Source organism: Arachis hypogaea, chromosome 15, assembly GCF_003086295.3.
Source record: "Arachis hypogaea cultivar Tifrunner chromosome 15, arahy.Tifrunner.gnm2.J5K5, whole genome shotgun sequence".
Lineage (NCBI taxonomy): Eukaryota > Viridiplantae > Streptophyta > Magnoliopsida > Fabales > Fabaceae > Arachis > Arachis hypogaea.
In genome coordinates, this window is record NC_092050.1 from 3,715,793 (window position 1) to 3,776,740 (window position 60,948).

A 60,948-nucleotide genomic window follows, 5' to 3' on the forward strand; every position below is an offset into this window, starting at 1 on the left:
AAAACGTAGAATTATTTTTATATAAAATTATTAATTAAAAATTGTTAAATAATTTAATTAAATTATGAGCAATGCTAAGGGGTCAGCAATTTTTGTGATTGTTAGCCATCAATTAGCCATCAATGATGATTTGATGCTGTGAGATTGGTGTGAGATTTCATCCAATGGCTCATCTTTCTCTGCTGGTTACATGCTGGCCAAAATTCAACAAAACTGCTGGTCCCCTAAACTTTTCCTTAAATTATTATCTAAGGATTCTAAACAAAATATCTAAACATAACGACAACTAAATTTGACCGCCATTCTTTTTTGTGATCACCTCTCTTTCTTTTTTTTTTTTTTTGTTTTCATTAGAGAACCATATAGGGTATAATCAATTAGAGTCAATTAGTTAAAAAAATAGATTTATTACAATAAAAATATAAATTAATATTTTATTATCCTAATTTTTCAAATTTTAAAATTAAAAATAAAAATAGATTGAGTTGATTTATATTATAGTCGGTTTTTTAGATTTTTTTGGTTTTTTTTGTATTTCTCATTATAAAACAACGCACACAATCAAGGTGTTCATGGATTTTGGCCAACGAACACACCATGGTGTTAGCCATAGCGTTTCACATTCCATTCACAATCAAGGCTTGCGCTTGTCTTCGATGGATTTATACTTTTTAATTTGATACAGTGTGTGTTTGGTTTGTTATTGACCATATCTCTTGATGGTTAAGGTTGTCTTTAATGAATATTATTCTATTTGGATAATATTTGATTAAAGATTGACTTTTGTTCTAAACTTGTTTCCGGTAGGAATGGTAAGTTTTTGCTTTTTTCTCTTTGAAAATAGAATAAATTTAGATCATCTCTAAAGTAAAAAATTTGATAAATTAGTAAGATAAGAGGTTAATTATTATTTATTTTATAAGTTTTATATATAAAATATGTGTTTTACTATTTTAATTTAAGAATGATCAATTCTTTACTTTATTATTTTATATAAAATATTCATTCTTGAAAATAAAAGATTGATTATTTATTTAGACTTTTTATATTAGAAAAAAGTAATATGTTGATAAGAATTATTTACTTGAAAATGCTTATAAGTATTATGTTAAAAATATCTTTATATAAATAATCACTGTATTTATTTTGATCTTTCACTCTAATAAGTGTTACTTGCTTGGTTTAAATAAACTTGCCTTAAGACTTTGATTGGTTTCATTTTTCGTTAAAAAAAGGCTTGTAATTATTTTATAATACTAACGCTAACTCTGATTCTTATATTTATGATGAATTGTTTGTAATGAAATTCATATAATATCCAAATAATATTAATATTATTTTAAATAAATTAACAGAAAACAGATAAAATAATTAAAAATAGATATTAAATATTTTACATCTAAACATAAATTTTGACTAATATCATTCAAATAACATTTTTGTTTCAAAGTTATTCTTGATAAAAAAAATTCAAATACAAATTACATTGACATCAATATAATATTTTGATGAAAATTAATCTTACAAAAATAGGTTAACACTAACGTCTATTTAGCATTTACAAACACTAATCTGTAATTGTTAGGATTCATGGTCTAACATTTAGTGTTGGTGACTAACGACTAATATCAAAATCTAAATCGTTGAATTTCATTATTTTGATCTCAATAATTATATTTACTCAACTTTAGAACACTCAAAAACATTAATAAATATGTAATATATACTTTGGTAATAAGTGGTTTGTAAACGTTAAAAAAAAAGTAGAATTTGGGTGAAAATCATTTACCGTAGCTCATTTAATTCACTGATAAAAAAAAAAAAAAGAAAAGTATATAGAACCAAAAGGTTATCAGCTAAAAACTAAACAAAATCACATTAATTTATATTAATAATTAATTAATTTTAAATTTTTTAAATTCAAAATTTAAAAAATTTAAAATAAGTAAACCTAATTAAAACCTATAAAAACCTTCATCTTCTCTTTTATATTAATCTACCCACCTCTAACAATTACGCACACAGATCCCTCTCTCTCAATGCAATAACAGCGTTTTCTCCTACCCTGGCTAGCCCAATCAACATTCTAAACGTCATTGACGATCAAAACCTCTTTGCCGTCAACTATGATAATCGTTTGCTTTAAACCACAGCATTTCCAAAGCCATCAATTGGTTGAAGGCCAAAGATATCAATCCTCTCCAATCCTCTAACCCTTCCGTCCTCCAAACCCTCCGTTCCCGCCGCCAACTCCTCATCCCCGAACTCTCCAGCGCAGCCGCCTCTGCCATCCACAGCATTCTCACCTTCGGACCCGTCAACCATCCCTATTGCAATTCGGTCACCAAGTCCATGGCTCGCACAGGTTGATCGCATGTCTCCAGCTCGTCGTTCTCGTGTGACCAGGGGAGAAGCAGCACCGCGAGCTCCATAGATCCTTGCTGTTGGCGTTGCTCGAAGAACCGGGCTGCAGACCCTTAAGGTGCTCCACTTGCAGCGACTCGAGTTCTCCTGACCCGGTTTAGGGTTCACCTTTGCTGGCAGCCCCATCACTCCTTGTTGCTGTCTTTCAAAAAGGTCTTGGCCCAGCAGCATTTTTTGGCCCAAAACGGTTACAATTCTTGTTGGCCCAAATTTGCTTTATGCCTTAGTTTATTGTTTTACCCCTTATGGCTCCCCTTTGAAGCTTATGGTTCAACGTCTCAATCATCCAAGAGCAGAATCTTATAAAAAAAACATTCATTTAATATTAGAAAAAAGCATCCTCATACTTAAAAAAAAAAAACATTTAGTTATATTTTAGAAAAAATAATTAAATATCTATAAAATTTAAAAAAATTATAAGTCTTAAAAAAAATAGAGACATTCACATTTCTAATACAAAAAAATTCGAAAAATATATAAAAGAACATCCTTTAGTATAAAAAGAAACATTCTAATACTTAGAGATTTTGAATTTATCTAAAGGTATTTGGCTGGTTTTTGGCTAATACTCTTTTGGTTCCCTAACATTGCTCTAAAAAAAATAAGAATTTGAATGTTAAAGTAAAAATTACATTAAAACTAAATGGAATGAAGAGTTCAATGATCTTGATGAACTGAGTTTGAAGCATGTGTGATGGCTTGCTGGATTATTGCATCAATCTTTAATTCAGTTGCCTCTGTGGTGTGAGTCTTCCAAGTTCCAACATTTGGAACAACTTCTTGATTACTAGAATCCCCAGCAGCCATGGAAACGTAGCTCAATTTGAAAATTCAAATCTCAAATTAGCTTTATATCAATCTCAAAAGCACCAGCTATAAAGAAATACCCTTCACAGCTAAGATCATCAAAATTAATTGAATAACCCAAAATCATCAATCAACTGATTACATAAAATAAACTCTCAATTTTACAGTGATTAAAAAAAACGAAAAAAAAGAAAACGGCGTAAAGAAATGGGATAGACTTATCCTTATAATCTGATTTGTAAGACGACTTAAGAAAGAGAGCTCAAGTACAAAGGAGGAAAACGGCGTTGCTCCAAAGAGTGAAGTAAAATTGAAAATTAAAATATTAAATTATAAGAATGTCCTGAGTTCCTCATCTTCGTTGTCTGGCTTTTGGCCAAGGAAATATCATTTTGAAGGATTATGATAAGATTGACTATACAGTATAGAATACATATTGGCTTTGGCTTCTTTATGATAAATTAAAAAGGATGATTAAATATACATAGAACTGTATCCTTTAGCTTTGGCTTCTTTCTCATCTCTCAAATGAAGGGCACCTCTTCCCACCTAAAAATGTAAGAAAATATGAAAGTAAATTATTAATTTAATTTTAAAATTTTAATTTTAAATAAAATAAATTTGTAACTGTCCATTATTAATAGTGTGCTGAAAATATATTTGTAACTACCTATTATCAATAGTGGACAGTATATTTGTTTTCTGCCATATTCACTTATCCTTTTTATTTTTTGTACGAGAGTACATATGGAGTACATAAAAATTTGAAATATAATTTCAATGAAAAAAATTTTATATTATTTACCAATAAAATAGTAACATGCATTAATTGAGTCATTAAATAAATTATGTGTATTTAAATTATATTTTAAATTTTTAAATAGTGGGTAGTTACAAAATAGCCATTCGTAATTTTACTCTTGCTCTTGTCTTTGGACTTTGGTGAGCTTTCTTATTGAAATGAACGAAATAAACAAAATGAACATGCAATGTGAGCTCCTGCAAAAAGAAATTTATGAAGATTGTATGTCATTATCTGCATCAATAGGCAACTATAAGCAATTCATATGAAATTTACAGTTAAAAATATATTTGTAATTATTTATTATTAATAGTGTGCTGAAAATATATTTGTAATTATTTATTATCAGTAGTGGACAACACATTTATTTTTTTCTATATTCATTTACTCCTTTTATTTTTTGGTATAAGATAAAAATTTAAAATATAATTTAAGTGAAAAAAATTTCATATTATATACCAATAAAATAATGACATGCATTAATTAAATTTTTAAATAAATCACGTATATTTAAATTATATTTTAAATTTTTAAATAGTGAATAATTAAAAAAGAGTTGTTTCTGGTTTTACTCTTGTTCTTATTTTTGGATTTCGGTGAATTTTTTTATTGAGATGGAGAGATTCTTTCAACATTTTCAAATATACAGAGGATATCCAACAATAGTTATCAGTCATTTTGCAAGAAACCTTCTAATATCCATATCCATAATATGATTTTCAGTTCGAGTCCTTAACCATCCCAGCAAATGAACTCCATAGAATAGGACCTTTCATCTGCTTCGGTTACTCCATAGAATAGGACCTTTCATCTGCTTCGGTTTTTGGATGACCTTTTCCCTACCGAGATACATTTTCAGAGCTGCCTCATAAAATGCAAGTGCCATTTTCCAAGAAACTTGAAAAAATAGAAGAATAAAAGATTCAAAGAATAAATGAAATAAACAAAATGAACATGCAATATGAGCTCCTTCAAAAAAAAATCCACGAGGATTATATGTCATTATCTGCATCAATGGAGCAACTGGAAGCAACCCAATGAAATTTAGAGTTAAAAATATATTTATAATTGTTTATTATTAATAGTACGCTGGAAATATATTTATAATTATCCATTAGCAATAGTGGACAATATATTTGCTTTCTTTCATATTCACTTACTCTTTTTATTTTTTTATAGAAATACATATGAGAGTATATAAAAATTTGAAATATAATTTAAATAAAAAAGATTTCATATTATATACTAATAGAGTTATGATATGTATTAACTGGATTATTAAACAAATTACATGTATTTAAATTATATTTTAAATTTTTAAATAATAGATAATTAAAAAAGAACCTTTTCGATTTTATTCTTGCTCTTGTCTTTGGACTTTAGTGAGCTTTCTTATTGAGATGAACCAAATAAACAAAATGAACATACAATGTGAGCTCCTGCAAAAAGAAATCCATGTGGATTGTATGTCATGATCTGCATCAATGAAGCAACTGGAAGCAACTCATATGAAATTTAGAATTAAAAATATATTTGTAACCGGCTATTATTAATAGTGTGCTAGAAATATATTTGTAACTATCTATTATTAATGGTGGGTAGCACATTTGCTTTCTTTCATATTTACCTATTCTTTTTATTTTTTTACAGGAGTACATATGGGAGTACATAAAAATTTAAAGAGAGAATTCTACTCTCATCTCCTGTGAGATGTTAAAATCACACTCCCCTCTTCTCTATTTTATAAATGTACATTCTTCTCTCTTCTAACTTTTAAAAAACCTTCTCTTTAATCTATTTTAAACTTTTTATGTTAACTAATGTTAATTTTATCTATTTTTTAAGAAAAAATAAATTATCTTTAAAAAAATACTCATTAGCAAAAATTTTATTTTCGATCATTAAAATTTGTTTACCAAAATATATTTTAATAAATTATTCTTTTATTGACTAAATTATATTTTTTAAAAAAATTAATTATATTATTTTTTTCTAAAATATTCTTCAATAATTTTTTTAATTATTAAATTATAATTTTACCAAAATTTTGTTAACAATTTTTTTATATTTTATTATTAATTTTTTGATAATTTATGTATTATTTTAACATTAAATAAAAAATTTTAGTAAGATTATTTTTTAATATCAATATATATTAATTGTTATACATATTAACAGTGGTAAGATTTTTTTATTTAATGTTAAAATAATTGTTAACAAAAGTTTTATTTAATAAATATAAAAATAATTGTTAACAAAAGTTTTAATAAAATCACAATTTAATAATTAAAAATTTATTGAAGGGTAGGTATCTTAGAAAAAAAATTTAATTATTAATTTTTTGAAAATATTTTAATAAAAATATAATTTAATCAATAAAAGAATAATTTATTAAAGAGTATTTTGGTAAATAAAATTTAATGATAAAAGATAAAATTTTTGTTCATGGGTATTTTTTTAAAAAATAATTTATTTTTTTTAAAAAATAGATAAAATTTATATTAGTTAACACAAAATTTAAAATTGATTAAAGATGAGATTTTTTAAAAGTTAAAAAAAAGAAAAATATACATTTATAAAATAGAGAGAAAGAAACTGTCATTTTAACATCTCGCAAGAGAGATGAATAAAATTTTTTCAAATAATTAATATTAACTAGCTAAAAATAGCTCTTATTCTTTATCAATCAAATTAAATTAATTAGGGTCGATTTATACCCAAATTCCTAATTTGAGTAATTTGGTGAGGTCCCCAATTCTACCCGGACACGTCCTGCTACTACTTCCTTCACGGTGCCTCTTTCTTGCCCTCTCATGCGGCCCGCCGCCATCACCAACCACCAACCTCTGGCACGAAGGATGCAAGAAACCTCTCTTTCTTCCCCCATCTTGCGAGCGACTTATGCCTTGCTAGGCGCCTCTCTTTTAATAAAGAGAAACAAATCAAAGACTTAATGCAAATTTAATCGTAAGGAAGTAATAATGAAAGTGAAAAGCTAAACTAAAATGATGGTTATTTACGTGAAGATGTATCTATACCAAGATGATAGTTAAAAATAATTAGAATCCAATATGTTTTAACTAAATTGTTTAATACAATATATATTAATCAAATATAAATTTAGTCTAGTAGGTTAAAAATTAATTTGTTGCGAATCAAAATTTTTGTTTAAGAATTTTTTATTGACTAACAGAGCGAGAAGTTTTGACATTTATTTCAACAGATTAATGAAACTAACCCAACTTGATTCATAAACCAAATATAATCTAAACATACACAATTGTTTTCATTCGACCTTAGCGGGAGATGGTCACAAGAAATCAAACATACACCGTATCTATGTATATATATGACTTCAATATGTAACAAGGAAAGCCAAATCAATAAGTATATATAAATCCACCATAGAGAAGCGGAAGCGTTGATTGTGAGTGGAATGTGGAACACTATGGCTAACACAATGGTGTGTTTCCCGAAATCCATCATCACCGTGGCCCGGATGTGGTGGCCCGCCAGTTTTACCGCCAACTGCCATGGCGGCATTTGGTGTTGAAGTGGTGGCGGGAGGCACCACATGTTGTTCCCATCATCCTCAGCAGAATCCACGCTATTTATACTCTCAATGGAGTGGAACCACCGGCACAAAATAACCATCACTGCAAGCAAAATCAAAGCTACAACCCTCTTGGTTTGGGTCATGGGAGTTAGACAAATTCAATTAAAACTCAAGGTTTGTTTTTATTTCTGTTGATCGAAAAATATTTTCGATAAAGATAAATGGTTTGAAGGGGTAAAGCGGTCGAAGACATAAGCAGTTTTTTGAAAAGATGCACGTGTAAGCATTAAATGGGAGTTCTCGACACGGATTCGATTCCAAGGCCTTTCGATGAATCAAGCAAGTTGAATCGAACAAGGTACTCGAATTAGGTGATCGAAATAAGTTATTCGAATAAGTGATTTGAGTAATTATGGAAGTGGAGAAGTTAGAGACTTCCATCACGCGAGGAATCATGGGAAACGTTTAGGCGGGAACGGTTACCAAGAAGAATGCATTCAAGGCTGTAATCTTGTAATTAACTGTAATTAATTGTCAGTTACCTAAAGTGGATTATAAATACTAGGAAGTCTTAGGGAATAAGAGTTGGAACTTTAACTCAGAAAAACACTCAAGTACACTCACATTCCAGGGAATTCTTGAGTCTGCGATCGAGTAACTTTTTTATAGGGTTCATTCCATGTTTTCATTCTTTCAACTTATCTTTCTGTAAACTTTATCTTTTCAAGTAAATTTATCTTCCAAGTATTCTTTATCTTCATTGTCTAATTTACATTCCTGCACTTTAGATTTTCATGTCAAAACCCTTTGACCCAGTCGAAGGCATTTTGCTGCTTTCTTTCAATTTCAACGCAAACTTTTCCATTTTCAGTATATTTTCATTTCGAAAACTTTACTTTTTCATTTCTTTCTTTAATTTATAAATTTTAATTTATTTTTTTCCTAATTCCCATCTAATCGAAGACACTTTGATGCACTCCTAGAAAACGCTCCCAGATCACTAGATATCGAATCATCATCCATTTGCAAAAAAATCGACAAAACAAATTGGCACGCCCGGTGGGATAATTTTAAAAATTTGAAGTGTGTCAAATTAGTATTTTGTGGTGTCGTTTAGTGTATGCGATTACGAAGTGGAAAGATCATTCACATGGCTGATGAGATGTCAAATGTGAATGGTGATTCATCCACCAATGATAGCACACCAGTGTCTGTGCAACAAGCGGACGTAACTTCACGTTTGGAAGGTACAATTGGAACTGAAAGTATAGCAGTTATGACAGTTCAAACCGAAAACGTCGAACGTAACATTCGTCCACGTGGCACTTTGCCTCCATTCCAGCCTCCACTAACCGCTGGTTGGCCTTCATATGGTCTTCCTCCTGGTTATATCCCACCAGTGGGTGGTTTTGTTCTATCAATTCATTTTGGGAGTACAAGTGAAGTGAATAATATTCAAAACCCACAACAGCATTCCGAGTATTCTCTGATTATAATGTGGGCTCTACTTCGAATGCTGCTAATTCAAAGGCAGTGTATCGACAACAAGTAGAGGAAAGTCAACATGACTTAGTCAATTTATTGACTCAATAGATGACCACAATTATAAACCCGATGATGGCTGATCAGGAATCAAAATTCGAACGTCTTGCTAGACAAGTTGAATGAATTTCTCGAATTGTGGATTATGTTGAGGGTGAAGGGCATAATGCCAGAAGAAATAATGAAAGATTCGAGAATGTGTTTCAAAACGAAAATAATATTTTTAATGAAGAGAATCCTCATATAGTTCCTCGTGGGCAAGATGTAGATGAAACTCTAGCCCGATTACGTGCTAATTGTGGCGGAGAGCGTTATCAAGTTACTAGAATTGTAGAGGAAGTATTGAATCAAGTTGGTCTGAATGTTGATTTTATGAACCGACCACACTTTATGCTTTTCCCCAAATTATTCAAATGGCTGAAGTACCAAGAGGGATAAAAAATCCAAAGATAGTCACAAAGTTTGCTGGAGAAGTCGGAGAATCAACTACTGAAGATGTTGCCTGATATTTGGTTGAGATTGGAAACTTAGCCAATGATGAAAATTTGAAAATGAATTTTTTTCCTTCTTTGCTAATGAAAAATGCATTCACTTGGTTTTCGAATCTTAGACCAAATTTGATAGCAACATAGAATCAGTTAGAAACTGCTTTTCATGCTCAATTCTATCAAGGGAAAATGAATGTAGCAGTTACTGATCTAGTGGCTCTGAAACGTGAAGATGGTGAAACCATTGATGATTATATGATACATTTCAAGAATGCTAGGAGTAGGTGTTATGTGTCATTACCTGAGAGTGAGATAGTGAAAATAGAAACAATGGGGCTAGGTTTTATATGCGCAGAAAGATGCTTAATGTACATATTCTTGATCTGGCCCATTTAGCTGAAAAGGTTTATCAGACCGAACTCATGAAAAAAGAGAAGGAGAAGTATATGAGTGAGCAAAAATCGAAGAGTAAACCTTTTAATTGAAAAGAAAAAGTTGCTTATTTAGCCATGGAGTCCTCGGATGAGGAACTTGATTTCGAAATAAAAGGCCGAACTTAAGAAAGGCCCTCCTTATGTTTGTTCTTTACTCAAAAAGCTTCCTAGTAATGAAAAGTCGAATGATTCAAAACTAAAAAGTGGAAAGAAATATAGTTTTGATATTTTGAAATCTGATCAGATTTTTGATGTGTTGCTTAAAGATAAACATTTAATTCTGCCTAAGGGTAGAATTTTACTTTCGGTGAAAGATTTTAAAGGGAAACCTTATTGCAAGTTTCACGAAGCAACGAGCCATTCGACTAACAGTTGTGTTCGTTTTAGGGATTTAATTCAAGCAATAATGGAAGGACGGTTAAAATTCGATGATGGCAAGAAGGAGATGAAGGTTGATGTTGATCCCTTTGATCTAGATGCCAATTTTGTTAAGCCATGCCTGGAAATAAATATGGTGGGCATGTCATATGACTTTGATGTGACTCTGGATGATTTTGAGTCACAAGTGAGATCCGTGTATCCCAGAACATGGGTCGGTTTGCTGGATTTTCTAGTTCAGCAAAAGATCAAAGAACGAGACGTATCTCTGTGTCCTAGGTGTAATGCTGTCTTTGATGCTGAAGCAGCAGCAATCTTTGAGAAAGAATGAATGAAGAGAGAATTGGCTCATAAAGAGGAGCAGGCACGCCAAAGGCAACCGATACAGCGCGTAGAAGGTCAGAGTTCGAAGACCCCTCAGCCAAGTATGACTGCACCATTAAGCGGATTCCACGCAATAGGTGTTCAGTGGATTCGGAACTGTCAGGAGTTCCAGAGACGGGACCATTTGTATCGACGCAATCCACAATGGGGACATCGGGGATCTCCTTGAAACCAATACCCTTATTATCGTGGTCATGCTAGAGGGTATCCTAGAGGCAGAGGGGGAATGATAAATTTTAATCAGAGTAAGAAACCTCAGTCAAAAGTAAGCAAAGAAGTGAGTAAGGGGGCAACGCCTACTGTATATTCTCGAATCGTCTTTCCTTCTGATGGAGAGACTTATCCAAAGGGGATTCCATTGCCTGCAAAGATAGAAAAAGGCAAGACAATAGCCCAATCCTCAGGGGTCGACAAAAACAAAGAGGTTGACGTTGATGAAGAGTATTTTGACGAAGGGGATGATGACATGATCAGAACGATTTCGATTATTCCTACAGAGTATCTGGGTGAGTAAGAAGGTGACCCAGAGGAAGATTATGACATGGAGGATGAGGAAGCTTTTTCTTTCATTCGAAGTGAGGATGAGCCAGGGTATTTTCTTTGGCCTACTGAAAGACATATGTCTCATCTCCGCCCACTTCACATAACCAATACCTTGAGCGGGATCAAAGTAAACAAGGTCTTGATTGATGGTGGGGCGGCAATTAGTCTTTTGCCTGAAAGGATGCTGATGAAAGTGGGAAAGCATCTTGATGATTTAGTCCCCATAAATATTGCTGTGACGGATTTTAGTGGAACCTCGACTCCAGCAAAAGGGTGGGTCACTTTGACTGTGAAGGTTGGTTCATCTGAGCGAAACACTGTGTTCGTGGTAGTTCCATCGAAGGCAAGTTATAACGCTTTGTTGGGGTGAGACTGGATCCATGGTGTAGGGGATGTACCTTCTACTGTGCATCAAAGCATATTTCTTTGGTCAAAGGATGGCAAACCCGAAGTCATCAGGGCAGATTCGAATCTTTATGTCGAACAACTGCACGTTGATTTCAGGGGATACAATCCTAAATTGAAACCTCTAAAGGTTGACTGATGAACGGAAATTGTGTGCCGGTAAAAAATTTCACAAATGAAATCTCGTTGAAAATATAGTTCTAAACTAACAAACAACTCCTCAATAAAAAATTTGGTTGTCACAAGTGTAAACCCCTATAAAAATAAACTGAAGTATTTAAACCTCGGGTCGTCTCTCAAGAAATTGCAGGGTCGTGTTCTTGTTACTGGTTAGGAAGTATGTTTTGGGGTTTTGAAGATAAGAAACAAGAAATGTAAATGGCAAAGGAAATAAACAAACAACTAAGAAAGCTCTTGGCAAGGAATGAGAATTGGAAGTCCTATCCTTATTATCATCATCAGTTGTGATGAGAATTGTCCATTGCTCCACTTAGTTAACCTCTAATTATGAAGGAAAGTCAAGTGGATATAATCAACTTGAGTCCACAAGTCCTAGTCAAATCACAATAAAAGACTAGCTTTAATGGCATTCAAGTTAATTAGCAACTTCTAATTATCAATCAACAAAAGAGAGTTTGATAATTCAAGAGTCACGAATTACTCAACACAAGCCAAGAGAAGAAAAACCTAACTCATAACTAAAAGAGACAATTCATCAAACACATAGAATGTAATAAAGGTACATCAAACACATCAAGGCATCTAGTGGAATCAAAGGTGAATTAAATTTAGCTAAATTAAATTTAGCTAATTAAAGGTCTAAAAAGCATGTTTTCAAACTTAATCACAAATTAGGAGACAATCATGAAACCATGCCATTTCATTGAATAAATGTGAGAAAAAGATGATAAAATCCCTTAAATTAAGCACAAGATAAACCCTAAAAATGGGGTTTATCATTGACCGGACACTGAATTCTTATAACTGTCAAGGTTGCTACCTGTCTTCGGAAGGCCTCTCAATAAAGTTGTGTTACCTAGATTTGGGGTTTGCTCCAACTGGTTGGGATTGTCCGACTTGAAGATCTCTCAGAGGTTGCCCTATGGACCAGGTTGAGGAAGTTTTCGATTACCTGATAACATTACATAATTATTTAAGTAATTTTCATTTTGTAGAAAATAAAGATGGTTCTTCTGATGAAGTTGAATCACATCGGGTTAGTACTCTTTCTAAGTATGATAATATCGATTCGACGTCTTCAGTCGAATTTAGTTATAATTTTACTGCTTCTTATAATGAAAGTAATGATGCAAGCCGGACTGCCGATTTGATAGCAGAGGCTCATTGTGTAGAAAATCGAAGTAATGATAATGAATTAAATGATTCAGTTCTTTCTATTTCTAATGATACTATTGATTTCACTTTTGATTGCATCTATGATCTAGAACCGTTAGGTTTTGAGAAATATTTGGTAAAAGATGATAATCATTATAAAGGGTTTAAATCTCAAGATCCTTTAGAGGAAGTTAATCTAGGAACTCTTGATTATGTTCGAATTACATATATATGTAAAGATCTTGTTGATTCTTTTTGAACTGAACTCTTAAATCCTTTACATGAGTTTAAGGATTATTTTGCATGAGATTATCATGAGATGCTTGGTCTCGGTCGTTCACTGGTAGAACATCGATTAGCATTAAAACTGAATGTTAGACCTATGAAGCAAACTCCAAGACGGTTTGCTCCAGAAATCAATGAAAAAATTAAAGAAGAAATAGAACGCCTGGTTAAGGCAAAGTTTATTCGAACTGCACGCTATGTTGAGTGGGTTTCGAATATTGTCCCAGTGATGAAGAAAAATGGGAAGTTAAGAGTGTGCATTGATTTTCGAGATTTGAATAATGCTACTCCAAAGGATGAATAGTTTATGCCAATTGCAGATATGTTAATTGATTCTATAGCAGGAAATAAAATCCTTAGTTTTATGGACCGTTATTCAGGATATAACCAAATCTTCATTGCAGAGGATGACCTGTCCAAAACTGCTTTCCGTTGTCCTGGGGCGTTAAGCACTTATGAGTGGATGGTTATGTCTTTTGGTTTGAAAAATGATGGTTCAACATATCAGCGAGCAATGAATGCTATTTTCCATGAGTTTATCGGAAAATTTATGGAGGTTTATATTGATGATGTCATGGTCAAATCGATTTCAGTGAGTCAACACATCGACCACTTGAGAAAAGCATTTGTTACCATGAGGAAGAAGGGATTAAAAATGAATCCTTTAAAATGTGCTTTTGGTGTATCGGCTGAAAACTTTTTAGGTTTCGTTGTTCATAAAAAAGGAATTGCAATTGATAAGAATAAAGCGGATGCCATATTGGCGTTATCTGCACCAAAATCGAAAAAAGAAGTGCAGTCTTTTTTGGGCAAAGTGAATTATCTTCGAAGGTTTATTTCGAATCTTTCTGATCGAACTCGAGTGTTTGCCCCTTTAGTAAAGCTAAAGAATGACTCACAGTGTGAATGGATAAAGGAGCATCAGTTAGCGTTCAATTCGATTAAGGCTTATTTATCTAAAGTTCTGATTATGGCGAATGTTCGTCCACATGAGCCCTTAAAATTATACACTGCAACATCTGAGAACACCATTGGGTGTATGTTAGCCCAAGATGATGAAAACGGGAATGAGCGGGTGGTTTACTACCTTAGTTGAGTTTTAACTGATATCAAAACAAGGTATTCCCCGATTGAGAAATTGTGTTTGTCTCTGTATCATGCTTGTATGAAATTAAAGTGTTATATGGTGGCTAAATCGGTAAAAGTTGTAGCGCAAACTAATCTCGTTAAATATATGTTAAGTTTTCCAATGCTACGAGGGCGTTTAGGGAAATGAATGTTAGCATTGACAGAGTTTGATTTGCAATATGCCCCAGCCAAGGCTGTAAAAGGACAGGTCATTGCAGATTTTCTTGTGGATAATTTGAAAGATCTAAATGACCAGGGAGCAAATTTAATCAATATAGAAGTCGATTATTGGAAGTTATATTTTGATGGACCGAAGCATAAACGCAGGGGTTGGAATTCTTATTATTTCGCCAGAGGGTATTCCATCAGAATTTTTGTTCGAATGAAAATACCCTTGTTCGAATAATGTGGCAGAGTACGAAGCTTTGATTTTGGGTCTCGAAATATTAATTGGTAAAGGAGCTTTGGAAGTTCAAATATTAGGGGATTCTCAATTGGTATTAAAGCAGTTATCAAAGGAGTTTAAGTGTAATAATGAGACGTTACAAAAATACTTAATAACTGCTTGAGAGTTGTTAACTGCTTTTCAAAAAGTTTCTTTGGTTCACATTCCCAGAGTTCACAATGAAATTGCTAATGAATTAGTCCAAATCGCTTCGAGATATAGGATTGGTCCAGAAACTCTCAAGAAATTGGCTGGTGCTCATCAAATATTAGTGCCTGCAAATGAAAGAGAAGTTTTGTGTGTAAATGAATGGGAAAGTACTGATTGGAGAAAGCCTATTGCTTAGTACTTAAAATATCCCAGTATTCGAGTCGATAGAAAGATAAAGTTGCAAGCAATAAATTTTGTCTTGATGGCTGATGAGTTGTATAAGAAAGGGATCGATGGGAGTTTATCAAGATACTTAAGCTTAGATGGTCAGAGTATTGCTTTGGGAGAAGTCCACAATGGGATATGTGGTCCCCATCAGGCAGGAAAGAAGATGAAATGGGTGTTATATCGCAATCATGTGTATTGGCCATCTATGATAAAAGATTGTATTGATTATGCGAAGGCATGACAAGAATGTCAGAAACATGGTTCGATACAGCAGATTTCAGCGTCTGAGTTGCATTCGATAATAAAACCATGGCCGTTTAGAGGTTGGGCTTTAGATTTGATTGGGTTGATTCATCCTCCTTCGTCAAAACAACACAAGTTTATCTTAGTAGCGATTGATTATTTCACAAAATGGGTTGAAGTAGTTCCCCTAATAGAAGTTGGTCAAGGTGAAATAATAGACTTTATTGAGGAACATATTATCCATCGATTTGGGATTCCTCAAACATTAAGTACTGATCAAGGAACTATGTTTACTGGTCAGCGAATAAAAAATTTTGCAGCCTCGAGGAGAATCAATATGGTTACTTCAACTCCTTATTATGCGCAGGCTAATGGGCAAGTAGAGGCAGCAAATAAGAGGTTAAGCCAGGTATTATGGGCTTATAGAAATTCGCCAAGAGTTTCAACGGGTACTTCACCCTATAAATTAGTTTATGGCCATGATGCGGTATTGCCATTAGAAATAAATTTAAATACTTTGAGGGTGTCAAAGCAAAGTGGTTTGCCAGTTGATGATTATTGGAATGCGATGTTTGATGAGCTAAATAAATTAGATTCAGAGCGAATATTGCCACTTGAAAATATAATTCGACAAAAAGAAAGTATTGTTCGAAGTTATAATCGTCGAATCAAGGAAAAATCTTTTGGTATAGGCAAGTTGGTTTTGAAAGTTATTTTGCCAATGGAAAAGAAATTGAAATTTTTTGGCAAATGGTCCCACGCTTGGGAAGGCCCTTTTCAAGTGATAGGGACATATTCTGGAAATGCTTATGAGATTAAGGATATTGAGTCAGAAAAAATAATTAACTCGATCAATGGAAAATACTTGAAGCAATATTACTATTGTCTAAATTAAAATTAAAATATGCATAAGTCCAGGGAAATAAAAACCATTACAGAAATAAAGTCTGAAAGAAAGAAAATCAAGGTGCCAGGAATTTTGCCAAGTCTGAACGTAGCTTTGCCCTTTTATTGTCCAAAGTGGAAAGTGCTTCAATTTGCTTGAACTTATCAAACTGGACTTGTTCAAATTGTTTCTCGTGTTTCTCTTGCTTGGTCTCAATAGAAATAATTTCTTGAATGATCTGATGTTGTTCTTGCTGGGCAGTAGTCAGAGGAATGCCTATTGCTGCCTGCCTTTTACTTACTTTGGCAAGTTTTTCATTAGTTTGGGCTAGTTCTGCTTCAAGCCTCATTTCTTCCTTGTCATAGAAAACTTGAACAGAAATGGCATGGGTGATCCTCAGGTCAAATTCTTCACGAGAAGCTTTTTTTGGTTGAAGAGCAGAAGCACAACTATTTATTTCAGTTTTGATTTTAGCTTCTTCATTTTCAATTTCTTGAAGTTGATATTGAGAGGCTATACTATTATTGGCAAGCTCTTTGATTTGTTGGACTATGGCAGAATACGGGGTAGAAGTTGGAAATTCAAAGGTAGAATTCAAGAAATCAGATAAAAGTTAATTGAGGAGGGTATCCTTGATCCATGCAGCAGGTGGGTGATCCAAGAGTTTGAGAAGCAACCGGAGTTGCTCTTGAGTGTCAACATCCAACTCGAATAAAGGACTAGATGAAGTAGGTTTAGGAAGTGTTGGAGCAGGAACAGGCACTTCGTCTTCTTGAATAACTCGATTTAAAACGGAAATCAAGTTAGCCAATGTAGCACTAGTAGGTGGTAGAAGCTCCTAAATTTCCAGATCCTAATCCAGTGAGAGTTTGAAATCCAGCTTGTTGCGGAGGGCTAGAAAACCCCTGAGTTTATAGGGCTTTGGATCGAGATGAGTCTGAATTTGTTGTTTCAGCAACTCGAGAGATAGAATTGGAGTCTGGAGCTACTTGGTTCTCAACAGAGATTGCAACCTGGTTGTTTGGTGAGCTCGACTCGAGTATCTGAGTGTCTGTTAGAGAGTGCTGCGACGGATCCATTGTCATATCAACCACTTGTGTTACATGGGAAGGTGGAAAAACATTATGAAGTGGTTGAGTAGACCCTATGACTTGAATTGAGCCATGAGATGTGGAATATCCTGAATCAAGATGTGTTGTTGAGGTGGTTGATCAGGTGCCACAGGAGGTGTAATTGAATGTGCAGCAGTAGTAGGCTGAATATAAAAGGTACACAATTATAAGTTAAAATTTATTTCAATTTAAATGAAACACATATAGAGATGGTTGTGTTACCAGATTAACTCTTGATCTTTGAATTTGAGAGTCAGGATCCGAATCAGCTGTGTCTTCTGATTGAGGAGAAGCAGCAAGAATGTTTCGAATGTTCTGTTCACTCCCATCAGAACTCTCACTTGACGGTTGCAACTATAACTGATAAGGAAATTAGGAGTTAATATATATATATATATATATATATATATATATATATATATGATTTGCAAAATGTGTTAGTTCGAAGTATATGTGATGCACCACTATTTCGTGGTACATCTTGTGCTTAATTGAGTGGATTTTATCCACTAGTCTCACACTTATTCATTGAATTTGCATGTTTCACATTTTCCTTCCTGATTTTGTACTATGATTGGAAATATGCTTCTTTGGTCTTAATTTTGCTATGTTTAGTCCTCTTTTATTACCATTCGATACTGTGATATGTGTCTTAAGTGTTTTCAGAGATTACATGGCAGGAATGACTTACAGGATGGAAAGGAAGCATGTAAAAGCGGAAGGAATACAAGAAGCCGAAGGAACTGTAAAGTTGTCAACCCTGACCTCTTTGCACTCAATCGATCATAACTTGACCTACGGAGGTCCAAATGAGGCGGTTCCAGTTGCATTGGAAAGCTAACATCTGGGGCTTCGCAAAAGTATATAATTTGTCATAGTTGACCGGGCGTTTAAGGATGCGCACGTGCAAAGTACGCGCACGCGCACATTGGCGAAAAGTCCATCGGCGCGCCTGGCGCATACGTGTGAATGAGCCGCGACCTGTACGTATCAAAAATTGCCCCCAGCAATTTCTAGGCTATTTTTGACCCAGTTCTCAGCCAAAAAAACACATATTAGAGGCTGGGAGTGGAGCAGAATAAAAAAATCATTCATTCAATCATTATTCATCAATCATCTCATAATTCATAATTTAGGTTTTAGATGTAGATTCTAGAGAGAGAGGCTCTCTCCTCTCTCTTAGGTTTTAGGATTTAGGATTTCTCTTCTACTCTTATTGATTACTCATTGTTATTACTTTAGTTTGTAAACTTTTGATGATAGATTCAAATTTCCATATTAATGCAATTGATTGTTTGGATTTTATTATCTCCTATTGCTTTTCTATGTTTTTATGTTATGCCCTCCAAGTACTTGACAAAATGCTTAGAAGGTTGTTAGAGTAGGATTATATGTTCTTGGCTTGGTTGAGTAATTGGAGACACTTGAGTTATCAAACTCCTTGTTGATTGAAATTCTTTGCCAATTAATTTGAAATCCAATAACTCTGGACTTTCCTAAGGAAGGACTAGGACTTGAGGAATCAAATTAATTTATCCACTTAACTTACCTTCATAGTTAGAGGTTAACAAAGTGGGGGCAAAATCCAATTCTCATCGCAAGTGATAAGGATAACTAAGATAGGACATCCAGTTCTCATACCTTGCCAATGAGCTTTTCTAGTTATTAGTTTATTACTTTTGCCATTTTATTATTGTTGCTTCTTATCTTAAAAACCCCAAAAATATACCTTTACATAACCAATAACAAGAGCACCTCCCTGCAATTCCTTGAGAGACGACCCGAGGTTTAAATACTTCGATTATCAATTTTATTAGGGGTTTGTTACTTGTGATAAACAAGTTTTTGTACGAAAGGATTTTATTGGTTTAGAAACTATACTTTCAACGGGATTTTATTTATGAAATTCTAGACCATGCAAAATTTTGTTCGTCAATATGGTTATGCGCAAAATAGTAAGTGAATAGTGGTTACCTTTCTGGAAGTTCTGGTAGGAGTCCTTCGACTTTTGTGTTGTAGTTGTCGAGAAGAGATCGTGATATCAGCCTTTCTTTTTTGTGATCTCTTGGGAGAACCTTCGGCAGTAGGGTCTGTTCGAATGGCAGATTGTTGGATTGCCTCTAAAGTTCGATTGTATCTGAAATAGTAGGCAGTCCACCATTCGCGACAAGACTTAGTAATATATGAACTGCGATCGTAAACAAGGAAATTAAAATGGTCCTTGTGTTCTTGATTTGTTGCGAGGAGAAAATCGAGGTCCCGTTGGGAAGGTAGAGTAACATGGCAAAATGGCTTGTTGTTTCGAGGAAAAGGGATTGGAATGGCCTGTCAAAATTCCAATTGTCTGGCTGTAAAATGAGGAGCGTATAAGGTCACCTTGAGCTTTTCCTTTTTGTGCTGGGTAACACTATAGGAATTACTTGAAAAGCTAGCATATTTGTCCAACTTCGATTAGCCAGTTCACTTTTCTCTGTATCATGTGGGAAGAGCAAGCGATCAAGCCACGCAGGACCACGGTTTCGATGCAAAAAAGGGGCGAAATCGAAATCTTCATTGTCAAAATCTTTACAGGAATGGAAGAGAGAAAAAATAGTCCAGAATCGGTCCTCATCCGATTGTGTATTTGGGAAGTTAGGTTTGTAATCAACTAATTGAAAACCTTCGATGTACTTTTTATCAGTGCTACCACTTCCAGGCTTCGTCATAAATTTTTTGAAAATGGCATTGAGCCATAGTTGGAGAAGCCAAAGAGGGTCACCTGTACTGATTATGCTGTTGTCTCGAAGACAATGAATGAAGTGACCAAACTCTTCAAAAACATGCCCTAGAAGAAGCTTGGCCAAGTTAAGAACTTTCTTTTCATGAAGTAGAGCAGCCAAGAGAAGGAAGAGCTTTAACATCTGGACGCTTCGGGAACAGAAAAGGATTACGTTCAGCCAATAGAACAAAAAGGCTACATGTTCATCATCTGTAATGTCAGTGCTTTCTTCACCCATGTTATTAGCAATAAAATCATTGTAAGAATTGGTTAAGGCAACATTGTAGCAATATTGTATTGGCGCTCAGACTGCATGTTAGGAATACAGTCTGGAGAATTTATTGGCAGTTCTGTGATAGCAGCTACGTCTAAAAGGGACATTCTGATCATTCCACAAAGAAGGTAGAAGTTGTTGGTTGTTCTGTTCCAGAAGCAAGTCACAGTCCCAATCATCCAAGGGAGCATTGCAAGTGAGAAATGGGAGAGCCTTAGCAGTTTCTGTATTCCTATAGCTCCCCAATCAGCATTCTTTGTGGGTTCAAGGCATTGGTACCAGGCTGTGAAATCGAATCCTCGAGGATTAATCTTTGGATTATTCCTGAAGGATTTTTGATTGATGAACTGGGAGATGTTGAAAGCCTGGTTAATCAATAGATCTTCCCCTTCAGTACTAGGGAAGAAAATAAGTTTTTTTGTTTGTCCTCTCTAGGGATTCAATCGGTCCGAGAAAACAATGAGTGTCTGCACCTACTATGAAGGGAATTAAAATTCTGGTATCATTAATTTGCAGTTGAGGATCGTCAATGACTTTATCATTGACTTGATTTAGAAAACGAAGGGCTGTTGGAGTTGGTGGTGCTATTACAGGGCCTTTACCCTTGTCTTGGGAAGCAGCATGCGAAGAGGAACCGGCCATTGTTGAATAGAGATAAAAGGAACAAAAGATTGAAGATTTTGTAAGGAGGTTTGATGTAAGAAGGATGCAGAGAACAATGAGTTCAGGAAAAAATTTGAACAAGGATGAGATTGGTGAATTTAAAGTGTTATTGTAGCCGTTACTATAGAAGGAATGCGAATAAAGGTAACTTCGCAAAGAAGATGAAGTGGAAGAAAGAGGAAGCGTGAGTCTCGGAAAATGTGTTGAGTGGGTCAGTATTAATGGGAAGTTAAATGATAGTTATTACTGATTTAAAAATTGAAGTTTGAATTTGGATTAAGTGTTTTATCTTCCAAATGATGTTATCGAAGGCAAACACATTAATCCAATGGGGCAATTTGTTGATCGAAAAATATTTTCGATAAAGATAAATGGTTCGAAGTAGTAAAGCGGTCGAAGACATAAGCAGTTTTTCTATTCCAAAGCCTTTCGATGAATCAAGCAAGTTGAATCGAACAAGGTACTCGAATCAGGTGATCGAAATAAGTTATTCAAATAAGTGATTCGAGTAATTATGGTAGTGGAGAAGTTAGAGGCTTCCATCACGCGATGAAATCATGGGAAACGTTTAAGCGGGAACGGTTACCAAAGAGAATGCATTTAAGGCTGTAATCTTGTAATTAATTGTAATTAATTGTCAGTTACCTAAATTGGATTATAAATACTAGGAAGTCTTAGGGAATAAGTGTTGGAACTTTAACTCAGAAAAACACTCAAGCACACTCACATCTCAGGGAATTTCTGAGTATGCGATCGAGTAACTTTTCTGTAGGGTTCATTCCATGTTTTTATTCTTTCAATTTATCTTTCAGTAAACTTTATCTTTTCAAGTAAATTTATCTTCCAAGTATTCTTCATCTTCATTGTCTAATTTACATTTCTGCACTTTAAATTTTCATGTCAAAGCCCTTTGACCCAGTCGAAGGCATTTTACTACTTTTTTTCAATTTCAACGCAAATTTTTTCATTTTCAGTATATTTTTTTTCGAAAATTTTACTTTTTATTTCTTTTCTTAATTTATAAATTTTAATTTTTTTTTTTTAATCTAATCGAAGATACTTTGAAATACTCTTAAAAAATTAGTACATACAAAGAAAAATAAGTTTTACTCTTAAATTACTAGATATTAAATTACCATTAATTTAAAAAAATAGACAAAACAATTTCAATAATAATAAAATGAAAGTGGTATTTGGGAGAAGTATTTAGTACGCAAGCATAACAATTGGAGTAAGAAGCGTATAATTGAGTTCGTTGGTTACAAAATAGAAATGTATAACTCCGATCGTTTTATATATAGGCAACAAAAGTTAGCTAATTGTTTTTTTTTTTATAAATATAATATAAATCGGAAAGTCATGTTGAGATCCTCTCCCACTTCAGTAAAGTTAGATTCTCGAGTGCACTAAACTTGGATACTCTGGGTCCCGCCATAGAAGTTCGTAAAGTTTCGTTACATTTTCAAGTATTTTGGCTAGGGCTCGCAGTATATGCGCTATCTGCGCCTATCTGCGGATGCTAAATTTGGATTAAACTATTTGAGTAGGGTTATTTCCTCGATTAATAGGATATAGTGTGAGTTTGTCTAGGGATAGAGTAAGATAGGATGAATTTAGAGTATATTTTATTCTATTCTACTTGTATCTGATCTCTAATATATTATATAATATATATGTAAAAATTATGTATATAATAAAAAAAAGTGAATGTTGAATTTATAATCTTCTTCTTATAAAAATTTAAAATAATCATTAAACTAATTAATGATTATATTATTTATAATTTTATATTAATTTTTTTTAAGATTTTATTTTTTAAATTTTAATTTAAATTTAATTTTTTATTTTCTATTTTATTAACGTGTATATGAAAGTTTGGAATGGTTAAATTTTATATTTACTTAAAAAATTTTACTTTTTTTGGGGTAGGTCGAGTAAAGTAGGGTGTAGAATTTTACACTGCGAGTAAAGTTAGGGTTGAGGGATTCTCAACCCGCAGATAGAGTAGGATAGAGTTTTAAGAAAATTTTTAATTCGCGGATAGGATTAGAATAAAATTCAAACCTTACCTTTTCTTACCTATTGCCACCCTAATTTTGTCCATCTAAAAAGTTTAACTTATTTAATAAAAAATTAATATTCTAAAAATGATATTAAGAACAAATATAAGGAGGTGTACTAAAAAAATATTAAATTTTCATACAGTTTTTGTATGTCTATTTAAAAATATAAAATTTTTTATTTTTTAAATCTGATAATTTTATGCTAAATGAGTTTTTTTTAATTATTTTTCTCAACGAGTTGTTAAACAAAAGATTGAAAAAAAATTCTAGAAATCTATTTCTTTTTTATTTACTCTTTCAATAATTTTCTAAATGTTCTAACAAAATATTAGATCAAATATATAAATTATTTTCTACTTATAAAAAAATATGTATTTTATCAAATTAAAATAATTTTATTGAAAATTAAAATTTTAATATTAAACCAATAATTTGGTTTTATATTTTCTTACATTTTCAGGTGGGAGAAGAGGTGCTTTTCATTTGAGAAAGAAGCCAAAGCGAAAGGATACAGTCCTATATATTTGATCATCCTTTTTAGTTACTGTTGATGGGTACAATAATATCATGAACCAACTAGCAAACATACACCGAGAAATTAAAGGATATATATGTACCTTTGAAAATGCTTTTACTTTAATTTTGAGCATGGTCACTACTACATGAGGTACAGCTTCAGGTGAGAAGCCAAATGTAGTAATCTATACTAAGAAAAGGTGGTCTCAAGAAGCATGCAATCCAGTTGGTTGGATAAATTCCCATCGCATTTTGAAAGACTCCATTTTATAGAGGACAAGAGCTTCCTAATTGCTTTTCTAACATTGGCAATGTACGTAAAGTGCAAAATAAATAAATCAAAATAACTGCTTCCACCAACTTAAAAGTCCATGACTGCATGCCCCGTTTAAATAATATAAGATGAGATAATGGAATAAATTAAAAAATTAGTGCAACACAAACCCCCACAATGCCTAATTAAAAATGTTATCATCGTAACTCCTAGCTTGTATACTTTAACACATATATATGCGCCAACTTTGTTTCTAATACTAATTGTTCAACTAAAATATAACACGTGTCATCTCCTCATTAAAATTGGAACAAAATCTTCTTCAATTAACTTGGATGTTGGAAGAATTTTGCGGCTGAGATCAAATTCATATAACAAAATCATTCCTGTCTCACTCATCCTACGTAAGTACGTCGTGCATATATGAAATGTATTATATGGCTACTTTTTCAACACAAAACTTGATTGATTTTTTATATATATTTCTAATTTTGATAAAAAATAACATAGTTTTATTCTTTATATAAGTTAAATTTTAATTATTAAAAAAAATATTTTGAGCGTCTTTATATAAATGACTCCTTTAATTAATATTTGAAAGAGTAAAAAAAAAGCAGTTTCTTTTTCCTAATATATATATATATATATATTTGAATGAGTTTAAAGCTGCAACCGAGCGGTTTGCTTGAGCAATAATGCAATATATGGTTGGAATTTGAAGTCAACCTAAATTAGGTTAACTATCTATTTCAGGAATGTCGTATTGAAATTCACTATATCATGCATGATAATCATTTCAGAAATGAGCTTGAACCTTGAACCTTGATATTTATAAACAATAGAACAAAAGCTAAAACAAACAAAAAAGCCAACACCCGAGCCAAAAGCGATAACCTTATATATTACTAAGGAAGCTTTTTGGTGATTAAAAGTGGCATAAATTTGACTTATAAATAAAATATTAATACATAACAAAAAAAACTAAATCTAATATTAAAATAATTCTCTTTTTTAGAATTTTTTATGATTATTTTTATCAAAATCATTTTTTATAATTATTTTCAAAAAATGACACTAAAATAATTTTTTAATTATATTTATAATTATTATTTTATTTTTAAAAAATAATTTTTTATAATTATTTTTATGATTATTTTTATTAAAATGATTTTTTTATAATTTTTAATTCTTTTATTATTATTATTTTTAATAATTTATAAAAATAACACTAAAATTATTTTTTATTTATTTTTATTTTTACTTTTTATTTTTATTTTTAAAAAATAATTTTTTATTATTATTGTTTGGAACGACGCATTTTTTACACCCGAAAGTAGTGCAAATTTGCAAGTGCATTATCAACTTTTTCCTTCATTTCTCTCTCTATAAAACGGCCCTTGCTTATGATCAAACACCATATCACTTTCTCTCATGGCCCAAACCAAGATCGTGGTTTTAGCTCTGATCTTGCTTGCATTGATTGTTATTCACGACTACTCCATTGACAGAATAAGTAGCATGGATTCAGCTGATGAGGCCAACATGTGGTGCCTCCCGCCACCACTTGATCAACAACAAATGCCACGGTGGCAGTTGTCGGTAAAACTGCCATGTCGCCACCTTCACGCAACGGTGTTGGTGGATTTCAGTCCGCACAGCATGCTGTTAGGCATAACGTTCCACATTCCATTCACAAACAAGGCTTGCGCTTCTCTTCACTGGGTTATTTATACTTTTTAATATCGGTTTCCACCTTCAACTAACTCATATTTGGATTTCGTTCAAATATGTTTTTAATCAAAGTAAAAGAAAAAAAAAAGTTGAGAGATTAAACGTCTATTTACAAAAACTAATATATTTGTTATGATTCACAAGTCAAAAAGGTTTGGGATTGAGAGATGAAATTGGTTGTTGTCTTGTTGCGATAATCAAATAAAGGATCAGATCATCATCCTCACTACCACCATTTCTGACCGCCAGTTTCCCAGCCTCACAGCCTCGGTCTCAATTCTCATTAGTTATTACCAAACGCTACCTTATAGCTCTTGGGTGGGCTAAATCTAATAATAGTGAGGAAACTAGTTCATGACTTACTAGTAGTTACAGCAAAATATGCAAAAATCCAATCGACCCAATGGAATTTATTCCAACATCGATTGGACGAAACACTGAAGCAATTGACTGTAAGAAGAAGAAGGAACACTGTACTATTTCTATCTCTTTCGGTGTGTGTGGTTCTATCTCTTTCGGTGTGTGTGTGGTTGGGGGAATTATAAATAATTCTTAAAAATTTTAATATGAAAATATTATATATCCATGTTTGGTTCAAAGTTTGAAAAACTATTTTTAAGTAAGTTTGATTCTACGGAATCAAAATACTATCATTTCAATTTCCATCTTCCCCTTGGGTATATGTGATTTCCATGAGAATAGAATCTTTGTAACAAAGTAATACTTGAACCACACACACTCTTTGTGTAATTGTATTCATGAGTTATATAATATATTTGTCATCTGTATATCATTTTTTTTCTTTTAACTATTTATATTTTATTTTAATATTATTTAGTTATAATAATATTATTGAAAATATATATTGTTAAAATAAAATAAAAACATTGAATATTATTTTTAATTATAAAAATATTAATAATATTTATTATATAAATCAGCATTTATTTTACACATTTTTTTTCCTTTAACATAATTTCATACTTCTTTTTCTTTCTCTTTTTTCATTTTTGTTAATTTTTTACGCAACTAAAATTTAGTTGATGATCATAATTTTTTTTTTAATTGCTAAACATATGTACTAAGTGATTGAGTAATTGCATTCATTAATTTTTTTATTTCTTTGTATAATTGTATTCATAAATTATAGTGTCTTTGACGTTTATATATCCCTTCTTTTTTTAACAATTTATATTTTTTTAAATATCATTTAGTTGTCATAATATTATTAAAAATACATTTTGTTACAATTTATTAAAAATAAAATTAAAAAATTGAATGTCCTTTTTAATTATCAAAACATTAATAATATTCATATTTGTATTTTATCTAATAATTTTATCATTGTATCATAGTATTTAAAATTTTAAATATAACCTAAAAATGATTAAAAAAACAAAAGTAACTATTTAAAACATAAAAATAAAAAATAATTATATAAATTTAGAAAATAAATTTCAATTAAATATTTTTATTTTTTATAGTCTAATTTATGTATAATTTTATTTTTTATAATTATTAAATTTTAAATTATTTTTTTATTTTAAATTGTCATTTATCATCAACTGTTATAAAATTTAAATTAATTTTGATATGTTGCTAAATAAAATTTTAAACTTCTTAATTAATTAAATTTAATTCATATTTTTTTTAATTGAATTACAAAATAATTTTTAAGTATAATTATTATCTATATTAAAATAGTATATTTTTTGTATTTATTTTTTATTGAATAATAATATTATTAAATCATATATAAATTACCAAATTACATAAATGTATTATACAATATTATTACAAATTAAATTCTAAATTTAATATTAATTACATATGATTTAATATATTTTTAAATAATATATATAACATTTTAAATTTATAATATATAATATAATTAATTTAGCTCTTCGCGTTTAATCTAGTTAAGGTAATTACCTCCTCCGAAGGTAATTAAGCTCATTATCAGTTGTTTAACAGAGAATAGTAGAATACTACTTATAATGAAAATTTAACTCTGTATTTCGTATATGAAATAATTTGTCCTGCTTAATATATTCCTTCCACATATTCATTGACAATTGTCAATTAACTTCCAACCCCACAGTTTTAAAAAAAAAAATCGATAAATATGTTTTACTCATACTTTCCCTTATCTAAACACCGAAAATTTTCTATACTTCAAAATTCAACTTGAACTTTGGTAAACGGTTCATACTTCATAAACTCTTTACACACATCCATCACTAGAAGTGTTGAACAGCGTAGAGAGTTGTGTGTTTTGTGGAAAATACAAGTAGAATTATTGGATGAAAAGTTGAAAACCATTTACCGAAGTTCATTTAATTCAATGATTAAAAATAAGAATTTGAATGTTAAAGAAAAAATTACATTAAAACCAAACTAATGAAAGAAAATATTAGCACAAAACTTAATTCTATTTCAAGATTATCTTATTAGTTATTACCACCTCTAAGCTGAGGTGGTTAAGCGCATTATTAGTTTAAAAGAGAATAAGACTCATTTCTAAAATACTACTTATAATGAAAATCACTATGTAATTCATAAATGAAGTAATTTGTCCTGCTTAATATATATGCCTTAGCTTCCACGTATTCCATTATTAACAATTGAATTCCAAACCCCACAATTTTGAAAATTTTAAAATATATAAGACTATACATAAATAAATCAATCAATTTTTTGCTTAGAAAAAATAGCCTAAATAATACATTCCCACTCATGTACAATAACTATCACCGCCACTCAATGCTTCCTCTGTCACAAACATTCACGTCAAATACTAATATACTCTGTATATACACACACATATTCATGTAATATATTCCACTCACACAACTATATCAATCATCAAGCTCTTATTATCTTCCAAATTGCATAGATTTATCATTTGCAGAAAAGGCTTGTCTGCAAAGCCCTTTATTGTGTTGATGGTGATGTCAAAGTGATGCCTCACACTAAATTCTCTTAGAATATGTCCTTTACACCAATCTCTTGACCAAAAGTCTCAAATTCGAGAATTCAAAATTGGTAAATTCTTTGTTAGGAAACCTCTGCTTCTTTTCATGGGGCCTCAATCAAGTCAGGTCGAGTTAGTCGAATTCCTGGTAATAAGACTCGTCTGCTGCTGGTTCGATTGAGGCCGAAAAAGGAGCATGTCTTTTGTGAGTTCTTCAACCAGATCATTGGTTATCATACATTCTACATCTCTTTCCAATACATTGATCTCTTCAGATACTAATCCAGACCAAGGGACTGACCCCAAATGTTGAGCAACCAAATCATCAAGAGAATAAGGATATATTTCATCACATTGCGGATACAAAGAAGCACTGATGATTTCCCACACTGATTTCAACAATTCTTTTCCACAAGGTGGTGCCATCATCATGGAAGTGTTGCTTACTTTCCTTCTGAATCTTGATAATGTCAAAGATGGTCCAAGAACAACCGAAAGTGCCTCGTTCAACAAATCAAGCAAGACCCTCTTGTTTATCATATTCTCATTCCGATCCTTTATAGAATCTTCGTAATTCTCGTTGATTGATCTCTCGCCGGATGCTTCCACTTCTTTGAATACCGAGTTACCGATAGGCTTTGCCAATGAGTCTCCTCTTAGTAAAGATTTATCCCATGATCCAAAGTACAGACCAGAGGCAACTAGTAGATCTCTTATGAAAGATTCTGCAGGATCCTCTAGTTGAACTATCTCGGATTCAAGAGGCTCCTGTTTTGTTGTCATGTCATCGGAACCATTGGACTCGAGTTGATTGAGCTGTCTCCTTAGCTCTGTCAAATCAACAACCAAATCATCTATCAGCAAGAATTTGATATCTAAATGGAAAGTTGGATTGAGACCCAAGGGAGTCAAAGAATTGAAAGAAAAAAAAATTATATTATAATCCGAAGTGAATTTAATATGAAAAGTCAATTCCAGATCTTGCAAGCTAGTTCAATATAAAAACAAGGTAGTTTATTGATATAGTATAACCAAGTTTAAGGCAAATTAAAGCCTATGATATCATTAGTTCATTACTCAATGTACTAAAGTTAGAATTATATCATACCACTCAAACCAGAGCTGATATCTCTGAAAACCTGGGGAACAATGTTGTCGTCCCTCGAAGAAACGTCTGGAGTTGATAGTGGACTTAAATATTCAGCTCGCTTCCAAAATTCTTCATGAACACTGCTGCACACTGATGCAGGACTAGGAGGTACCTCAGTGGAGTTCTCCTAAAGAATACCACAGAAAATCCAGTGGTTAGACAACAAATAATGTGAAATATAATTTTCAAAGGCAATGCCGGAGAATGGTAAAAAATTATAACAACTTACATGCCTCTCGCCGTAGGTCAATAGAACTGTCGGTCCACTGGTGACATCTCTCACCATGGAACCATATTCATTGCCATGTGATTCTACCATTGATTGAATCCTTTTTCCGAAAAGCCTCCCTCTTAGACCAAGGCTATATCTAAAGTGGGAGACTTTCTCTTTGATATTGAATCTATCCTTTTTCTGTTTTTTAACATCAACAGAAATAGTTTCAACAGCTTCAAGCTTCCTTCGAATTTGTGCACCAGTTAAAACGTGGCGATCCTCTAGAAGTAGCTTCCCAAACGATGTTCCTGATCCTGATACAGGAGCAGACAAGGACCTTACAAGGTTTCTTGGGGACAAGTCCCTTTGGAACAACACATTGTCATCTGGATCATGTCTGAAAGATCCTGTTTGTATTTCATTTTCCCCTTTTGAAACTTTCCAATGGCTTGTGGCATTTGAACACTTATCTTCTGTTTGCTTTTGCCTAACTCTGTGATTGACTAAAGCATGTGGCGCCAAGTTCCTAGAAGTCACCTCAGGAAGGTCAATGCGCATTTCGCTTTTCCCAATATTTCTTAGCCTCTCCGACGAGAACCTCCTTGTGTCTCTGTTGATAAATTCTGGGGAGCTTGGTCCGTTGAACAGCATATCATTCTTATATGACCTTGTTGATTCTGACCGGAATAAATTTGCTTCGACGTCTCTAGTTGCACTTTCTCTGACCTGTTTTGCTATGTGCTGGGCTATTAGTTTAGGATCAGCTGGCTTTTCATTGTAACGTGTCTCAATTCCACTCCCTCGAACCACAGAACCCTTCTTGACAGTTCTCCCTTGTAGTTCACTTTTCAATCGCTCTTTGACCTCCTCAAGAAAATCTGCTATACTGTTTCTGCCTTGTAAAGTGCCAGATGAACCAGTCCAACTGTCTTCATGGTTGCAAATGCTATCAAGGCCAGGCTTCAAGACAACTATCCGAGTCGGAGAAGAAGATCTATCAAATTTGTGATAAGATTTCATTATCAAGGACTCCTCAAAATCTCTACTTAGTGTTCTGCTCCTTGAAGGAAAGGATTTCTTTTGCATAGCTGGGATTAACTCCATCACATCATCACCATATTCGGGACCACCAATGTCGGGTAGCTCTGATTTGAGCAAGTGGCTATCAAGTTCTGCAAGTTTCTCCATGGTTGTTCTGTGTGAACTTGTATCATGTGTCAAATTTTCCTTGTTCAGGTTCTCTTGAGGAAGTAATCGTCTAGGAATACTATCGATTTCGGCAACCTTTGAGCACTCCAGAAACCGTGTTGCTTGATACGCTTCAAACTCTTTCTTAAATTTCTGGAGTTCCTCTTCTTGAGGATGTTCCCGTGGCCTTGGTTTTCCGAAACTTTGGCTCCACCCATCATCATCATCTATGCCTCCATAAAATGAATCTAATTCCATTTCACTAGAAGAATTGAAATTATAATAGCCCCGACTAACCGAATCCCTTCCATTCATTTCCCTCTTTGAAAACTTTGTCCCCATAATTTCACTAGTTCTTTCTAATGGAACAACAGATTTTGTGTCTGGTGGCATCGTATCAATCCCCATCAACCTTGCCACGAGGCTTGGTGCATTTTGCCTGGTGGTTGAGCGTTTGGATAGCTCCTCATTGATAAGCTTTTTCATCGAACCCATATTTGCACAGTGAATGTTCTCTGACCAGTCTTCTTCTACTTGATAGTCATACTGAAAATTCAAATCACAATACATTTTTCAACTCAATTCAAGAGTGAGAAGAGAGAAACATGGTGTTTTTAGACATTTAGCAAAATAATCTTACTGCTATTGGTAATTCTCCTTCCGGACAGTGGTACTGAGACGTTTCTAATTGCAGATCCAGGCTATTCCGGGGAGCTTCCAGGCCTGCATAGAACCCCAAATCATAACAAACAACAACATGCCAAAATCAATCTATAAGAGTAAAGAGATAAAATAAGATTTTCAAGGCATACTCAAGATATCTTCAAATTTGCAACAAAGTAATCAATCTATCCACGTTGACATACGAATGATACGATAAACAAAATTTTAAAAATGACAAATTAGCTGCTAGTAGCATTTCATTTCCGGAGACGAACCATAATAAAATAGTGAACAATTGAGCTTCCTTGTAGTTTATCAGCACTCTAAGAAAGCCTTTCATGGCATGAGTACCATTTTCTGTGAATATATGTATATGTATATAAACACTTACCACCCTGATGCCTTTTATGAGCATGAACTTTCTTGGCCATCCTCCCCTGATTGAACTCAAACAAGTGTAATAAACCTCCCATACGTCTATAGACGGTCTACAAAAGGACTCTCATGTCGTCAGTCTCCATTTCCATGCCTCAATTCATGAAGACTTTAATGATCTTCTCTTTTATTGGGTATGGTATAGAGTAAAAAGCATTACTATGCCTTTATACCCTGCAATGCCACAACTCTATCAGCTAAAAGGCGATCTATAACATAGAAAGTAGCATTGAAACATCTCAAATTGAATAAATGCAGTTGATCATTGAAATCAATCTAAATTGTCTTGTAGTCACAAAATAAATACACTACCAAAAAATATCTCTCTAAGAGAGAGAAAGAGAGGCTTAGAATTCTGTGAAAAAAAAGTATCAACCAACTAACTGATTCACATCAAAGCACATAATCCCCAATGTTAATTTTGGATATTGTGATCTAAAACTGCTTTTTTTTTTTTTTGCATTTAGAATGTTAATATGAAAACCTACCAATAAGGCCTACTAAAATTAGCATAAAAAATCAATCATTGAATATAATTTCGAATGAGAAGAATGAAGCATACAAATCTGTACATGAATTATTTATCGTCCAGTAGTAAATAAGATGAAGATTTTGAAGATTCATATGAACAGGTCAACTTAGCAAAGTCTGAAAACTTTGACTTTCATCATGCTGACCCAAAAACACATAGAACAGTGTCTAAGCACCCCCCCCCCCCCTCCCCACCCACAAAGAACTGAATTTGGTTCATTGATTCAAATTTTCAATGCTTTTTTTCTTGGAAACCAAACACTTGAATGCGAAGAATGAAAGGGAAACAGAGAGAAGAAAAAGCATAGCATACCAGTAAGAAAAAACACAAACAACACAGCGTGTCAAGAACTAAGCCTTCAGCTATGAATCAATCATGCATTGTGAGAAAATGACAAGGTGGGTGTGGTTGAAACGCAGAAAAGCATCGAACTTTGAGGAAAATGGAAATGGGTGGGGCAAAAAAGTTGGAAATTTGAACTGGAGTTGATGTTGTATAATAATAATGACTTAATGAGGAAGAAGAGAATGAATTAATGAAATAATAACAATAATAATAATTAAAATAAGAAAAATAATAATTAAATGATAAGGACGATGACAGAGAAAAAGGGTAGGCTACGAGGTTAGAGTATGGGAATAGGGTACAAGACGTTCATTGCTGGAAAGAACTGAAGAAAAGTGAATCTTCTATTTTCTCTTTTTATTAATTTATTTATTTTTTAAAAACTAATAATGATCATTCTCTTTTAATTTTTTGTTGATTAATTTGTAGTCAGCAGTGTATAATCCTATGTATGGTGTTGAAGTGGCTCACATTCACAAACCTCAATCATAATAGTTCTCAACTCTAGCCTTTTATTTTAGGTTTCTCTTTTTTCTTTTTAATTCCTTTTTAGTAAATTATTGTAAGTTAGACATATACTAATTTTCTCAAATAATTAAGTTATATTGCATTTAGTATTTTTTTTTTAACTGTGATATGGACATTCTTTATAAAATATATAAAATATGACTCTAAAAGAGTTGAGGTAGACAAAAAAAAAATTAAGATATTTGTTTATAGAACTTAATTTTTAAAAATTATAATTTTTTGTCAATATTTAGTCAATAATTATTTGTATTCATATTTATAGAAATTTTGTACAAAAAATATATAATTTATACATATGAATTAATATAATTTGTATCTATATTTTTTAAAATTTACATATATAAATTAATAAAATTTATTTATTAAAGATAATTTAATATTTTAATTAGTTAAATAATAACTAAAAATATTAAAAATTACTGACTCTAAAAATTGCTGTTTTAATTTACTCAAATTTTCTTTCTTTACTTAATTGGTAGTTTTTAGAGAATGAAGTATATGTCACTTAATAAATAAAGAAGGTGAATCATGGTGTGTATATATAATAACAAGGTTATTCAATTACCTTTTGGCTTTGGTTACCTACAATTTGAAAATTGAAACAAAAGGAGTAGGAAAAAATAAAAATCCTTAAACTTTCTCTATTAATTTAGTGTGACAAGTCGTTTTCATGTCGGAAAATAAAGTTTTACTATTTCTTCCTTAAGCTGAAAATAATATGTTAATAATAATGCACTAAAAATAAAACTAATATTATGGTAATACAAACTTTGAAAGGGTTGATAATATAACATCCCCATTTGATTGCTACAGCAGTACTTCTGTCTTTTTTTAAAGTAAATCATTAAAAAAATAAAAATAAAACTGGCACATAATAAAAATCCTAAAAAACTAAAGCTCCTATAGAGTTTGATGGAGTACAAAATTATGCCAACAATTTGAACATTTTTCTCTAAATATATAGTAGAAAAAACAAAAAAAAATTAAACCGGAGAATGGAACAAAATTTTACACCTCAAAAGAAAGAAAATATAGTGAAGGGTTGAATAAAAAAATAGAGTAAAATAACTGCTAGATTCGAAAATGTGTCCAACTAATTAGTTTTTAAAGAAAAAAATTTATTAATTTGGTCTTCTACAATAAAATTTAACAATAATACTTATATACATCGTTAATTACTGTAATATTTTATTTATAAAAGATCGTCGCGTAGATAAATTTTTTTGGAATGAAACTTTATAATAATAATGTTTCACTGTTTAAAACTACATTATTTCTATATTCATGTAATAACAATAAAACATCACTATTTTAAATAATAAAATACATAAATAATTTTATTTTGTTTTAGACTATTTATTGACGAAAAAACATACATATTTATTATTTATTAAGGTGGAGAATCTAATCAATATTTAAAAAAAATTAGTCTGAAATTAAAAGTTTTTATAATTTAATTGTCACTTTATTAAAAAATAAAAAGATTAATGAGTTAAGTGATGCATGTAGAAGGAAAATCTTGCTTTCTTGTGCTTGACTAAATCTAAAAAAAAAATATGATTATTGGTGTGATTAGTTAGTGCAAGCAACTAACAGCTCATAAGAGAGAGAAATCACATTCCATTTGGATTCATTTTGTTGTCTTTTTCCATCTTCTATTCCTTCTTCCTTTCACACGCGCCATCCCTCTCATCCATCTTCATTCTTCACGCTCTCAATTTTAAATACAAGACAACATAAATAAATGCCACTTGTACTTTTCTGCTATCTTTAGTTACTAATAACAAAATATTTTTATTTTCATCGTTAAAATATAATATATAGGTTTTTGAATTCAAATATGTTCTTAAAATATTTCTTTTAGAAATGACCCTACTTTAAATAACTCGTTACAAAAATAACATGTCTATGTTGTAATTGTTACATGAGAGTGAGAGAGATGAACGAATAATTTGATTGGAACTGAATATGAAAAGACTTAAAATGCAATCACAGATAATGTGATAGTTGCTTGTATACATGGAATCTGCTGACTAATTAATTTTCTAACTGATGTTTATTTACAAATATTTAACAAATTTAATCCATAACACTAACAATATAGTTAGCAATTAATTAATAATATTTAAAATTATTTACTAAAAATATATGTTAGACTATTAGATTAAAGATATTAATTTATATTAGCTAAAATTAATAATCAATATAAATTAAAATTGCTAATTTTTAAGTTTTTGTTCTATATCAGTAATGTTCAACATTCTGAAAAATATTATATTTTCACATATTATCGTATTGGTTTAATTTTAGAATCCAAATGTCTTTTGTAATACTTGCAACATCATAATAAAAGTATATGGAAAAGAAAAAGAAGAAGGAAGGAGATTAATTACCATTTCAACTCCCAAAATTTATTTGATGTATAAAGCCAATATATTTACTTTAATTTTGAGAACAATTAATGTGAAATAAGACCAAAAATGTGTACATAAAATAATATATATAAAAAAATATTTTTTAAATACAATTTTTTTAACAAAAACATAAAACTTATATATAATAAAAGTATAAAGGAGATGAAAATTAACGCAGAATCCTAATTTATAGGTTTTCTGGATCACTTGATTAAGAATTTAGTTAAAAAAGATTTATTATCTAACACTATTATTGAATAATAATAATGGAAAAAATGAAATAAATACCAGTTAAGTGAGTCAAACCGATTACCCTACCCAGCTATTGAAATTAATTTACACATGTGGAGTTGGTAGAACATTATATTCATATTCTATAATGTCCTAAAAATCATATTAAAATTATGATAAATAATCATGTTACTTGTGTGACAAGTCCCAGATAAACTAATAATTTAATTAAGTAGGGTTGTGTTCTAATTTTCCTTTAATTTCTTGTTTCATGACATACATGAATCATGATTGTGTCAATAATGCTATCATTTTCAGTATCTTAATTATTTGGATAATAATTAATACAAGTTATAATTATGTTTTAGTCTTTGCATATTACTATTCGGATTTTGAGTCTCAAAAGATGAGACCACTTTGGCAAACATGTCTTCATCACACTAATAAATCTTGATGAAAAAAAATGATTATGAATATAAAACAATATATTAATTGCTATGAAATGATAAGAGACATGAATATGAGAAACTAATATTTTTAGAAACCTAAGTATAAAAAACATACACAAATACAGAGACCAAAAAAATCAAAAGAAGATCGATTTTCTAATAAAATTGTAAGTTTTTATAGTACTAAGACTTTAATTTTACAATTTACATAATTTTTTTTAGTAAAATATTCCTATGAAAAATATAAATCTCAAAAACAATTCAACTTGTTGTATCAAATAAATAGCTGTATAGCTTATGCTTAATTGTGAAGAGGTTATATTATGAGCCGACAGAAACCTCAATAATTCAATCGGACATCATAGATTAGTTATTGTTGAAGTTTATGAAGAAAAATTAACACTTTATGTCGCTTTTAACGTGCTATGATTATTATTATGAGAAAATTTATTTTCCCATAACAAAAAGTCTAATGCTACAAAGTTGGCTACAACTCTCTTGTACTAGCAAGAGGGCCAATGTCACAAAGGCTTTTGTCTTACAAGTAATCTTAATTATTATCATATAAATATCACTATATCAGGATAATTTACGCTAATAAAATAAATGTAGTTTATAATGATACAGATGTTATAAATTAGATACATATTATATCTTGATTCGATTTACTCTATTTATATATAAATTAAATCAAATTAATTTAATTTATTATAGACATATTATATCAATAATAAATCAAATAAATTTGATTTGATTTACATGTAAATAGTATAAATCGAATCAGTTATATAAAAATATTTAAAACAAAACATGCAAATCAATTCTAATTTAGGATATCTATATAATTTTATTAAATTTATTTATTTTATTAGCATAAATTATCTTAATTATTATATTATATTCATCCTTTAGTCAAGATGCTGAAAATGACTACTTATCATCATCAATGGGATTCGAAAGCATGCCTCAATTTAATTTATAATTTTTAATATTCTTACTTCAATAACGTCCGGCTCAAGAATAATAATGAATTTATTAAGCTTATATGTTATATCACACTGGGAAAAAACAATGGAATTAATTAATATTATAACACACTTGCACGTTTAAGCTCAAATAAAGATCATAAAAAATAAATCTGTGTGGGTGAAGTTTGGCATCAAATATTTGTGTGCGTTACACTTCATAGGATTTGGACAGTTAGGAAGAGTGAGGAGGGAGATTAATTAAGGAAAGGAAATTTTTTTCATAGTTTCACACTAACAAGTAACCAACACACCCCCCCCCCCCCCCCCCAAAAAAAAAGAAATAAGAAAAGGAATAGTACTTTATTTATTTTGTTTTGTCATATATGATTTAAAATGGAAAACTACTTTGATTGTAAAAGCTATTAACTTCTCCAAAAGGAAATTTTAGTAAGAGGGAGAGGGAACTAAAGAAATTTACTTCCAGTCCTAGTATTTTTGTGTCCACAAATAAATAAATACTAAAAGAACCTTTTTTTCATTTTTATCTCTTTTTTTTAGAGAAAAAATTTCGTCACATATATGATTAAGAAAATGAAAACTAGTTTGACTGCAAAAAGCATAGCACTTTTCCAAGAGCTCCATGGGCCACAAGTGGCCCAATATGGGGTTTAATTCAATTACATATCTGACCAAAAAATAAAAAATATCACCATGCAAACATTTATAATTGGCATTATTTGTAAGAAACAAATATATTTATATATATCAAATTTATTTTTTTTCCAATGCAAATTATTTTATTAGATGATCTCCAAATATTTTATAGTGTTTTGAAAAAGCTTGAAAGTTGAAACATATTATAGTCTTAGTAAGAAAATTGGTACAAATCTTATCAAACTTTTTTATTAAAAAAAAGGAAAAGAAAAGAAAAGTTGCATATGCTAAAAGGAGGAACATGGTTCCTAAGAGATGTGATTCCCAATGCAAAAGGCAAACCAAGAAAAGCAAAGCAATATCTTACAACTCATGAGGGATAATTATGCCGATATGTTTTAGGTTGTAAAGCCTCTCTTTTTATCCTAATTACATCATGCAAAGACCCTATAGAACTCATGTGCATGATGAGAGTTTAGAACTCCCACAATAAATAAAAGGATGAAAAATCTGTTCCTAGAATGAAAAGGAGATGGCATTGGCAATGGTCACTAGTGAGAGTGATGAGTCCATAACCATGAATCATTATTCATTAAACTCTTCATTGGGGACCATTGGTTTTTATTCCTTTAGCCACACACTCACGTGGCTACATAACAGTTTTGGCCACCTGTTTCCTCTTAATAGGGACACACCCTTTATCTTATGTTCTTTGTGGGGACATAATAGGAATTAGATATTCTTGTTAGGGCTCTTCCCTGGTCCATTTGTAGGTCCAGCAATATTCTCAATTGTGAGGAAAACATGAAACTTTGTAATTTTGTCGTTGGCCCAATTCAAACCATCATTGGGCCTAAAGCCCATATGTAGGTGTAGGTAATGGGTTTGGTTATAACTCTTTTTGTTCTTATTGGGCTTTTGGTTTTCTTTTCTTTAGAGTTCTCAGTTGCTTATTCTTCTACAACTATGATAAATATTAGAATTTTTGTTAAAAAAAATCTCATTTGTTATTACAAAGAGAAAAACTTTTTATTACCTTATATGTTAATTTATTTTTCAGTTTTCATTTAATTAATGATTACGATGCTATATCAAGGCCATTTGGTTTGGTAGGAATGTGGAGCTTTCCAATACATTGATTTACTCTCAACTATTTACCATTTGAAGAAAAATAAAATAAATGTAAGCATTATAAAGAAATAAGTCTTAATAATTGAGAAGTATAGAAAAAAAAAAGAGTAGTATTTTGTGAGAGTTTTTTAATGCACGTTACCATTGTTCGATTTTGCTAGAATAAGAATTATTATGTAAGGAGACATTGCTTTTGTATGTATGTATTTTTTTTGTTTATGGTATTTTTCAATTAGACACGTTAAGACTCGTAGCGAATTTGAAATTCTATTTAAAGGTAATAAATTATTACATACGTAAAATAGGATTTAAACTCTGATACTTATTTAAGCGAACGAGTAATCCAAGTTGATTTTTGTATATATAAATGGAATCTCTACAATAAGTGTATCATTATATCATAACTTTGATATAATGGTGAGGTAACGGTTAATACCATGATTGATTACCATGTATGACTTTTGAGTTTTTGAGATTGTTATTTTATTCTTTAAATTAATAATTTTATAAAAAATAAAAGCTAATTTTGATTAATGATAAGACTTAGATGCTAATAGTAATGAGAAGGGGAAAAGAAAAATAACCAAGTGAATGGAAATGTAAGAAAATGAAGCAAACTCCTTTAGTTAGTGCCAAATATCCCCTTACGAAATTCCCAATCATTCTTCATGTTAAGTCAACTTTGTGTCTTCTATCAGAAAAACATGCATCCTAGATTTTGGTCCAATTTTTTTTTGTTTATTTGCAGTATCTGACTTTTTGAATTATGAGAAGGTTAAGATGGGAACTAATTCAAATATTAATTTTCATTTTTTGGTTCTATCCCAACTAAAAAACATATTTAAAAAAAAAATCGTTCGTAATAATTATAATTGTTATCTAAATTCTTTTTTTTATTAATAATAAATATAGGTTTATTTATTGTATTTCTTTTAATAAAAGTACATATGGAGTATATAATATACAAAATGTAATAACTCAAAAAAAATCATCATAATTATAAGATTCGAATCGAATTAATTAATTCAACTAAAAATTAATGAATTAAATTTTAAATCGATCTTGTCTAAGACAAAGGTTATTTTCTGAACACATTATAATCAGGTTCCACGTATATACACAATGAAATCCAAATCGTTAGTTATTATATTATATTATAATACTAGTTGTCTTATAAAAACCGTTTAGAATGAAACTCTTGTTTTGTTTTCTTGTGTGTCTATTCCTCCAGTCCAAGCAACGCTTCTCAGAAGAAGAGAGGGAAAAAAATGCAATAAACAAAGAAAACTGCTCCATTCTTTTTCTAAACAACTCTTCTTTTGTTTTCGGTCATTACAAAGAACATTTCTCATTCTTATCACTACTTTTTTTTTCTCTCTTTTCCTTGTTTCAGTTTCTAGTTTCATAATAGTCTCAGATCCTTCAACAATAATACAATGTTTGTGAAGAAGTTTGTAGAGAAAGCATCCACAAAGAAGGTAACATATGTATAGTTTTCTTACCTTAATTTTTATTTTTATTTTTATTTCATTAAATCATGTTTTGCTTGTTTCATTGATAATTTCATCAGTTATTCTCATCAAGAACCTTATCAGTTTAGTTTCATTGACTTTAGAATTGATTAGATTTTGTAGAGCCTAAAAGTTTAGTTTGTATGTGATAGAGGAATAAAATTGAAAACGAATTATTGTTCAAATTTCTATATGTGCTATTATTTTTAATAGATATATGGTCGTTATAGTTAAATTCCTTATTATAGTAATTTCATCAATTTGACGCGTATGGTTATTATGTATTAAATATAATTCTAAATGATATTCCATTTATGGTTTATGGCTTTATGCCAAGAAGCAAATTCATTTATAATATAACAGTATATGTTCATCTAATATTATTATTAATAAAATATATATATATATATATATATATATATATATATATATATATATATATATATATATATATATATATATATATATATATATATATATATATAGTGCTATAATTACGCACTCAAGCTAGATGAAATAAATTAAATGACATTTCAAATAAAATTAGAATTTAGTTAACAGGTTTTTTAGTCTTATTGACATATATATTAAGACCAACAAATCGAATTTTTTTTTATAAAAAGCATATATAATTTAAGTTTTTAATATTTATATTTTTATTAATGTAAATTTTTTTAAAATTCCTACTAATAATGTTAATATATACTTTCAAAACAAATATTAACTAACCCTGTATTTATTATTATTATTATTATTATTATTATTTGTGATGTTTTCTGAAATATAATTTGGTTAGAACTTATTTAGTTATTTTTTTTATGATAGAGACTAAGATGGAGCTGCTAGATATATGTTAAACAGAAACAATAACTTTAATATGCAAGCGTATTAATTATATATTAAAAGTAATCATAAAAATTAGTTATTAATGTATAATATATACTGAAATATAAAATACACATTAAAAATAAGTTAAATTACGTATATATTTTATACCAATATATATAATAACTAATTTTAGTATACACATAATATTTTAATTAAAATAATATTACATATTTAAGTTTTTTTATGAATTATCTTTAACTAAATTAAATAATAAGATTTAAAATAATATTAGTCATAACTTATTTTTATTATGTTAGATTAATTTGATTAGACTTGATTAACAAAATTATTTAATGTTTATCAAAGTTCTTTTTATTCCTGGTCAAAATTCTTATTAAAGTCCAAATAATTGAATTGATGACTTTTAATTTGTCATAATGAAATATATATTGTGTTAATTGTATATCTGATCTTAAGTAAAAGAGGAGAGAAATATTTGGTCAAATCCAATCATTAAAGATGAAAAAATCAAACAAATAAATACATTTTAGTTTTAAGATAAACCTATCTACAATTTAGGCTCTTTTATTTTTTAATTTTGGTGTGATATTATTACTTACAAGAATCCAAAGCCCCCAACAAAAGAAGAATTAGAAAAGGGGTCTCATAAAATTCACAATCTTCCCTTTGGATTTTTATTTTGCATGTACATGTAACGCTCAAACTCGGCATAAATAGCATATAAATCGATACGAAGACGAACACTTATTGTAAATTATATTGTTAAGAGTACATTTAATACGTGTGTTTTAAAAGCATTTTAGTTACGAATATTTTTAAAATATGAAGTGAACTAAAAATTAGATTTGTAAATTTTGCATGGCAGGGTAGCGGAAATTCATTAGATGGCTTAAAAGCTAAAGACGTGGATCTACGGCTGGTATTTCATCAAGGGCTACCATCCTGTGGTGCCAAATTTGCCTATGATCACATTCACAAGACACTTGCTATTTCTACCAGGCATATTCTTCTTCTAAAAATATATAAATCTACCAAAATCAGCCATCAAATTAATTATTACGTATTTATTTATAAATATATTCGTATATTTTAATATATATTTTAACATAGTTTGATTATTCTGTTAATTCCTATCATTTTATCAAATTACACTTAATTTAAAAATTTCATAAAATAATTAAATCTTTTAATATTTTATATAAATAGCTGATTTAGTAGTTAATTTTTAGTATATACATAATTTTTAGTAGTTAATATGTTATTCTTTACACCTTTGACATTTATACAAGCTCTTATCAAATGTTGCAACATTATATATACTTAATTACTTAATTAAACTGGTTTCTGTTCTTGATTTTGTGTACTCAAGGGATGGACGAATTAAACTGTTTGGAAAAGATAATGCACAAGTGCTACTTGAGTCCACTGATGCAGTGCCTAGCAAATTCTTACAGGTTAATTATATTATATTTTCTTAATTCATAGTTTTTTATTGGTTTTCTTGATTTCAAGAGAAAGTGTTGTTTTTTCAAGGATTATCAGGTGTTTTCCTCTGTTATTAACAATACTATTTTGCTTTTAATTAATACTGATGCAGTTCATCCATAACCATGGCATCCTCATAAATGTCACTGTCAATAACTATATTGAGGCAAGTATACTTATAGACCTGTTCAAATTTATTAGGAACTGATATTACACATAACACTTTTTTTGTTTACTAAAATAAATGAAAAGTTTAATCAGAGTCACAGACAGAAATCACAGTTTCATAGTCTTTCTTTCATATGAACATAAAACAAACATGTTTCACTATTTTTTGTAGATTGTTGATTCATAGACAATACCATTTTTCTTCTTTTTCATATGATCTTGAAGATGCAATACCACTTTCTTGAGTAGAAAGGATTTAGAGTTTATGTTAAGCAGTTATAAAATATTTTGTACAATTATTTAATTAAGTACTTTCTTTTTATTTCATTCAATCAATGTGAAAACTAGTCATTTCTTATGATATGAGAATAAGTAATTAGATACATGTATAAAATCTTTTTTACACCGATATTTTGTACAATCATCTACATCATTTCTTTTAATTTCTATAAAATAGTAATTATTTGTATTAACATAAGAACAAGTAATTAGACACATCAAAATTATTCCAAATCATGTTTAAGCAGAGTTAATTCAGAAAAATTGATTGCCCTAAAGATATTTCACATTTAGGTATGGGACATAGAAAAGAAGCTGATGTCTGATGTTTACATTGTTAAAGAAGAAATCACTTGCTTTTCAGTCATTCAGCATAGCCTTTACATGTAAGTAATGTGTTCATTTCCAAAATAATAAGGTAGAAGATCACAAAATTTTCTCTAAGAGAAGAAGAATCTGCATTGGTGGCAGGTATATAGGAGTCTCTAATGGTAATATATCAGTATTGAAGCTTGATCAAGAACCATGGCATATGGTTAAAATGAAATACACCATACCCCTCTCTGTCTCTTATGGTAAGATCATACATAAATTTGGTCTTCAGTTTCCTTTTTCCCACATTCACAAGTTCCTTAACAATATAATTTTCAATTTTTAGGGAATTCAGCTGAAATGGCTGAAGATATTGTTGTGACACACATACTGCCTCAACTCTTAGCTGAAAGCAAGAGGTAATCTCCATAAGTTGTTCTGTTCTTTGTTTTATCTTTGTTAAGTTTTTTTGTGTGAAAAAGGTTTAATGTTCTGTTATCTTATGTGTTCAATGCAGAGTTCTTATAATCTTTAGAAATGGACAGATGGTATTGTGGGGCATTCGAGAAAGCCGGTCCGTTTTCAGAACCGGTGGAAACATGTCGCAGCAATTGTACAGCGAAACAAAGAAGGTGTCTTCTGCTTGTTGGGTGTGTCCTTATGGAACCAAGGTGGTTGTAGGCTACAACAATGGAGAGATCTACATTTGGGGAATTCCTTCTCTTAACAAAGGAAATGTTCCAACAATTGATTATAGCAGCATTCAAAACACTCCTATTTTCAAGCTTAACTTGGGATACAAGTCAGACAAAACATCTATAGGATCTCTCAAATGGACTTATGCCGAAGGAAAGGCTCGATTATATGTCATGGGAGCTTCCGAATATGCATCTTCAAATTCTGTGCAGGTATTTGAGCAATGAAAGTTCTTGTGCTGATAAATTAGGCCTATGTTCTCGTTACCTATTAGAGATGAAATGGATCTACTTGATTCCATGAACTTGTGTGAATAATTGTTGTGTGAAGCAGGTGGTGTTGTTGAATGAACAAATCGAATCTAGAACAACTAAGTTGGGACTTCATTTGTCTGAAAGTTGTATTGACATGGAGATCATATCAACCTCAATTGACCAAAGCAAGCATAAACAAAGTTCTTTCCTTTTGCTTGGAAAATCAGGCCATGTATATGTGTATGATGATAGTTTGATTGAAAGATATCTACTGCAAAACCAATCTAAGTCCAGTTCCACATTGCCAAAGGAAATGGTTGTAAAGTTACCAATGGCAGATGCAAGCATCACGACAGCAAAATTCATCTGCAACAATACTAGTATGTTAAATTCTGGAGACGAGGTACCGGAGAATTTCAATGAATCTTTTCATACAATCTGATTCTTCTGTATACATGTAACTGATTTGTGATGTTCTTTGCTTTTTGATATAGTATTATAGTCAGAAGATAAAAAACTATCCACCCCTTATTCCCATAGAAGCAAGCTACAAAGATGGGATAAACCTTAGTTCTGCCAACTTCAATGGATTTTCAAGTGTAAAAAATTTGTATATAACTGGACACAGCAATGGAGCCATAACTTTTTGGGATGCATCATGTCCCTACTTCACCCCAATTTTGCAATTAAAGCAACAGGTAATGATATTTTTATCAGATACACACTTTATGCAAGAAAGTCTTTTACTTGAGTAGCAAGGAACTATAATTTGTCCCTGAATTCTAAGTATATTCATCTTAATGCAGAGTGAAAATGATTTTTCTTTGAGTGGTATACCATTGACGGCATTATATTTCAATATCAACTCTCCTCTCCTTGTTTCTGGTGACCAGAGTGGAATGGTGAGTTTCATTTGATCCTTGTATTTTTTTCGTTCCTTTTAAAAAATTCTGGCGTGCACGTTTAATTTATGGTTTGTCTGATACAAACACAATTAACAGGTTCGCATATTTAGACTCAAACCAGAACCATATGCCTCCAGCTTCATGTCTCTCACTGGTAATAAAAATGCTAGCAAATATATTTCTTAGCTTATAACTTGTTGCTTTGTTATTTAACAAATGGCATTCCACTTCTGCAGGAGGCTCAAAGAAAGGGACTGATCATGTGATCCAAAGCATGAAACTTGTAAAGACTACTGGTGCTGTACTTTGTATGAACATGGATCACTATTCAAAGCATCTTGCCGTTGGTTCTGATCAAGGAAATGTGAGAAAATTTACTAGAATTTTCTTTAGTTTTTGTTCTTTCCATGTGGAAATTTAGTTTTTTACCACACTATTCCAAGTATTCAAAGAGACAAATCTTTATGTGCAATGCAAAAAGTATCAATTATTCAAGATACATTTATAGTTAATATATTACCTTGACATTGCTGATGCTAATAATTCACCAATTTGTTGCAGGTTTCAATCATTGTCATAGATGGCCCTTGTGTATTATATCAGAAAAATATAGCAAGTGAAATTTCTACTGGTATAATCTCTCTGCAGTTTGTGACCTGCAGTTTGCATGGTTTTGAGAAAAATGTATTAGCAGTCGGAACAAGAGACTCGTCTGTTCTGGCATTAGATAGCGAAACTGGAAACACGCTCAGTGCCGAAACAGTTCATCCTAAGAAGCCCTCCAGAGCTTTATTCATGCAGGTGTTAGGTAAGAATTTGTCAATAGCAGTGAATAATCATACTGTTTTCAATATAAACTAGCATTGAATGGCCTGATTCAATAGAGTAAGAGCATTTCTGTTATATTATTTGAACCAAACACAGGATCAATTACAGAAGATGGCCTGGACTTGAGAGAAGGGAATCATGTTGGGGATGCAACAACAAAGCAGTTGTATATTTTGCTGTGTTCTGAGAAGGCTGCATATGTCTATTCTTTCGTCCATGCTACGCAGGTTATCGCACTCGCTAGATGCGAATACTCGAATATTGGCTTATGCCTGCAAGGCTGAAATTACTTTTGCATTGCAGGGAGTTAAAAGGGTGCTTTACAAGAAGAAGTTTCATTCCTCCTCCTGTTGTTGGGCTTCCACATTTTACAGCTCCTCTAATATTGGCCTTGTGCTCCTTTTCACCAGTGGCAAAGTAGAATTAAGGTTATGCTTTTTGTTTCCTTAATTCTTCTCATACTTTGTAGAATATAATTTGATGGGGTATTTAACATTCAAGGCTTACCAACATTTATATCCTTCTCAATAGTCTTCTACTATGTCAACATCAGGTCTTTGCCTGAGTTATCTCTGATAGAGGATGCTTCAATAAGAGGTTTCACTTATTCATCTCCAAAACTGAAGTCGCTTTCCGACTCCCAGATATGTTGTTCATCCAGAGGAGATATTGTTGTGGTACGACTCGATTTTTCTCTAGTATAACAGGTTTCTATAAATGTTTACGAACCTCACTAACTCAACTTCTGTTTGCAGGTGAATGGTGACCAGGAAATTTTTGTTGTCTCATTGTTAGTCCACAGGAATATTTTCCGGTATATATATATATAGCTAGATGACAAAATTAGGAATATCTGCAACCTTTTCTATAGTATTTTATTTAAGATCATGCAGGTGAAGATGAAAAATGATCATGAAACTTATAGATCAGTGGTCGCATTTTTACATTTTGTTTGACTTCATTTTAGACTGTTGGACTCTGTTACCTGCATTGAAAGGAATGAAAGGATGCCATCACAAGAAGAGCTCGCTCCTAGTCCTGTTTCCCAAAAGGAAAAGAAGAAGGTATATAATTAGTAAGAACATACAACTATTTCTCTATTATTTTTGTGACTGAAGGAATTCAGCCTTGTTTTCCGGCATGGCAGGGTATATTCAGCTTAGTTATGAAAGAATTTACCGGAAATAAAGAAAAGGATGTGCCCTCCATGGAAAAAGAAGATCCAAGAGAAAGTATCCGCGAACTCTCAGCAATATTTTCAAATGCAAATTTTCCAAGTGATGCTGACAATAGTGATAACTGGACTATGCATGAAGATGAGCCTGAATTAACATTAGGTATAACAAAGCCTCAGTTATGCAAAATCGATGTTATATAATACTTGCATGCTCTTGAAGCTCATTTAATGCGAACTTATGGCTATGCTAGTCAGAAAGCACAAATATTATGAAACAAAACATGGCTAAAATAAAATTATAGGCTTATAGCTCAATCTGCATCCCAATTCAGTTATCTAATATGTGACACTCTTTTTCCACTTATGCAGATGACATTGATCTAGATGATCATGTAGAAAAACGAAAAGAACAAAGCATATTAGGAGCTCTTAATAAGAAGAAATTGGCTGGCAAATTGAATGCTTTCAAAGGTTTCATGACAATGAATCCTCCCTGATGCAAAATGATTTTTCGTTATGTATGTTCATCTTTTTTAACATACTGCATTTTTCTTATGAATCAAATCTACAGGAAGATTGAAAGAGAAGAAGGGCAACAATCAGAAAACACCAGATAACAATAAGGAAGAGCCACAAGATGAGAAAGCTGGTGCAGTTGATCAAATTAAGAAGAAATATGGATTTTCTTCCTCTTCTTCGTCATCATCCCGTGTAAGAATTATGTTGCTTAACTTGCATACTATTGTAATCTTGGAAACTTTTGAAGTGGCAAGATTGATCAGTTTTATGAAACTTTAGTACTAAACTTGGTTAAACTTACTTATGATGAATCCAATGGCTCTAGATTTCAAGAAAACAACAGAAAGTGTCAAAGCTCATACTTATTTAGTAATTTAGTATCATGTTTTAGATTTTGGCAACAATTTTGACGAAACTGTTACGATGCAACCGAAATAAACTTGATGCATCATACACCAAGATAACTCATGCATTAATCGTGAATGCGCCGTTGTAGGAAACAGGCACGAGCGTTGTAAGCATTGCTAAATCGGCACAAGGCAGATTGCAGGACAACACCAGGAAACTGCAGGCAAGAAACAAGATCCATTAATATTTTTCTTGACAGAAAAAGTTGAAATTCTACCTCCATAAAAGTGCCAAATTTAGTTTTATGGTTTTACTTACATGCATTGAAACTCGACAGGATATCAACCTACGAGCAACAGAGATGCAAGATACAGCAAAATCATTTTCATCATTGGCAAAACAAGTGCTACGAACTGCTGAACAGGATAGACGAAATATATAAGAACAATAAGCTAATCTATTAGAGTTAGGTTCAAAATTGTTTTATTTTTTCGTCATATATAAGTATTCATATTTTTTCTAGTCACTTTGCTTTAATTTTAAATGACGTTTGAGTTGACACAGTTAAAAGTCAAGACGTAATTGGTAGTTGGTGGATAATAGTTTAGCATATACGTATGTAGTTTATACTTAGTAGCTTAACATTTATGATAATAGTTGATAGATATTTCTATATATACCTCTTTTTGGATGAAATAAAAACAATGCTCCTATTTTCTCTACATTAACAGGCACAATACCTAATAAAATTACCAATAATTCAGATTATTACAGAAAAAAAAGTTAGACAACCGCTAGACAACCGCTAAAGAAGAAAGAAATAGCAAACTGCTCTAACTGATTATCTATTCAAGAATGTTACACATGGCATCATGGCATGAGTTCAGACAGCAAAGAAAAACTCTGCAAGCTTAGTGTTTTATCAACAGATCTTCCAGTTGTGAGCGTATCTGTTCTCTAACAGCATCTCTGTTATTAAGGCTCAATGTATAACAGGCTGCACCTGGATGATTCCTCAACCTGGCAACTGCAGAAATTGACCCAAAAAAAAAGTCATTTACAGATTCATGCATTCAGCACTAAAGCACAAACATTTGAACTTCACACCTATCATAGAAAAGAAAATGTATTCTAACTAAGAAAGAAACAGAGATTTTTGAGAAAAGGGCATGTCTAAGTCGGAAAATTTTACCCGCAGGAATATCTCTGCCAAATTTCGGAATTGGAATGGAAGCCAAAACCGGGATATTTGACTCCAAAACCTTTAGAACTGCTGGGAAAAATGATGAACTGTATAACTCCATCTTACCAACCTCATCAATAATGAAGAGATCACTGTCCTCTCTAACCTATTCATTGAAAGCAAACTCTGAAAAATTAATCTCTCATCAATAGCCCCCAAAAGCAAGGGAAACAGTTCATATTCATCTCTTCTTTTTCCTTTTTCCCCTTTGTTTTTTGGGATATGCTTTGAAGATCAAAATGAAAGTTGGTAAAATGTGCAGCTATCCAACCTCTTATTATAACACTAACTCAATCAAGCACTTGGCTAGTAAAGGAAAGGAAAAAGAAAATGCATAAACAAAATACCAATGGCAAGAAAAACATGGACAAACCATCTTGAGAAAGCAAGCTCACCTGCAACTCAGGCAGTGCAAGTGACTCAAAGGATGCTACATCAACCTTATACTTGCCAACACTAGGCCATCTACAAGATTCAGGGCTGCAAAAAGCCATTCAACAACACCCTTTAATTAACCAAACAAACAAGCAAACTTCGAAGTCCTAACAAAGGAAGCACTGAACAATCTGGCCAATGAATGAACACAAAGTATTTACCAACAATCAGAATTAGCAAAAAAGTTACAAATTCAGTCTTCTAAGCTCGAAGAATGAAAAATGAATACCCTCAAGAACCACCCCAACAGAGGCAAAAAAACAAACACCTAACAGGCAATAAAAAGAATTGTAAAGAGAAACCCATAAAATCATTTAAAAGAATAAGAAAGGTGGGTGGTACGTTGAGATGGTGGTGGAGGCAAGTGGGCATGTGCGACCATCAAGAGTGACAACTTCAAAACCAACCCTTTCACCTGAGCTTCTAACTTCACCTGAAAAAAGAAGAAACAGTTACATGGTTTTCATAACCATGGCATGAATTCATAGAAAAGAAGAATAATTTGGGTAATTTACGAGTGTAGAAGCCCTGAAGCTTGAGGTTTGGATGGGAAGCTTTGAGGGACTCGAAGACTCTGATTATGAGAGTGCTTTTGCCAACACCCTGCAATTGAATGATAAGTCAAATTAGGAATTAGATGATGATGACGATAATGGTGATGGTGATGATGACTCACAGGAGGACCAGTGACGAGGATGCATTTGCCGGGAGCGGCCATTGTTCCAATGGCATCGGAAAAGGTAGAGTGAGAATTTTTCTAATGTAATTATTTACATTTTTTTATTTTTTTTAAATCTAATTTAGAGGATTTATTTATGTTATTTTAAATCTGAATCATTAATATAAAATGTGATAAATAAAAAGTTGAAATTTGTTCAATTGAAAATTAATACAATACTCTTTATTTAATAAAAAAATTATTTAAGAATAAATCATAAATTACAAACAATTCTCTTGCAGTATCATCTCCAATTATACCAATGCTTATAAATAATGAGTAAACAATCTGGTCAAATTGGATGTCTCATTAAACAGCTTAGCCTTAAATAGGCAATTAGATTAATACTGAAATGGTGATAGAACTTGATCAAGAGCGTGAAATACAGAGAAGAAGAGAAAGGTTGAGTTAGTGAATGAATATAGTTAAATTGATTGAACTGAATCTCGTTTACATGCTGCACACTTAATGCTATATATAATACTATATATTGCAAATGCCAAAAGAGACAATATATCTAACTAAGCAGATTTTGTTTTAGCAGAATCTTCACTTGTTTAACCAATTTTCTATGCTTACGTTTATTATGGGAAATGCATGAAGAGTTTGCACTTCAAGTAATGTCGGTTGGTTTGAGACTGACATGCGAATATGTGATAATAATTTTATGAATTTTCTATATCAGAGGCCTCCCTAGCATAACTTAACTTTAATTTCTCCATTTCCAATTTGTTTTCAATTGTCTAATCTCAACTTCTTATAATAATCCGCATTGATATACTTTTAACAAAAGCAGGAAAATACACCAAATCTGCTAGCATGCTCACAAACTTCATACACCAAAACTCATTTGTATATAATATTATATGTTTGTTGCAAAAAAAAATAAAGAAAGAAAGAAAAAAGAGATTATTTACTTGGTTCTGGTCTTTTAGATTGTGTTCAAACAATGGATTGAGAGGAACAGAAAGATGTGGGATGAACAAAAACTAATATTTTGACTTGTTTAGTGAACATAAATGGGCTAACTTTAAAAGATGAATCGAATGACATATTTATTATTTCAATAATTTTGTGATCAAGAAGTTTTTGGGTAAAGAGAATGAGGAGTAGTATATAATTTTATTTAATCAACTTTGGTTAGTCGAGTGATTAACTCATTTGTCAGTTTAAGTAAGTGTTGGAAGTTTGAATCTCACCTTATAATCTATTGGCCAGCGGTAATCTATATCTTACATAGAGTTTAAGTTTGCCATAAATTAGTGTTTAACCTGTTAAATTAAAAGATATCATAATAACAAAATACATATATATATATATATATAGATTTATTTTTAAAAAATAAAAATAAAATGACATAATTTCCTAGATAAATTTTGAGTAATATCCTAAATAGGTCCTCAAGAAATTCATCGTCGGACAGATTTGTCCCCAACAAAATTTAACTAAAATTTTGTCTTTGACATTTTTAGTTATATACCAGATACATCCCCATGGCAGATTGATCCGGTCAAGCCGTCGTACGTGGAAGTTAACAGATTGACGTGTCAGTGCCACGTGTCACCTCCAGGACAATTTGGTCCCCATTCAAGCTGGACAAAATGACGTCGTATTGGATCATGAGGCAAACGACGTCGTTTCGTGGAGGACAAATTTGTCCACACCATAGAAGGCAGAGTTGCAAAACGATAACGTTTTAAATGGGGGACCTATCTGCTTGATGATTATGCTTCTGTAAGGATCTATTTATCTGATAACCTAATGTTTGGGGACCTATCTAACCTATAATTAGTGACATTACCCTCAAATAAATTCATTGTCTTTTTTGGTTTCATTGAAAATACAAACTGATGTATTTGGACTTGGTACCTTACAAAATTCTAATCATCCCTCTCATGACACTCAGATTACAAATTTTTCTTCATATGTCACCAAAAAATGTCTTAGACAATTTCAAAGAATGCTTGAGTTTTAAGTTTTAAAAGTAGTAGAATATTTTTTTAATGAATTATATATGACAAAAGAATATTTAGGAAAAAAAAGTTATGCATCAAATTCCTCCCAATTTTCCCTATACAATAAGAGATAATTGATTCTTTTATTTATTAAATATGCGATTAACCAAGATGGTAAATATCTTATACTACCATTATTAAGAGATCTTGGGTATGAAATAATTTGGAAAATAATTAGTAAATAATATCAAGCAAATTATCATTTGATTTTTATATTTTTATTATTTTTTTATATTTTAAAATTGACCAGTTAACTTCTTATATTAAAGTTAAGAAATATCAATATGTTGAATTGTTCATATTCCGTTGGGAAGCCAGCAAAATATCTTAATAATGCAGAAATGCATAAATATCTAAAATTAGAAAAATATAAAGAAAAAGAAACATAAATAATGAATCGTTACATAACATGCAGCAAATTATATTATATTATTGGAGATGATTACATTATTGTATACCATGAAGGGGCCACGTTGAAGCTACTGCAATAATCAAGTGCTAAGAATCCATGTACTACGTTCATAATTAATAATTCACAATTTAGCACAAAGATAGCATGCAATCCAAAAGCAACGTGCCATAATAAGTAGTTTCCTTGGAATAGAGCTAGGCAAATTGTAGTAACAAGAAGTTTTATTTACATTTCACCTTTAACAATTTTGGTAAGATTAAACAATGTCGTTATTACGTGAGCTAGAGCTTATAGCAACTGAAGCTGCATGTATTTTTCACATCGTGAAACATGTTGCTATTTGATATGTAGACCGAAGGTTCAAAATCCAAATTAGTTAGCCGGTAGTAATGAACTTGCATCGTGCCTACTCCTATGAAGCAATTCAACTATGTAGGCAATCCTCATGTTTATCACTTGCCCTATTCACTTTCAAACCCATACGAAAGGTTGTGTTTATTTTAGAAGAAACTATGAAAATTTAATTTATTATTTTTTTTATCCAAAAAATTTGAGAAGAAAAATAAATAATAAAAAATATAATTATAAAAAATTAATAAAAATAATAAAAAAATAATAAATAAGCTGTGTTCATTGTTAGTGTTTATGTATTCTTCTTGTCAGTATAGACATAAAATACAATAATTCAGTGTTTTTAGATACAATGTTTCTCTCTATGTCTTATCTGTCAAATACGATTTTGTCTCTTTTTATGTCTTATTTCTGTAAATAAACGCGGCCAAAGTGATGGATTAAATATTAAATCCCGTGGAAGTAATATTTAAAAAAAATACTATGTCGTAAGTAAATATTTGAAAAATAATCTTATAAATCATTGAAATTTTTTAGCATAATAATGGTGATAATTCTTCAAAGTTTTAAAATTCATTACATTAAGATAGATTATTTTTTCTTTCAAGGAGTATATATGTATTACATAGGACTACTCCTCATAGGACACTATTATTGATTCACATTTTATTGTCAGTCTAAATGTGTTTCACACACTTTTTGCAAATCATTTTTTTATTTTGTCATCAAGAAAATTGGATGAAAACGGCAAATTTCAATCACTGCGGCCAGTGTAGAACTGCATGGTGCATGAAATATTTATATGAGTAGGTAGGTCCGCTTGATTCAAGTATGTAAAAGGAACAGAATATTCACTATCGCTCCGGTAAACGACAAAAGAGTTCGCTTACTAAAGTTCAAAGGCTTTGACTATCCGTACGACGAAACAAAAAATTCACCTAGAACTGTATCATCGCTTATAAACTACAAAGTCAGAAGGAAACTTTATAAAATGTTTCACAGCAAATCCCAACAACAAAAGACAAAATCTCCATTCAAAATTCCTAGGAATTGAGCAATTATGATCTATAAGGATAATAGTAAACTCCGGGCAAATTACCCTCCGACCATGGACAATAGTGAAATTTGCAAACTCTTAATTTTTAGTTTTTTACCATTGAATCGGATAGCCAAAGATAACATTTGAAGACTCAAATTATTTAGCAAAAATTAAGATCTTCATACGTTTACTATTGATTACCTATCATTCATATTAAATAACTTGGTGTAAAATCATATCAATTGTTTGGTCATAAAGCACATTTCACAATTAGATCTTGTTACAAATTTTGTGCATTAATTTCCAACTTTTGGTGTGACTTGGGCCTTCTCATAAGATCCAAAAATGAAAATAAACGACGGGAAACTGCTTCTGTATTTGATAATATGAATGGCAAAATGATAAGTACATGATGATGATAACCAACTTAAACCATAATAACAAATTTAAAAATAAGAAACTACTATTCATCAGAAACAGCCGAGGCCTGAGCGCAGCAACACTGAACGAAAGCCATATTCTAAGCTATAAACTATTAATCGATGATTAATGAAATTATTTCCAACCACTCCAAGGCCTCTTCCTTCATCACTCCAGCTACTTCACTCATCCTCCTACAGAATAACAAGTCAAATTTGTTAACAAAAAGTAACAGTTAATGTCAGAATCTACTTCATAATTGAAAATAAATTACAAAGCTCCATTACCTCCTCATCATCATCGTCATTCACCTCAGATTTCGACTTGTCAGAATCTCCACCCTCATTCTAATACATCAAAAAAGTTCAACTATAGAATTAGTATGAACCACAATATAAGAGAGAATCACAATATTGAGTTAAATTATTACCAGTCCTTTGTTGTAGGCCCTGATATCCTCATCATACGCTAGTTTGTTCTTCTCAGCTTTTGCTTGGTATGGAGCTTTTTCCTGAAAGCAAAATAATAATAATAATGAATTAGAGAGTAAATCTTAAAACAAACAACGATGATAAATTGATCACAATAATAATAATAATAATAATAATAATAATAATAATAATAATAATAATAATAATAATAATAATAATAATAATAATAATAATAATAATAACAGCAATAGCGGAAATAATCTTTATCAGGAGGGGGAAAATCAAAGAGAAACAAAGAACAGGTTTGCTTTGCTCACAGCATCGGACATGGATTTCCACTTTGCGCCACCAGCTTTTCCAACCTAATCGAATTATTTCAAGGAGACATTAGCCGATCCGAGCAGTAAACAGCATTCAAATTTTGAAATCTCAGATCAAAAAAGAAAAACGATAACAGAAAAAAAATTAGAGAACAAAAAAAATTAAGATCGATCACTCACAAGAGCAACGGATTTGTTGTTCGGATTCTCCTTCTTATACTCCTCTCTGAAGTCAGACCTGCGCAGAACAGAACTCAACGATCATCATTCAGCATCAATCAATAATTATCAGAAGAAAACAATTCGGAAGTGGAAAACAGTTTAAGAAAACCGAACGGTACATGAAAACGAAGAAAGCAGAAGGAGGCCTCTTAGGCTTGTTCGGATCCTTCGGAGCAGCTTTCTTCTTCGCCTTCTTCGTTCCGATTCCACTGTCCTTGCGGCTCAACCTAACGGATCACAATAAAAAAAAAAAAAAAACACGAATCAAATCTCGTATAAAAAGAACAGCTGCAAAAAAAGGAAGGAATCTCAGAGCACGAGAATGCGGTTAATTCTGACCTGTTGTCAGCAGCTTTGACGTTAGTCCTTGCCTTCGGCATGTTGAACCTGCAGAGAGATAGAGCAAAGGAAACAGTGAGAACGAGTGAAGAAAGAGCGAGAACGAGGCACAAGAGAGTGACTCAGAGGCGGTTAGGGTTTGAGAGCGAGTTGATTTGAGTCTCGCTTGTTCACTCGCTCACTGACTCACCTTGGGAGAAAAAGAAAGAGAGTGTGTGTGATAGGATCTGGGGGAAGAGAGTGGGTGAGGAAGAGAATGCGTTGTGCTGCGAATGCGAAGGGTTGTGGGTTGAGAGTGGGGGATAAGAAGGGGAAGGAGGGAGTGGCATAGAAAGAAGGAAATTAAACTTTTGTGACGCGTTAATGATTTTTGTTATGTAAATATTAGGTTTTAGCCTAAAAAGGTTATAAATTATTATTTTAGAATAAAATTATTTTTCATTAAAACAAATTAGTTTATTTTTTTTTACAATTCAAACAAAGACTTAATTGAAAAACTAATATATCAATTATTGAGAATTAAGCTTTTTTTCTTTAATTAAAAATTAGTTTATTCAATATTCATCAAAACTAGAAAACGATTTTATTATTTTTTAATATTTTTGTTAACAAGTATTTCAGGTTATTTGTTAAGAATACATAAATTGAAATATCTTTAACAAAATCATTTTTAAATATTTTAAAAATATTAAATAAATAAAAATGATTTTTTGATATAATACTCTTATGTCATTAGAATATTTATTGGTCAAATATTTTTTATTAAAATTTAATTTTAATATATTATTAATATAAAATTATATTAATAAAAATAATTATTTTTTCTATTATCATAAAAAAATAGATATAATTATATCAAATATTAAACTCCTTTTATTATAAACAAAAATTGTTAATAGATAATTTAAACATAAAACATCTGCTTAGCGGCTTAGCCTTTAGGTTTCTAGAAGTAGAATTTCAATTGGGCTCAGTTCAGTGGTTTACGCGGGATATTCCAAAATTTCACGCCACGTGAGCAATCCGGAGTGTGGCGCTATTTGCTCCCGCTTTCGTTTCTCTCTCTCTCTTTTTTTTTTTTTATGTGAGTGTTGATGACTTGTGGGTTGACTCCTTAGTCCTTAGTCCTTGGGTAAGAGTAGGATGGGAGTGGGACCCACAGACTAATACATTTCGCATTAGGTCAAAATGTTACCTCTAGATTTTTTATTTTTATTTTTTTCACGTATGTCTCGGTCCGACAGGTCAAAGACTAATCTGTCGCGGTACTGAGCTCCATTTAAGGGTTTGTTGCTGGCCAATTGGTTGCTGCATGCACAAGGTGAAATTCGAACCCCCGACCTTACTTAAGCGACCTAATAAACTAATCACTAGACCAATCTAACTTGGTTTATTACCTGCAGATTAAATAGACCTTTTAAGGCTTTTTTTAAAGGTTTTTGGTCAACGACCATTAAAGGCCTTAACTTCAATAATTCGGGTTGACTATGAAAACATCAAATATTGTTTACAGGCTTTTCAAGTGGTTCGTTTCAGATTTAATAACAAAACGTTTTTTTCTATACTTTTAATTTACAAATATCACGTATATATTAAAAATTGATTACTAAATGAATTATTATATATTTATATTATTTTATATTTTAAATATGTATTTTATACAAATAATTAATTAATAAATTATTCTTAGTGGATATGTAATCTATTTGATTTTAATTGATATGTCAGCGAACACAAATATAAAATATGACGATTTTGAATAACAATCTCAAAGGTTAACTATCAACATTTTTGGATGGTAAAATACTTTGAAAAATTATACATATATTAATATTAAGGTAGTGTTTGGTATGAAGTATTAGACTAATATCAGAAATTTGAGATTTAGTATTGTGTTGAATAATTAGAAATTAAAACTAAAATTTTAATCTTAAATATCTCCAAAAATAAAGAAACAAAAGATTGAAATTTTTAGATTAAAAATTGAAACTTAAAAAAATAATTTTTTTAAAAATATCTTCATTTTAAATTAATAATTTTAAATTTATTCTTTGTACAACTCTAATTATGGCTAATTCAGTTCTTTTACCACCACTTCTATTCTATTGTTGTTGTCAACACCACCACTTCTCACCTTTCAACTCTTTTAGTAGCCGGAACTAAAAAACTTTGATAATGGGGACAAAATCTATATAACATGACAATAATTTTTATAATAAAAATATAATGTGTACATAAAAAATTAGCTATCAAATCATCTATTAATTATTATGTATTTATGTATAAATACATACATTATTTAACTCATTTTTAATGTATATTTTATATTTCAATATATATTTTATCGGAGTGATTATTCTATATGTACATATATTATGTTATAATTATATTTTATTATTGTAAAATACGATTAGTCTTTAAAATATTTAATTTATAAATTAAAATATTAAAATACTAATTTAAATAATAACATATAATTTAGAATTCTATTTCTTTAGGTTTTGTAATTTAAAAAAGTAAGTAACATTTTTTTGACAGTACAATCAAATTTTTTATTTTTATATATATATCACTAAACAATTATTTAGGAATTCACTTTCCAACAATTAGAAGTCGTCGACTCTTATTGATATTCATAGTTAAAAAAGTTATTTCAATTAATGCAGTTACAATAGAAAAATTAAAGCTAGTTTTAAAAAAATAAATAAATAATACTCTTTCGATTCGATTTTTAAGAGAGGACACCAATTTTAATTGGTTGTTAAGTACCAAAAGCTAAATAAAAAATTATTGTGATGTTAAATTTAATAATTTAATGAAAGCAAATAAATATTATTGTTGTGCACTACTCAAACAAATTTCAAATTATAGTGGAGACACTTGTTCCCGTAACAATATACTTAGAATCGTCCTTGCTCTACTCTATCTCTCCTCTACCATCACATTTTTGCCAACATCTTTCTTTTCAATCGATTACCAACAACACCAATAATATCAACAACAACTATAACATCATAAACATGTCTTAAAATCAAAACAAAAGGAGAAGAGAAGATAATGTAAAAGAAGAAGGAAGGACGAGGAGACAGCGACACAGAAAGAAAAGCCGCCAATATCGAAAATGTGATGGCATAGGTCATTGCGGTTGCAATGTGGGTGTTGGGCGATGACATTAAAGGTAGTGAATGCTACCTGCGACATCTGGACTCAAAAGGAATCATTGTCAGTGGCGGGGCTTAAAAACGGCGAGGCCTCTGGAGTCGTAAAGGAGTTATGCAACGATAACAGAGAGAGGGAGACGGAGAGTGAAGAGGGTGAGATGGCGCTTTGAGTGAAGAGAGTGGCGGCCTCTAACGACGTGGGAAAAAGTGACACCGAATTCATGATCTCTGAGAGTCTTTAACGGCGCGATTAAAAAGCGTTACAGTCACTGTGACACGCTTTGTTGGAGGAGATCGTTTTTTACACCATTTTTTACAGTGCTACCAATGATGAGATTGAATGGAAGTGGCCTTTACTGCTCAACCGCGGTTCCAGGATAGGATAAAAAGGAAAAAGGAAGTGTAGCAAAATTGGATTACAATAGTTAGGATTTTATTTTGATGTCAAAGTATAAATAAGAGTATTTTAATATATAATAATTTCAGCTTTTGCTTTTATCTTAAATTAAATAGGATACTGAAATATAATTTAATTTTGTATATTTTATACTAAATACAATACAATACTTAAACTTAGTTGAGTCTCTCTCTTAACACTACAAGAAAAATTATTTTTAGCGGCCATTTATTTTGTTTTTAACGGCAATAAAAATAATCGCTAATGTATTTACCGGTAATTAGACATTAGCCATCTTATACTTTGTCGCTAAAAGATTTTAGCGGCAATTATAACATTTGCCGGTAAATACCTTTTTAATGGCCGCAAAAAGTATATAACTTT

The 60,948-nt window shown here is 31.1% G+C and overlaps 6 protein-coding genes across 7 annotated transcripts; 3 read left to right on the plus strand and 3 right to left on the minus strand.

The window, feature by feature from the left end:
- Positions 1-11,356: 11,356 nt before the first annotated feature.
- On the plus strand, positions 11,357-13,687 carry LOC112747004 (uncharacterized). Its single transcript, XM_025795091.1, has 4 exons — positions 11,357-11,724; positions 12,756-12,874; positions 12,939-13,234; positions 13,487-13,687. The coding sequence occupies exons 1-4, from the start codon at positions 11,357-11,359 to the stop codon at positions 13,685-13,687; spliced, it is 984 nt and encodes a 327-aa protein (XP_025650876.1).
- A 1,681-nt stretch (positions 13,688-15,368) lies between these two features.
- LOC112747007 (uncharacterized) lies at positions 15,369-16,472 on the plus strand. The gene is made up of 2 exons (XM_025795093.1): positions 15,369-15,552; positions 15,898-16,472. The coding sequence occupies exons 1-2, from the start codon at positions 15,369-15,371 to the stop codon at positions 16,470-16,472; spliced, it is 759 nt and encodes a 252-aa protein (XP_025650878.1).
- A 12,026-nt stretch (positions 16,473-28,498) lies between these two features.
- On the minus strand, positions 28,499-33,773 carry LOC112747645 (uncharacterized). The gene is made up of 6 exons (XM_025795797.3): positions 33,323-33,773; positions 32,435-32,652; positions 32,021-32,103; positions 30,208-31,926; positions 29,937-30,105; positions 28,499-29,658 (listed from the first exon to the last, which is right to left on the minus strand). The coding sequence occupies exons 2-6, from the start codon at positions 32,514-32,516 to the stop codon at positions 28,952-28,954; spliced, it is 2,760 nt and encodes a 919-aa protein (XP_025651582.1). The 5' UTR covers positions 32,517-32,652; positions 33,323-33,773; the 3' UTR covers positions 28,499-28,951.
- A 7,162-nt stretch (positions 33,774-40,935) lies between these two features.
- On the plus strand, positions 40,936-49,785 carry LOC112747646 (uncharacterized). Of its 2 annotated transcripts, none has more exons than XR_003174941.3 (24): positions 40,936-41,208; positions 42,956-43,089; positions 43,460-43,544; positions 43,688-43,741; positions 44,317-44,408; positions 44,494-44,597; positions 44,681-44,753; positions 44,852-45,242; positions 45,364-45,687; positions 45,779-45,982; positions 46,091-46,186; positions 46,286-46,343; positions 46,426-46,553; positions 46,751-46,997; positions 47,114-47,244; positions 47,321-47,445; positions 47,571-47,694; positions 47,773-47,831; positions 47,985-48,081; positions 48,165-48,354; positions 48,564-48,665; positions 48,766-48,905; positions 49,217-49,284; positions 49,399-49,785. XR_003174941.3 is itself a non-coding variant. In XM_025795798.3 (24 exons), exons 1-24 carry the CDS (start codon positions 41,167-41,169, stop codon positions 49,501-49,503), a joined length of 3,180 nt encoding a protein of 1,059 aa, XP_025651583.1. In that variant the 5' UTR covers positions 40,936-41,166; the 3' UTR covers positions 49,504-49,785. The 2 variants fall into 2 exon arrangements, 1 of the variants encoding a protein (XP_025651583.1); XM_025795798.3 differs by having other exon boundaries at positions 49,210-49,284.
- Positions 49,706-51,615, minus strand: LOC112747647 (uncharacterized). Its single transcript, XM_025795799.3, has 6 exons — positions 51,416-51,615; positions 51,255-51,342; positions 51,082-51,172; positions 50,700-50,784; positions 50,254-50,410; positions 49,706-50,088 (listed from the first exon to the last, which is right to left on the minus strand). Exons 1-6 carry the CDS (start codon positions 51,455-51,457, stop codon positions 49,973-49,975), a joined length of 579 nt encoding a protein of 192 aa, XP_025651584.1. The 5' UTR covers positions 51,458-51,615; the 3' UTR covers positions 49,706-49,972.
- A 4,005-nt stretch (positions 51,616-55,620) lies between these two features.
- Positions 55,621-57,383, minus strand: LOC112747648 (high mobility group B protein 2-like). Its single transcript, XM_025795800.3, has 8 exons — positions 57,197-57,383; positions 57,007-57,054; positions 56,787-56,894; positions 56,626-56,683; positions 56,443-56,487; positions 56,125-56,205; positions 55,982-56,041; positions 55,621-55,888 (listed from the first exon to the last, which is right to left on the minus strand). Exons 2-8 carry the CDS (start codon positions 57,045-57,047, stop codon positions 55,877-55,879), a joined length of 405 nt encoding a protein of 134 aa, XP_025651585.1. The 5' UTR covers positions 57,048-57,054; positions 57,197-57,383; the 3' UTR covers positions 55,621-55,876.
- Positions 57,384-60,948: the final 3,565 nt, after the last annotated feature.

Excerpts from the sequence above, each read along its gene's own strand:
- LOC112747646 (XM_025795798.3), top strand. The coding sequence starts at position 41,167 with ATGTTTGTGAAGAAGTTTGTAGAGAAAGCATCCACAAAGAAG. Across the intron at positions 47,446-47,570 it reads AGTGGCAAAGTAGAATTAAG|GTCTTTGCCTGAGTTATCTC; the intron begins GTTATGCTTTTT and ends TGTCAACATCAG. Across the intron at positions 49,285-49,398 it reads ACAACACCAGGAAACTGCAG|GATATCAACCTACGAGCAAC; the intron begins GCAAGAAACAAG and ends GAAACTCGACAG.
- LOC112747645 (XM_025795797.3), bottom strand. The coding sequence starts at position 32,516 with ATGGGAGGTTTATTACACTTGTTTGAGTTCAATCAGGGGAGGATGGCC. Across the intron at positions 30,106-30,207 it reads TGACCTACGGCGAGAGGCAT|GAGAACTCCACTGAGGTACC; the intron begins GTAAGTTGTTAT and ends GGTATTCTTTAG. Across the intron at positions 29,659-29,936 it reads TATCAGCTCTGGTTTGAGTG|AGCTAAGGAGACAGCTCAAT; the intron begins GTATGATATAAT and ends TTGATTTGACAG.
- LOC112747007 (XM_025795093.1), top strand. The coding sequence starts at position 15,369 with ATGGCTGATGAGTTGTATAAGAAAGGGATCGATGGGAGTTTATCAAGA. Across the intron at positions 15,553-15,897 it reads GCCATCTATGATAAAAGATT|CCTCGAGGAGAATCAATATG; the intron begins GTATTGATTATG and ends AAAATTTTGCAG.
- LOC112747004 (XM_025795091.1), top strand. The coding sequence starts at position 11,357 with ATGGAGGATGAGGAAGCTTTTTCTTTCATTCGAAGTGAGGATGAGCCA. Across the intron at positions 11,725-12,755 it reads AGTTATAACGCTTTGTTGGG|GTTGCTACCTGTCTTCGGAA; the intron begins GTGAGACTGGAT and ends ATAACTGTCAAG. Across the intron at positions 12,875-12,938 it reads GAGGTTGCCCTATGGACCAG|AAAATAAAGATGGTTCTTCT; the intron begins GTTGAGGAAGTT and ends TTCATTTTGTAG.
- LOC112747647 (XM_025795799.3), bottom strand. The coding sequence starts at position 51,457 with ATGGCCGCTCCCGGCAAATGCATCCTCGTCACTGGTCCTCCT. Across the intron at positions 50,785-51,081 it reads GCCTCCACCACCATCTCAAC|CCCTGAATCTTGTAGATGGC; the intron begins GTACCACCCACC and ends GGCTTTTTGCAG. Across the intron at positions 50,411-50,699 it reads TTGCACTGCCTGAGTTGCAG|GTTAGAGAGGACAGTGATCT; the intron begins GTGAGCTTGCTT and ends TTCAATGAATAG.
- LOC112747648 (XM_025795800.3), bottom strand. The coding sequence starts at position 57,047 with ATGCCGAAGGCAAGGACTAACGTCAAAGCTGCTGACAACAG. Across the intron at positions 56,895-57,006 it reads GTCAAAGCTGCTGACAACAG|GTTGAGCCGCAAGGACAGTG; the intron begins GTCAGAATTAAC and ends GTGATCCGTTAG. Across the intron at positions 56,042-56,124 it reads GGGCCTACAACAAAGGACTG|AATGAGGGTGGAGATTCTGA; the intron begins GTAATAATTTAA and ends TTGATGTATTAG.